Source organism: Callithrix jacchus, chromosome 8 (genome assembly GCF_049354715.1).
Source record: "Callithrix jacchus isolate 240 chromosome 8, calJac240_pri, whole genome shotgun sequence".
Taxonomy (NCBI): Eukaryota; Metazoa; Chordata; class Mammalia; order Primates; family Cebidae; genus Callithrix; species Callithrix jacchus.
In genome coordinates, this window is record NC_133509.1 from 44,396,766 (window position 1) to 44,468,854 (window position 72,089).

General features: G+C 43.6%; 1 pseudogene across 1 annotated transcript; it reads right to left on the reverse strand.

The window, feature by feature from the left end:
• Positions 1–10,455: 10,455 nt before the first annotated feature.
• On the reverse strand, positions 10,456–33,955 carry LOC144577228 (amyloid-beta A4 precursor protein-binding family A member 2-like; annotated as a pseudogene). Its single transcript, XR_013520617.1, has 3 exons — positions 33,950–33,955; positions 32,922–33,859; positions 10,456–30,055 (listed from the first exon to the last, which is right to left on the reverse strand). The product of XR_013520617.1 is annotated as an amyloid-beta A4 precursor protein-binding family A member 2-like (transcript).
• Positions 33,956–72,089: the final 38,134 nt, after the last annotated feature.

Here is a 72,089-nt window from a genome sequence, read left to right on the forward strand (position 1 = left end):
AATTGCTTTTGTGTGTTTGCATAAACAAAATTTCTAAATCAATTAGCAAATAGAATCAACAGTAACGAGATAACATATTATGGTCAAGTGTCATTGAGTCTAGGTATGCATAATGATTGTAACATTCAGAAATCAGTTGATAACATTTACCACATTAACAGGAAAATGGTAAAAAATCACATACTCATCTGAAGTGTAGAGAAAACATTTCCCAAAGTTCAGTAACCAGATAAAATAAAAATGCTTATCAAATAACAACTAAAAGGCAATTTAATTAATTTGATTTTCAAATTGTACAAAAATCACACAGCAAAAATCCTACTTAGTGGTAAATTTTGAAAGTTTGTCTTTGAGATCAGGAATGATGCATGGATGCCTACTACTATGGTTTCTATTCAACATTGTAATAAATGTCTTAGAAAGTGCAGGAAGACATGAAAAACAAGTGAAAGGACTGAGTTAGAAATGAATAAATAAAAGTATCCCTGGACCCAGATGACACAATTGGGTATCTAACAAAAATACTGAAAAAATTATCAGGGCCTCTGCAGACAAGTAAAATATGCTAAAGACAATTGCATTTCTTTTTAAAAAAAATTTTTAAATTGCATTTTGGGTTTGGGGGTACATGTGAAGAACATGCAAGATAGTTGCATAGGTACACATGTGGGAGTGCAATTTGCAGCCTTCCTCCCCTTCACCCACATCTGGCATTTCTCCCCCTGCTCTCTCTCCCCAACTCCCCAACCCCCTGCTGTCCCTCCCCATTCCCCCCAGCAGACCCCAGTGTGTAGTGCTCCCCTCCCTGTGTCCATGTGTTCTCATTATTCAATACACGCCTATGAGTGAGAACATCTGGTATTTCATTTTCTGTTCTTGTTCCAGTTTGCTGAGAATGATATCCTCCAGGTTCATCCGTGTCCCTACAAAGGACACGAACTCATCGTTTTAATTGCTGCATAATATTCCATGGTGTATATGTGCCACATTTTCCCTTTCCAGTCTATCATCAATGGGCATTTGGGTTGGTTCCAGGTCTTTGCTATTGTAAACAGTGCTGCAATGAACATTCGTGTGCATGTGTCCCTATAGTAGAATGATTTATACTGCTTTGGGTATATACCCAGTAATGGAATTGCTGGGTCAAACGGAATTTCTATTTCTAGGTCCTTGAAGAATCACCACACTGTCTTCCACAATGGTTCAACTAATTTACACTCCCACCAACAGTGTAAAAGTGTTCCTTTTTCTCCACATCCTCTCCAGCATCTGTTGTCTCCAAACTTTTTAATGATCATTATTCTAACTGGCGTGAGATAATATCTCAATGTGGTTTTGATTTGCATTTCTCTAATGACCAGTGATGATGACCATTTTTTCATATATTTGTTGGCCTCATGTATGTCTTCTTTTGTAAAGTGTCTGTTCATATCCTTTGCCCACTTTTTAATGGGGTTGTTTGTTTTTTTCTTATAAATCTGTTTTAGTTCTTTGTACCTGCTGAATATCAGCCCTTTGTCACATGGGTAAACTGCAAAAATTTTTTCCCATTCTGTTGGTTGCCGATTCTCTCTAATGACTGTTTATTTTGACGTGCAGAAGCTGTGGAGTTTGATTCAGGAGATTTTGGGCTAAGACGATGGGATCTTCTAGATATACAATCATGTCATCTGCAAATAGAGACAATTTGGCTTCCTCCTGTCCTGTTTGAATACCCTTTATTTCTTTTTATTGCCTGATTGCTCTGGCTAGAACTTCCAGCATTGTATTGAATAGGAGTGGTGAGAGAGGGTATCCTTTTCCAGTGCCAGATTTCAAAGGGAATGCTCCCAGTTTTTGCCCATTCACTATATTTGGCTGTTGGTTTGTCATAGATAGCTTCTATTATTTTGAGATACGTTCTGTCAATACCTAGTTTACTGAGGATTTTTAGCATAAAGGGCTGTTGAATTTTGTCAAAGGCCTTCTCTGTGTCAATTGAGATAATCATGCAGTTTTTGTCTTTGTTCTGTTTATGTGGTGAATTACGTTCATAGACTTGCATATGTTGAACCAGCCTTGCATCCCTGGAATGAATCCTACTTGATTATGGTGGAAAAGCTGTTTGAAGTGCTGTTGCACACAGCTTGCCAGTATTTTATTGAAGATCTTTGCGTCTATATTCATCATGGATATTGGCCTGAACTTTCCTTTTTTTATTGAGTCTCTGCCGGGTTTTGGTATGAGGATGATGTTGGTCTCATAAAATGATTTGGGAAGGATTCCCCCTTTTTAGATTCTCTGGAATAGTTTCAGAAAAAATGGTAACACTTCCTCTTTGTGTGTCTGGTAGAATTCGGCTGTGAACCCATCTGGACCTGGGCTTTTTTGTGTGTGGTTGACTCTTAATTGCTGCCTCAACTTCAGATCTTGTTATTGGTCTATTCATGGTTTTGATTTCTTCCCAGTTTAGGCTTGGGAGGATGCAAGTGTCCAAGAATTTATCCATTTCTTCCATGCTTACTAGTTTACGTGCATAGAGTTGTTTGTAATATTCTCTGATGATGGTTTGAATTTCTGTGGAATCTGTAGCGATTTCCCCTTTATCCTTTTTTATTGCATCTATTTGGTTATTCTCTGTTTTCTTTTTTATTAATCTGGCTAGTGGTCTATTTTGTTGATCTTTTCAAAAAACCAGCTCCGGGATTTATTGATTTTTTGAAGGGTTTTTCGTGTCTCTATCTCCTTCAGTTCTGCTCTGATCTTAGTTATTTTTTGTCTTCTGCTAGGTTTTGAGTTTTTTTGATCTTGCTCCTCTAGCTCTTTCAAGTTTGATGATAGGGTGTCAATTTTGGGTCTCTTCTTTCTTCTCACGTGGGCACTTATTGCTATATATTTTCCTCTAGAGACTGCTTTAAATGTTTCCCAGAGATTCTGGTGTGTTGTGTCTTCATTCTCGTTGGTTTCAAAGAGCTTCTTTATTTCTGCCTTCATTTCATTGTTTATCCAGTCAACAATCAAGGGCCAGTTGTTCAGTTTCCATGAAGCTGTGCAGTTCTGAGTTAGTTTCTAAATTCTGAGTTCTAATTTGATTGCACTGTGGTCTGAGAGACTGTTATGATTTTCGTTCTTTTGCATTTGCTGAGGAGTCATTTACTTACAATTGTGTGGTCAATTTTAGAATACATGTGATGTGGTGCTGAGAAGAATGTATATTCTGTGGATTTGGGGTGGAGAGTTCTGTAAATGTCTATCAGGTTTGCTTGTTCCAGGTCTGAGTTCAAGTCCTGGATATCCTTGTTAATTTTCTGTCTGGTTGATCTAATAGCGACAGTGGAGTGTTAAGTCTTCCACTATTATTGTTTGGGAGTCTAAGTCTCTTTGTAAGTCATTAAGAACTTGCCTTATGTATCTGGGTGCTACTGCATTGGGTCCATATATATTTAGGTTTGTTAGCTCTTCTTGTTGTATTGATCCTTTTACCATTATGTAATGTCCTTCTTTGTTTCTTTTGATCTTTGTTGCTTTAAAGTCTATTTTATCAAAGACTAGAATTGTAACTCCTGCTTTTTCTCTCTCTCTCTCTCTCTCTCTCCATTTGCTTGGTAAATCTTCCTCAACCCCATTATTTTGAGCCCTTGTGTATCCTTGCATCTGAGATGGGTTTCCAGGATACAGCACACCTATGGGTTTTGGCTTTTTATCCAATTTGCCAGTGTGTGTCTTTTGATTGGTGCATTTAGCCCATTTACATTTAGGGTTAATGTTGTTATGTGTCAATTTGATACTGCCATTTTGATGCTAGCTGGCTGTTTTGCCCATTAGCTGATGCAGATTCTTCATTTTGTTGATGCTCTTTAGCATTTAATATGTTTTTGGAGTGGCTGGTACTGGTTGTTCCTTTCTATGTGTAGTGACTCTTTCAGGAGCTCTTGTAAAGCAGGCATGGTGGTGACAAAATCTCTGAGTGCCTGCTTGTTGGCAAAGGATTTTATTTTTTCTTCACTTATGAAACTTAGTTTGGCTGGATATGAAATTCTGGGTTGAAAGTTCTTTTCTTTAAGGATGTTGAATATCGCCCCCCCCCCCCCACTCTCTTCTGGCTTTTAGGGTTTCTGCTGAGAGATCTGCTGTGAGTCTGGTGGGCTTCCCTTTGTGGGTAACCCGACCTTTCTCTTCGGCTGCCTTTAGCATTTTCTCCTTCATTTCAACCCTGGTGAATCTGATGATTATGTGCCTTGGGGTTGCTCCTCTTGAGGAATATCTTTGTGGTGTTCTCTATATTTCCTGGACTTGAATATTGGTCTGCCTTACTAGGTTGGGGAAGTTTTCCTGGATAATATTCTGAAGAATATTTTCCAGCTTGGATTCATTCTCTTCACCAAATTCAGGTATACCTATCAAATGTAGATTGGGTCTTTTCACATAGTCCCATATTTCTTGGAGACTTCATTCATTCCTTTTTGTGCTTTTTTCTCTAATCTTGCCTTCTTGTTTTATTTTATTGAGTTGATCTTCGAACTCTGATATCCTTTCTTCTGCTTGGTCCATTCAGCTGTTGAAACTTGTGCATGCTTTGCGAAGTTCTCGTGTTGTGTTTTTCAGCTCCATCAATTCACTTATATTTCTAAGTTGTCCATTCTTGTTATCATTTCGTCAAATCTTTTTTCAAGGTTCTTAGTTTCTTTGTATTGAGTTAGAACATGTTCTTTTAGCTCACAGAAGTTTTCTCATTGCCCACCTTCTGAAGTCTGATTCTGTCAATTCATCATAATCATTCTCCATCCAGCTTTGTTCCCTTGCTGATGAGGAGTTGTGATCCCATGTAGGGGGAGAGGTGTTCTGGTTTCAGGTGTTATCCTCCTTTTTGCACTGGTTTCTTCCCGTCTTTGATTTATCCACCTGTCATCTGTGTAGTTGCTGATTTTCAGATTGGGTCTCTGAGTGGACGTCCAGATTGTTGATGGTGAAGTTATTTCTGTTTCTTAGTTTTCCTTCTAACAGTCTTGCCCCTATGCTGTAGGACTGCTGAGGTCCACTCCAGGTCCTGCTTGCTTTGGGATCACCTGCAGCAGCTGCAGAACAGTAAGGGTTGCTACCAGTTTCTTCTTCTGCTCTCTTTGTCCCAGAATGATGCCTGCCAAATGTCAGTCTGATTGGTCCTCTGTGAGGTGACTCTTTGGATATACGGGGGTCAGGGAGCTGCTTGAGAAGACAGTCTGTCTTTTATAGGAGCTCAAGTGCTGAGCTGTGAGCTCTGTTGTTCATTCAGAGCTGCTAGGCAGGTATGTTTAAGTCTGCTGCAGCAGAACTCATAAATCTTTTTTTTTTTTTTTTTCTAGGTGCTCTGTCCCGGGGAGTTAGGGCTTTATTTGTGAGTTTCCATTGTTCTGCTGCCTTTTTTTTTCAGGGCTGCCCTTCCCCACAAGGAGACAGCCTAGTCACTGTCTGCCTGGAGAGGCTTCACTAAGCTGCTGTGGGCTCTGCCCTGCTGCCATGTGAACTTCCCTGCAGTCCTGTTTATATGGCTGTGGTTAGAACTGCCACAGCAATGGTGGCCCACCTCTGTAATGGCAGACTCCCTCTGTTATGGTGGGTTGCCTCAGCAATGGCAAGCTGCCTCAGCAATTGTGGACTACCTCCATAGGGGTGGAGTGCCTTGGTATTGGCGGACGCCCCTCAGCCACAGAGCTGGGCCATCCTGGGTTCAGCTGTGCTGGTCGTGAAACTCTCAACCCCAAGTGTTTCCAATTGCTGGGGGTTTTTTTGTTTTTGTGAGGGTGGGACCCACCAAGCCTGATCACCTGGCTCCCTGCCTCAGAGCCTTTTTATTTTTTTAAGTTGAATGATTGACTCTCTCCCAAGTGTTCCAGTTACCTGCTGAAAGGGCGCTGGTATCTGTGTGATTTCCCATGCGGCAACCCACTTTGCTGGCTGAAACAACAGCACTGAGATTCGTGGCGCTTTTTTGCCATGAATCTCCTGGCCTGGCTCCCTGTTTCAAACCCGTTTAGTCAGATGAATGAGCGAATCTGCCTTCCCAGAGCTCCAACTGCCAGCTTAAAAAGGCAACCAGACCAGTGTGTTTTGTAAGAGAACCGTCGTGCCAGGGCACTGGCAAAACAGCCACACTGGCGACCCATGGAGCTCCTCCGCCTGCAAATCTCCTGGTCTGTGGGCAATAAAGATCCATCTGGAAATGTGTCATCCACTGACCCTCTGTGCTTTCACTGGGAGCTGCAATCCTGAGCTGTTCATAAATGGCCATCTTCCAAGTCTCCTCACAATTGCATTTCTATACACCAGTGGCAAACAAGTGGAAAATACATTTTTGGTGATATTATTTGTAACAGCATTAAAACCTATTATGTATCTAGGGGAAAAGATCTAGCAATTTATATGTGAAACCTCTACATGGAAAACTACAAGTGCTACTAAAAGACATGTGAAATATGTGAAGGGATATACAATGTTTGTTGACTGAAAATCTCAATGTTGTAAAGATGTTAGGTTCTCCCCAGTTAATCTATAGATTCTACATGATCACAATGAATCCCAGCTAGATTTTTGGAGCAGATAGTGACAAATTGTTTTCAGGATTTTCATAAAAATAAAAAAGAATCAAAGGAGCCATGCCAATTCTTCTTGCATGACATCACTACCAGAGGGTTTATAATATCTGCTATCATAATATGTTATAAAACTGTAATGATTACAGTGTGGTTGTGGTACAAGATTAGACAACTAACCAATGGGAAAAAATGAGTGCAGAAACAGACTTATACATATAACTTCATGCAGTTATTAACAAAGAGGACACTACATTTCACTGGAAAGGAATGGCTTTATCAATACGTGTTGCTGAATAATCTGGATGATGATACTGAAAACATGTAGTTTAATCTCACATTGTACTCGAAAAACTTGTGAAGGTAGATCAATTACAGTCTTGAATTAAGTGAAGACTTCTTACATGGAACACAAAAAGGAATTGTTTAAAGGAAAAAAGGATATATAAATTATGTTAAAATCAAGAATTTCAACTTATGATATACAGATCCCATTAAGATAGTGAAAATAAAATCTACAGATTGAAAGAAATTATTGATATCATTTCTAACATTATTTTTATCTAGAATATAAAGAGAAATACAAATAAGAGAGACAATTCAATTTAAAAATATTCAAACAAATTGAACTGAGTTCAAAACTACATTGGTCAATATACACATAAAAAATGGTGCTATGCTCCATTCGTTGTCAATGTGTTGTATATTAAAACCACCATACATATTCACCAGAATGGCTGTAATAAAAAAAAAAAAAGCCAAATGCCAGCAGAAATTTAGAGCAACTGGAACTCTTGTATACTGTTAGTGGGAAAATAAATTTGCGCCATCATTTTGGATAATTATTTGGAATAATTATCTAAAATAAACAAATGAAATGTAGAATCCAGCAATTTTATCTTTAGTTGTATATCCAACATAAATACCTACATTCAATACAATATGAGAATGCTCATAGCAGCACTATTTATAATTATCCAAAACTTAAAACTACCCAAATGTCCATTAAAAACTGAATAAAAGGGTAAATACATTGTGATATATTTACAAAATAAACTGCTATACGCAGCTATAAGAATTAAAAAACTATAATTGCTTACTCACAATAATGACTCTTAAAAACTTAATATTAATCAAAGGAAGCCAAATAAAAAATGTATATTCCATACAATACAAATTTATTTTAAGGGTAGTTACTGGCCTGCTCTTAATTTTTATAGAGCTATACATTTATGATAATATAGTCTTCTGCATGTTTATTACACATCAATTACAAAGTTCAGTAAACAGGTAAAGTAACCCTGAGGAAATCTCAATGGTCATCACTAATTAGAAGGTGGTGGCACTTTATCCTCCCTACAGGCACCTGCCATCATGCCCGGCTAATTTTTTCTATTTTTAGTAGAGACGCAGTTTCACTATATTGACCACGCTGATCTTGAACTCCTGATATCATGATCCACCTGACTCGGCCTCCTAAACTGCTGGGATTACAGGCATAAGCCACCGCACCCAGTTCTATGTATTTTCAATATAATCTTCAACCCTCCCTTTGCTGCTCTTCTCCTTTTTCTCTCTCCTTCCTCTCTCTCTCAGTGAAAAATGACCTGTTTCTCAACTTTAATTTATGCAAACAATTAACTGAAAGTTAATTAAACAAAAGTCACATTTCAAGGAGGGTGGCTTCAGGGATAGATGTAAGGTTTTTCTTCTAAAAGTTTTTAGATTAACCAGAGATTAACCAGATAGAGGCAGACAGAGTTCCCATCAAGAGGCTCTGTTTTGCCTAAGATATTACTAGATGTAAAGAGACAAAACAAAATTGGCTTGGTTTGAGAATGTTCAGAGCAGCCAATTTAATTTTGCTATAAAAAGAACTCTAAATGTTATTTTCTCTAAAAGTCATGCTGTTTAGCATAAAATATAGTTAATATATAAATTTGGCTTTGGGAAAAGGTGAAATAATATAAAAAATGTGACGTCAGAAAAGAAACCTAAATTATTACTTTATACTTTACTACAATTAATTATTCTGAGATAGCTGGTAAGAGTTCTCTATCATAAATGGCCCACATTCTAGGGAAATACAGGAGACACATAGTCCTGCTTTCAGACTGTTTTATAAATTCTATTAAAATTATCATGCAAAATTTCTTTATTTTAATTGCATTTTAGGTTTTGGGGTACATGTGCAGAACATGCAAGATAGTTGCATAGGTACACACATGGGAGTGTGTTTTGCTGCCTTCCTCCCCTTCACCCTCATTTGGCATTTCTCCCCAGGCTATCCCTCCCCAGCTCCCCCTCACACCGCTGTCCCTCCCCTATTCCCCCCAATAGACCCCAGTGTGTAGTACTCCCTTCCCCGTGTCCATGTGTTCTCATTTTTCATCACTCGCCTATGAGTAAGAATATGCGGTATTTCATTTTCTGTTCTTGTGTCAGTTTGCTGAGAATGATGTTCTCCAGATTCATCCATGTCCCTACAAAGGACACGGACTCATCATTTTTTTATTGCTTTATAATATTCCATGGTGTATTTGTGCCACATTTTCCCAGTCCAGTCTATCATCGATGGGCATTTGGGTTGGTTCCAGGTCTTTGCTATTGTAAACAGTGCTGCAATGAACATTCATGTGCATGTGTCCTTATAGTAGAACGATTTATAGTCCTTTGGATATATACCCAGTAATGGGATTGCTGGGTCAAATGGAATTTCTATTTCTAAGGCCTTGAGGAATCGCCACACTGTCTTCCACAATGGTTGAACTAATTTACACTCCCACCAACAGTGTAAAAGTGTTCCTATTTCTCCTCTCAAGCATCTGTTGTCTCCAGATTTTTTAATGATTGCCATTCTAACTGGCATGAGATGGTATCTCAATGTGGTTTTGATTTGCATCTCTCTAAAGACCAGTGATGATGAGCACTTTTTCATATGTTTGTTGGCCTCATGCATGTCTTCTTTTGTAAACTGTCTGTTCATATCCTTTGCCCAATTTTGAATGGGCTTGTTTTTTTCCTGTAGATCTGTTTGAGTTCTTTGTAAATTCTGGATATCAGCCCTTTATCAGATGGGTAAACTACAAAAATTTTTTCCCATTCTGTTGGTTGCCGATTCACTCTAGTGACTGTTTCTTTTGCTGTGCAGAAGCTGTGGAGTTTGATTAGGTCCCATTTGTCTATTTTTGCTTTTGTTGCCAATGCTTTTGGTGTTTTGGTCATGAAGTCCTTGCCTACTCCTATGTCCTGAATGGTTTTGCCTCGATTTTCTTCTAGGGTTTTTTATGGTGCCAGGTCTTATGTTTAAGTCTTTAATCCATCGGGAGTTAATTTTAGTGTAAGGTGTCAGGAAGGGGTCCAGTTTCTGCTTTCTGCACATGGCTGGCCAGTTTTTCAAACACCATTTATTAAACAGGGAAGCCTTTCCCCATTGCTTGTTTTTGTCAGGTTTATCAAAGATCTTGTGGTTGTAGATATGTTGTGTTGCCTCTGATGCCTGTATTCTGTTCCATTGGTCTATATCTCTGTTTTGGTACCAGTACCATGCTGTTTTGATTACTGTAGCCTTGTAGTATAGTTTGAAGTCCAGTAGTGTGATGCCTCCCACCATGTTCTTTTTGCTTAGAATTGACTTGGTTATGCAGGCTCACTTTTGGTTCCATATGAAGTTCATGGTGGTTTTTTCCAGTTCTGTGAAGAAAGTCAATGGTAGCTTGATGGGGATAGCGTTGATTCTGTAAATTACTTTGGGCAGAATAGCCATCTTCACAATGTTGATTCTTCCTAACCATGAACATGGAATGTTTCTCCATCTGTTTGTGTCCTCTCTTATTTCGTTAAGCAGTGGTTCGTAGTTTTCCTTGAAGAGGTCCCTTACGTTCCTTGTGAGTTGTATTCCTAGGTATTTTATTCTTTTTGTAGCAATTGTGAATGGCAGTTCGTTCTTGATTTGGCTCTCTTTAACTCTGTTATTGGTGTAAAGGAATGCTTGTGATTTTTGCACATTGATTTTATATTCTGAGATTTTGCTGAAGTTGCTTATCAGTTCCAGGAGTTTTTGGGCTGAGGCAATGGTGTCTTGTAGGTATACTATCATGTCGTCTGCAAATAGAGACAATTTGGCTTCCACCTTTCCTACTTGAATACCCTTTATTTCTTTTTCTTGCCTGATTGCTCTGGCTAGAACTTCCAGTACTATATTGAATAGGAGTGGTGAGAGAGGGCATCCTTGTCTAGTGCCGGATTTCAAAGGGAATGCTTCCAGTTTTTGACCATTCAGTATGATATTGGCTGTTGGTTTGTCATAAATAGCATTTATTACTTTGAGATACGTTCCATCAATACCGAGTTTATTGAGGGTTTTTAGCATAAAGGGCTGTTGAATTTTGTCATATACCTTCTCTGCATCAATTGAGATAATCATGTGGTTTTTGTTTTTGGTTCTGTTTATGTGGTGAATTACATTTCTAGACTTGCGTATGTTGAACCAGCCTTGCATCCCAGGGATGAATCCTACTTGATCATGATGGATGAGTTTTTTGATGTGCTGTTGCAATCGGCTTGCCAGTATTTTATTGAAGATTTTTGCATCTATGTTCATCAAAGATATTGGCCTGAAGTTTTCTTTTCTTTTTGAGTCTTGCTGGGTTTTGTTATCAGGATGATGTTGGTCTCATAAAATGATTGGGAAATGATTCCCTCTTTTTGGATTACTTGGAATAGTTTCAGAAGGAATGGTACCAGCTCCTCTTTGTGTGTCTGGTAGAATTCTCCTGTGAACCCATTTGGGCCTGGGTTTTTTTTTGTGTGGTAGGCTCTTAATTGCTGCCTCGACTTCAGACCCTGTTATTGGTCTATTCATAGTTTCGGCTTCCTCCTGGTTTAGGCTTGGGAGGACACAGGCCTCCAGGAATTTATCCATTTCTTCCAGGTTTATTAGTTTATGTGCATAGAGTTGTTTGTAATATTCTCTGATAATAGTTCGAATTTCTGTGGAATCTGTGGTGATTTCCCCTTTATCGTTTTTTATTTCATCTATTTGGTTGTTTTCTCTTTTCTTTTTTATCAGTCTGGCTAATGGTCTATTTTGTTGATCTTTTCAAAAAACCAGCTCTTGGATTTATTGATTTTTTGAAGGGTTTTTCGTGTCTCTATCTTTTTCAGTTCTGCTCTGATCTTAGTTATTTTTTGTCTTCTGCTAGGTTTTGAGTTTTTTTAAACTTGCTCCTCTAGCTCTTTCAATTTTGATAATAGGGTGTCAATTTTGGTGTCAATCTTCTCATGTAGACAATTATTGCTACATATTTTCCTCTGGAGACTGCTTTAAATGTGTCCCAGAGACTCTGGTACGTTGTGTCTTTGTTCTCGTTGGTTTCGAAGAACTTCTTTTTTTCTGCCTTCATTTCATTGTTTATCCAGTCAACATTCAAGAGCCAGTTTTTCAGTTTCCATAAAGCTATGCAGTTCTGAGTTAGTTTCTGAATTCTGAGTTCTAACTTGGTCTGAGATATTGTTTGTTATTATGTCAGTTGCTTTGCATTTGCTGAGGAGTGCTTTACTTCCAATTATGTGGTCAATTTTAGAGTAGGTGTGATGTGGAGCTGAGAAGAATGTATATTCTGTGGATTTGGGGTGGAGAGTACTGTAAATGTCTATCAGGTTTGCTTGCTCCAGGTCTGAGTTCAAGCCCTGGATATCCTTGTTGATTTTCTGTCTGGTTGATCTGTCTAATATTGACATTGGAGTGTTAAAGTCTCCCACTATTATTGTGTGAAAGTCTAAGTCTCTTTGTAAGTCATTAAGAACTTGCCTTATGTATCTGGGTGCTCCTGTATTGGGTTCATATATATTTAGGATTGTTAGCTCTTCTTGTTGTATCGATCCTTTTACCATTATGTAATGACCTTCTTGGTCTCTTTCGATCTTTGTTGCTTTAAAGTCTATTTTATCAGAGATGAGAATTGCAACTCCTGCTTTTTTTTGCTCTCCATTTGCTCTTCCTCCATCTTTTTATTTTGAGCCTTTGTGTATCCTTGTATGTGAGATGGGTTTCCTGGATACAGCACACCGATGGGTTTTGGCTTTTTATCCAATTTGCTAGTCTGTGTCTTTTGATTGGCGCATTTAGCCCATTTACATTTAGGGTTAATATTGTTATGTGTGAATTTGATACTGCCATTTTGATGCTAGCTGGCTGTTTTGCCCGTTAGTTGATGCTGATTCTTCATTTTGTTGATGCTCTTTAGCATTTGGTATGTTTTTGGAATGGCTGGTACTGGGTGTTCCATTCTATGTGTAGTGCCTCCTTTAGGAGCTCTTGTAAAGCAGGCATGGTGGTGACAAAATCTCTGAATACTTGCTTGTTTGAAAAGTATTTTATTTTTTCTTCACTTCTGAAGCTCTGTTTGGCTGGATATGAAATTCTGGGTTTAAAGTTTTTTTCTTTAAAGATGTTGAATATTGGCCCCCACTCTCTTCTGGCTTGTAGTGTTTCTGCCGAGATACCTGCTATGAGTCTGATGGGCTTCCCTTTGTGGGTTACCCGACCTTTCTCTCTGGCTGCCTTTAGTTTTCTCTTCTTCATTTCAACCCTGGTGAATCTGATGATTATGTGCTTTGGGGTTGCTCTTCTTGCAGAATATCTTTTTGGTGTTCTCTGTATTTCCTGGACTTGAATATTGGCCTGCCTTGCTAGGTTGGGGAAATTTTCCTGGATAATATCCTGAAGAGTATTTTCCAGCTTGGATTCATTCTCTTCATCACATTCTGGTACACCTATCAAACGTAGGTCTCTTCATATAGTCCCACATTTCTTGGAGACTTTGTTCATTCCTTTTTGTGCTTTTTATCTCTAATCTTGGTTTCTCATTTTATTTCATTGAGTTGATCTTCGACTTCTGATATTCTTTCTTCTGCTTGCTCAATTCGGCTGTTGAAACTTGTGCATGCTTCACAAAGTTCTCATGTTGTGTTTTTCAGCTCCTTAAATTCATTCATATTCCTAAGTTGTCCATTCTTGTTATCATTTCCTCGAATCTTTTTTAAAATCTTTTTTGAAGGTTCTTAGTTTCTTTGCATTGATTTAAAACATGTTCTTTTAGCTCACAGAAGTTTCTCATTATCCATCTTCTGAAGTCTGATTCCATCATTTCATCACACTCATTCTCCATCCAGCTTTGTTCCCTTGCTGGTGCGGAGTTTTGGTCGGTTGTAGGAGGTGAGGTGTTTTGGTTTCAGGTGTTTTCCTCCTTTTTGCACTGGTTTCTTCCCATCTTTGTGGGTTTATCCACCTGTCGTCTGAGTAGCTGCTGACTTTTCAACTGGGTCTCTGAGTGGACACCCAGATTGTTGATGATGAAGTATTTCTGTTACTTAGTTTTCCTTCTAACAGTCTAGTCCCTCTGCTGTATGGCAGCTGAGGTCCACTCCAGGCCCTGCTTGTCTGGGGTACACCTGTAGAAGCTGCGTAACAGTGAGGGAGGCTACTAATTTCTTCTTCTGCTTTGTCCCAGAATGATGCCTGCCAAATGTCAGTCTGATCTGTCCTTTTTGAGGTGACTCTTTGGATATACAGGGGTCAGGGAGCTGCTTGAGGAGGCAGTCTGTACTTTATAGGAGCTGAAGTGCTGAGCTGTGAACTCCGTTGATCATTCAGGGCTGTTAGGCAGGTATGTTTAAGTCTGCTGCAGCAGAATTCATAAAACCATCTTTTTTCCTCAGATCTCGGGGAATTAGGGCTTTCTTTATGAGTATCTGTTGCACTGTTCTGCCCAGCTAGGAGGCAGTCTAGTCACTATTTGCCTGCTGAGGCTCTGCCCTGCTGCCGTGGGGTCTGCCCTGTTGCTGTGGGCTCAGCCCTGCTGCCGTGGGCTCCGCCCTTCTGTCCTGGGCTCCACCTTGTTGCTGTGGGCTCTGCCCTGCTGTCTTCGGCTCCGCCCTGTTGGCAGAGTCTCTCTGTTATGGCAGGTTGCCTCAGCAACAGCAGGCTGCGTCAGCAATGGGAGTGTACCTCAGTAGGGGTGGAATGCCTCAGTAATGGTGGATGTCCCTCCCCCACCGAGCTGCACTATCCTGGGTTCAGCCGTGCCCGCAGTGAAACTCTCAACCCCTAGCGTTTTGAATCGCCATTTTGTTTGTCCCTGTGGGGGTGGGACCCGCTGAGCCTGATCACCTGGCTCCCTGCCTCAGAGCCTTTTTTCCCTTTTCAAGTTGAATGGTTGAATCTCTCCCAGGTGTTTCAGTCACCTGCTGATAAGGCACCGGGATCTTTGTGATTTCCTGTGCAGTGACACAATGCGCTGGCTCAAAGGTCACTTCCCGGGAATCTCCTGGTCTGGCTCACTGTCCAAGTCCCATTTAATCAGATGGATATGCTAATCTGCCCTCCCAAATCTCAGATTGCCGGTTTAACAGGGCACCCAGACCAGTGCATTTTGTGTGAAGTGCTGCTGTGCTGCGGCGCCAGCCAAAACGGCCGCACCAGCCCAAACAGCTGTGCTGGCGTCCAGCATCTCTCCTACACCTGGGAATTTCCCCATTCTGTGGGCAACAAAGATCCATCTGGAAATGCAGCCTGCACTTACCCTCTGCATCTTCTCTGAGAGCTGCAATCCTGAGTCACTCCTACCGCGCCATCTTCTTTTTTCCATCATGCAAAATTTCTTTGGTCAATAGACAGTAAACAGTTCTGCATTTTTTATAATTAGCTCATCTCAAAAAGCAGTGGGGACATAGTGAAGTGTGGGCTCCACCTCGTGGTAACTAAGGTAAATGCAAGCATGGGTCCAGAAACAGCAGTTCTGTCTCTCATGGACGGTCCTGACAGCACCTCTGTAAGAGACAAGAAGTCCCATTCCATCCTGAAGACATGATCGTCTGTGCCCACCACTTCATCTTTGGGGTGTGTGTGTGTGTGTTTCTGTCTGTCTGCACTGGACTATTTTTTTCTTTTAGAAGCACGTTTTGTGCTTGGAATAGATCTAACTATCCTCCTCATATTAGTATGATTTCTATGCAGAAAATTCTTAAATCCAAATATTAACCTTCCCCGTGGACAGCTGTCTCAGGCATAAGTTTCCTTTTGCATTCACCACTTCAATGTCAAACTCCACACTCCAAAGTCAAATGTCATGTTCAACACAAACCTGCTTTCTCAGCTCCAATATCCTCCTACTTAAGCATGTAGGTGGCATGCATACAGGGCACTGCTTTCTTTTATTTTTCCTTCCAATAGGCCCCGTCTTACTCCAGAACTTGTCTCTTTTATTACATTGGTATATTAATTGATTTTCCTTGTTCTTGTAACATGTCCCATCTACAATCCCACCCACTAAAGTTATTTTTTCTAAAACACTCTTCTTATCAACATATTATTCCCAACTTTCAATGATTATTTAGCCCCTTTTAAGTACTTTGTCTGTGTCAGACACTGTGCTCATTGTTTTAGACTGACTGACTCTAACCTTCACAACCCAGCAAAAAAGAACATGCTTAATTTGAAGGGAAAATATGAGTTCAGAAAAGTAGAGCCAGCTGGACATCCACATGAGAAATGCATCACAGAGCCAGGGTGAGCATATTAACAATCTGTGTTTCTGTTTGATGGCACCAGGGTAAGTTCTCCTTCACAAGGCAAATTCACACTTTGTTAACTCTGCATCCAAGGAGTTCCAGGACATAGCTCCTATATTCCTTCCAAGCCTGAACTTGTACCATTTCAGTGGAAACCATTTGCTTCTCTCTCTATTCACCATTTCTTGATCTACTACATGCACTCTCATCTCTGTTCCTCTTCACATATTGTGCTTTACCTGGAATCACACTAACGATATATCACATATTTTGTCTTAGACTCACGCCAGGACCTCAGTGGTGGAGAAGAGGGGACATTTAGACTAAAAGGGCTGAGGAATACAGACCAAGGTGAGGTAGAATGGATTAAAATCTGGTTCTGTTGTGCATGCAACTGACCCAGGTTCCAGAAGGATTCTAGATCAATGTCCACACAAAGGGAGGTACCCCTTGTGGTCTAGGAAAGGTAAAAGGCAGGCATCTTCAAACAGTAACAATATCAAGGGTCAGATCAGAGGCAGCATCATGGCTTCTGATGGCCTGGTTGGCTCAATGTAGGATCCAAGGTTTTAGAAGGCAAAGCCACAGCCCTAGGGAGCCATAAATGTCTACACAGGCTGAAGAGCCCTGAGGTGTGCAAGACTGAGTGGGTAAGCTGACACAGATTTCGGAATCCGAGGTGAGGGTGGTGAGAAGGAGAAAGGAAGCCATTTGTTACAGTAAGTGGAGTGTGCACCTTCCACTCCACTTCTTCCCAGGATCCAGGCACGTGGTGGAGGACAAGTAAAATTCTAAACCCCATCCCTGGCTGACATGATCCTGCATATGTATATATTAGCTACTGTTGTTTGGTTCACTGAGTCACCTAGTGCCTGTGAATGAGAAGATCTAGGTAAAGCAGCATCTAATACCATCTTTCCTTCCAGTCCATGTCTTTTATTAATCTTTCAAACCCAAATGAACACAAAATACCAGCAGAGTGGTATGTTTTCTAACATATCTCAGAGACTTTTCTGCCAGCTTTACATAGCTAAGCCATGATCAGTGTAGACTGAGTTTTTAGTACTTACACATGACCACCACTGCAGACATTTATATTCCAACTTACATTGTATGTTAACTTTATTCATCTCTATGACTTGAGATTCAAAACAGAAGTATGAAGCTGGCCAGGCCTTCGAGATTTCACAGGCCAATGTGGAGGTCAGACTCAGAAATCCGTAATAATAAAATAAGGTGGTGTGAGCTATGGCAGATCATTGCCCAGACTCTTATGGGAGACCAAAGAAAATGCTTTTGTTTGTAGTGGGGTGGAAATTGTTTCTTCAGAAAAATTTTCAAAATGTTCAAGGATAGAATCAGCCAAAGAGAATCCTCACATTTAATTTCCAGAAGGTTTACAGAAAATGTTGATAACATTTGTTATCATGGTAGACGCTTCTAGCATTTGACTTTCCTCTCCTTTTTGGGCACACGAATGATCAGAAATTCCAGCCCCTTTGCACTTGGCCAGGGACACATACCTAGTTCTAACCAGTGAACAGTGATCTGAAAGATCAATTCTAGGCTGAGGCAGTGAAAGCCCTCACTTAACCTTTAGTCTCTTTACTTCTCTTTTATATGGAGATGGGAGATTATGAAGTCACAAAGCAAAGAAGCCTGCTTAGCTGAGTGACCATGTGGAAGACAAAACACTTGAAGATGACCTTGAGCTACACTAATATTGCATGAGCAAGAATCATTCCTGTGTTAATCCACTGAGATTTATTGTTGTGTGCTACCATGGGATAAATTTCCTCTGTCCTGACTAATCCAGGTATTAACCGTAGTAATGTGTAGTTCTCTTAGCTTATCTCTTTGTTATTCATATTCATGTGGTACAGAATAAAGAACGTATCTATACACTTTTATCAAAGGAGCATCTAAGGAGCAAAATCAGTGTGTTCACTCTGGCCTCCTTCTGAATGAATGACCAGCAGGAAGGTGATACATGATGATTGGCAGGAGCAATGATCATTCCTGAAGAGGGAGACCTAGCAAAGGGCAGGCAGGTGCACAGTTATTTTTATGCAGTAAATCCAAAAGGCAGTGGCAGATAGAGGAGAAGCTCACAGATGAGGGATCAGAGGAAAGATGCCACCTCTGATACCTGAAAGGTAGCATCAATGCCACGTAATTGCAATTCATTTCCTTATAACTTCCGCCCAATATTTCCCATCAAATTATCTGGAAATGGGCAGGTGCAGTGGCACATGCCTGCAGTCTCAGCTACTCAAGAGACTGAGGCACGAGGATCATTTAAGCTTAGGAATTAGAGTGTAGTGAGCTATGACCACACCTGTGAATAACCACTGCTATCCAGACTGGGCAACATAGTGAGACTCTGTCTTTAAAAAAAAAAATAGTAATTCTCTGAAAATGATAAAAACAAAAATACTGTCAGCAGGTGAATCAACACAAACCAAGTATATTGGCATGCCTATATCTTATCCATTTCCCGTTTACCAACTGTTTAAATAGAAGAAAGCCTTTCTTCAAATAAAACATTACACAGAACCAAAATTCTGTGTTTGTACAAACAAAAGTGGAGCTGCTCTGGTTGAAGTAGAGGATGGAGAGCCAGACCTCTGCTTGCTCCACTTCCTGTTGCCTTCACTCCTCATATGATCTCTCCAGGCTCTAGAAGAATCAGTATCACTGCAAACCATGGCACGCTTTATCAAACACTCAGTATGTAGATTTCCATCTTTACCACACGCCTTATGTGCTACTAAAGGATTGTCATTCCATGCTGAAGTTCCTGTAATTGTTTTTCAGAGTTCCTTGGTTTGTTTCTTACGTGCTTATGAACAGGCATAGTTTTGTTGTTGGGCAGCCTTTGTGACAGATTAAATTTGACTGTTTCTTACGTGCTTATGAACAGCCATAGCTTTGTTGTTGGGTAGCCTTTGTGACAGATTAAATTTGACTGAACTGATGCTATGCGATTTCCAGGGCTAGGTGTACACCTTCCTTGATGCCTTGAGAAGCTTGCTCTTGGAACCTAACCACCATACTATCAGGAGGTCCTGGCCACACGGAGTGGGCTTATATAGGAGCTTTGGCTGCCAATGCCATGTTCTGCAAACAGCGAATATCAACTTTACATATGTGGTGAGGAAGGTTAAAGATGACTCCAGCTACAGCCACCATCCAATGGCAAACACACCTTGAATAAGAACCACCCAGCTGAGCCCAATCAACTTTTCAGAACCATGAAAGATAACACTAAAATGATAGATATTGTTTGGATGAGACTTTTACACAGCAGTAACTTCCATACGTTAAAAACATTTACTGAGAATCTGCAGTGAGCAAGGTACAGTTTTAGGTATCAGAGATTCAGCAGTGAATAAAGAAAATCTCACAAAGGTAACATTCCAGTACAGCAAATATACAAACTGCCACTTACTCTCTTACATTGCTCTTAGTCTTCTGTTTGTTCTTTAACCTAAGGTTAGACGTTTACATCTGGACTAGATGTAGATTTTGGAATCCTCCTAGAATTTCTTTTTTTTTTTTTTTTTGAGACAGTTTCGCTCTTGTTACCCAGGCTGGATTGCAATGCACAATCTCGGCTCACCGCAACCTCCACATCCTGGGTTCAGGCAATTCTCCCGCCTCAGCCTCCTGAGTAGCTGGGATTACAGGCACATGCCACCATGCCCAGCTAATTTTTTGTATTTTTAGTAGAGAGACGGGGTTTTACCATGTTGACCAGGATAGTCTCGATCTCTAGACCTCGTGATCCACCCGCCTTGGCCTCCCAAAGTGCTGGGTTGTAAGTTCTCTTGGCTAGAAGAGGTAATAACAATCTAGTTTTTTTTTTTTTTTTAAATAACACTTTATTCAAATATGATTGACATGTAATAAGTTGTGCATATTTAATATACAAAACTCTGAGTTTGAAGGTAAGTACACAGCTATGAAGCTATCACAACTATCAAAGGCACAGATGTATCTAACCCCTCTCAAAGTTTTCTCCCAGCCTTTTATTACTTGCAACATTTAACACAAGATCTACTTTTTTCAACCAAATTTTAAGTATACAATATAGTATTGATAACTGTAGACCTTGTGCTGTACAGTATCTCCAGAACTTATTTATCTTGCATAACTGACACTCCATACCCCTTGACCATTGCCTCCCCATGTCTTCTCCCCATAGGTCCTAGCAAACACCATTCTACTCCTGGCTTTGATGAGTTTGGCTTTTTTTAGTTTTATTTTGTTTTTAATTAACACATAATAATACTATTTATCTGGCACAGTATGTTTTGATACATACATTGTGTAATAATCAAATCTAGGTAATTAGCATACCTATCACCTCCAATACTTTTTATTTTCCTGAAAATGGGCTAGTGCAGTGGCAAGCACATTCAAAATTCTCACTTGGCTATTTTGAAGTATACAATGCATGATTGTTGAGTACAGTCACCCTACTGTGCAATAAAATTTTAGAGCTAGTTTCTCCTATCTCACTTTAACTCTGTATTCATTAATTAATCTCTCCCTATCCATCTACCCACTCCTTTCCTAGCCTCTGATAACCCTTATTCTATTGTCTACTTCTGTGAAATCAATTCTTTTAGATTCCACACACGAGTGAGATTAGTAGCATTTGCCCCTCTCTTAGCTTATTTCACTTGACAGAATGTACTCTAGGTTCATCCGTGTTGTCACAAATGACAGGATTTTCTTCTTTTTATGATGGGATAGTATTCCACTGTGTATACATACCCCATTTTTAAAATCCATTCGTTCACTGATAGACACTTAAGTCGATTCCATATCTTGGCTATTGTGAATAGTGCTGCAATAAACATAAAAGAGCAGCTATGTCTTCATCATACAGATTTTATTTCCTTTGAATATATACATGGTAGTGAGAATAGTGTTAACTATTTTTAGGTTCCACATAAGTAAGATCCTAAAGTGTCTTTCCGTGCTGGGCTTATTTCACTTAGCATATGTCCTCCGGGTTCATTCACGTTGTTACAAATCACCAAATTTCCTTCTTTTTTAAAGGCTGAATACTATCACATTGTATGAATACACCACGATTTCTTTTTCCATTTGTTCATGGGTGGACATTTAGGTTGTTTCCCTATCTTGGCTGTTGTGAATAATGTGCAATGGACATGGCAGTAGAGAGCTCCATGAGGTGCTGGTTTCCTTTCTTTAGAAACATACCCCAAAATGGGATGCTGGATCATATATGGTAGTTCTATTTTTTTAACTTTTTTTTTTTTTGAGAAATCTCCATACTATTTTCCATAATGGTTGTACCAGTTTACACTATGAATTTTATTAAGGAATACCACATGATGTTATGAGATGCATACATAAAAAGTGATTATAGAAAAACAGATTAATATAGCCATCCTCTCAGAGAGTTATTCCTTTTTCTCCCTGTTGCAAGCACATTATAATGTACAAACTTAACAAAAGTCCTGATTATTATACAGGAACATTTACTATAGTCTCCACCTTAACAACTCAAATCTTTTCACTCGCTCATTGTACTTATTGGCTGCTTTGCATCCTTTGACCTAATCTCTCCATTTCCTTCTCTACCCATCTCCCAATAATCGTTTTATTCTCTGTCTCTGCATATTTCAACTGTTTAAATTTTTAGGTTCCACATATAAATGAGGTCATAAAATGTTTTTCTTTCGGTGTCTGGCTCATTTTGCTTAGAACAGTATCACCCAGATCATCCATGTTGTGGCAAATGGGAGAATCTCTCCCATTTTTAAGGCTGAATATATTACATCGTGTGTGTGTGTGTGTGTGTGTGTGTGTGTGTGTGTGTGTGTGTATTTGTGCCACAGTTTTTTATCCATTAGTCCATTGACAGCCATCCAGGTTGCTGACACAGCCTGGATATTGTGAATAATGCCACATTGAACATGGGAGTGAAGACACCTTTATGAGTTGGTCATTTCAGTACCATTGGGTATATGCCCAGAAGAGGAATTGCTGGATCACACTGTAATTGTATTTTTAATTTAGTTAGGTACCTGTATACTGTTTTCCATAATGGCTATATCAATCTACATTCCCATCAATAATGGGTAGTTTATCTTTGGAAGAAAATCTGCTATAATAACGTAAGGAATTTCATTAGATTAAATAGAAAAAAATACAAGAAGTATACTATATTTTGTAAAGATCAAATGTATTTGAATATATTTTGTCAAATCAATTGTGTCAGAAATTATTGGTCCAAATCATAAGGAAGAAAATGACTTAGTCAGCAATACAGATCTATCTTAAAAAGATATTTAAAAATGAAGGCATGGAAAAGGGAAAAGTGGTCATTTAGCTTTTATATTCTTTTCACTGAAAGAGTAGAAGTTGCATGGAATTGGACAGTGGACAGCGATGGGGATAGCATGGGGAAACTTGCTCATAAGCCATTAAGAATTCCAGCCTATCACTTTCTGCTCCTTTATCATTTCAGTGGTCTTGGAAACCCACTTTTCCTTCCCTGTCTTACCTCCATTATATAAAATGAAGTCATGTCCACTGGAGCAGAACAGAGTCTTCGGAAGTAATGCCACTCAGCTACAACCAACTGATCTTTGATAAATCTGACAAAAACAAGCAGTGGGGAAAGGATTCCCTATTTAATAAATGATACTGGGAAAACTAGCTAGCCATGTGCAGAAAGCTGAAACTAAATCCCTTCCTTACACCTTATACAAAAATTAACTCCAGATTGATTAAAGATTTAAACATAAGACCTAATACCATAAAAACCCTAGAAGAAAATCTAGGCAATACCATTCAGGACATAGGCATAGGCAACCACTTCATAACTAAAACACCAAAAGCGATGACAGCAAAAGCCAGAATAGAGAATGGGATCTAATTAACCTTAAGAACTTCTGCACAGCAAAAGAAACAATCATTAGAGTAAACCAGCAACCAAAAGAATGGAAAAAAGTATTTGTAATCTACCAATCTGACAAAGGACTAATATCCAGAATCTACAAAGAACCTAAACAAATTTACAAGAAAAAAAAAACAACCCCATCAAAAAGTGGGTGAAGGATATGAAGAGACACTTTTCAAAAGAAAACATTTATGTGGCCAACAAACATGAAAAATGCTCATCATCACTGGTCATTATGAAATGGAATGTCAAAACCATATTGAGATCTCATGTCAGTTAGAATGGTGATCATTTAAAAATCTGGACATAACAGATGCTGGAGAGGATGTGGAGAAATAGGAATGCTTTTACACTGCTGGTGGGGGTGTAAAATAGTTCAACCATGGTGGAAGACAGTGTGGTGATTCCTCAAGGATCTAGAACTAGAAATACCATTTGACCCAGCAATTCCATTGCTGGTATATACCCAAAGGATTATAAATTGGTCTGTTACAAAGACACATGCACACGTATGTTTATTGCAGTACTGTTTACAATAGCAAAGACTTGGAACCAACCAAAATCTCATCAATAATAGACTGGATAAAGAAAATGTGGCACATATACACCATGGAATACTATGCAGCCATAAAAAATGAGTTCATGTCCTTTGCAGGGACATGTATGAAGCTGGAAACCATTATTCTCAGCAAACTGACACAAAAATAGAAAACAAAACACTGCATGTTCTCATTCATAAGCAGGTGTTGAACAATGAGAAAACATGGACACAGGGAGGGGAACGTCACACACCAGGGCCTGTAGGGGGGTTGGGGGGACTAGGGGAGGGTTGGCAGGGGATGGGAGGATTGGGGAGGTTTAACATTAGGAGAAATACCTAATGTAGGTGACAGGGGGGATGGATGCAGCAAACGACCATGGCATGTGTATACCTATGTAACAGTCCTGCACAATCTGCACATGTACCCCAGAACTTAAAGTATATATATAAAAGATATGGGGCCTTTTTGAAAATGACTAAGTTATGAGAGCTCTGCCCTCATGAATGTGATTAATGCCATTATAAAAGAAGCTTCAGAGAAAAAAAAATCATCAGCTAACTCTATAAACTTGGTTACCGAAAAATGTAAGATAATTTTGGCATTTATACCCTTAAAATTAATATACTCAAAATATATTAACAGTTAACTGTTAATATATCAAAACAGTTAACAGCAGCTGACATTATTCTTAACAGTTGAAGAATGAATGCATTCCCCCTGTAGTTAAAAAAAAAAAAATGGATGTTTCTGTTCTTTCCAATAGTACTGGGGTTTCTAGCCAGTGCAAGAAGGAAAGCAAAGGAAATAATACACATGGAAAATGGCAGAAAAAAGTAAAACTGTCTTTATTTGCAGATTATGTCATTGTTTACATAGAAAATCCCATGGAATTTACAAACATGCTGCCTGGCTGAATGTTAAAGTTGTGCCCGACACATACTCAGAGGCCCTTGGCAAAAACTGGGAGACTCTGCTTCCCAGTGTTTAAGAAAATCTCTCCAATAGTTTTCTGACCACTAAGTGAACTGATCCAGAACTTCATTACAACAAAAAATATAGACTTTACATATTGAGCTCAGAAATATGACTCAAACAATGCTAAATAATCACAATAACCAAAACTTGGGGTAAGGGGCAAATCTGATTTCCAGAGCTGCCACATAATTTAAGGTGTCCAGTTTCCATCAAAAATATATAATGAAGCATGCAAAGAAATAAGAATATATGGCCCCAAAAGGGAAAAGCAGTCAGTAGAAAACTGTTCTTGAGGAAATCTAGACATTGGACTGACTAGACAAAGTCTAAGTCAACTACTCTAAATCAGTTACTTCAAAGAGTTAGAGGAAACCATGTCAGAAGAACTATAGGAAAGTATGAGGGCAGGGTCTCACAAAATAGTAAATACTAGATCAGGAAAAATAATCAGTACTAGGTTTAATACCTGGGTGATGAAATTATCTGTACAACAAACCCCCATGAAACAAGTTTACCTATGTGACAGACCTGCACATGTACCCCTGAACTTAAAGTTTAAAGAAACAGAATGTTTCCTTTAAAAAGAACCAAACAGAAAATCTGGAGTGGACAACCACAATAACCGAAATGAAAAATTCACTAGATGGGCTAAACAGCAGAGTCAAACAGTCAGAAAAAGAATTAGGAAACTTCAAGTTAGATCAATTGAAATTATATAATTAGAGTAACAGAAAGAAAAAGGTAATGGTTAAAAACTTCCAAAATTTGATTTTTTAGAAACACCAAAAGCTCAACAAATTCCAGAGAGGATAAACTCAAAGATACCTCATGATAAAAAAATTTGATAGAACTAACATCATACAAAGTATGTTCTTCAACCACAATGAAATAAAATTAGAAAACAATGGCAGAAGAAAAGCAGAGAAATTTACAAATATGTAGAAATTAAACAACACACAACTCAAAGGACAGTAGTCAAGAAATAATAAAGGAAATTAGAAAATATCTTGAGATGAAGAAAAAGACAACACAACAAAACTTATGGGATGCAACTGAAGTAGTGCTTAGCATGAAATACACAGCTGTAAGCACCTATATGAGGAATAAATTACCAAAATTTTATGACAAGGAAGTAAAAAGTCCTTACACCTTATACAAAAATTAGCTCCAGATGGATTAAAGATTTAAACCTAAGACCTAACATCATAAAAACCCTAGAAGAAAACCTAAGCAATACCATTCAGGACATAGGCGTGGGCAAGGACTTCATGACTAAAACACCAAAAGCAATGGCAACAAAAGCCAAAATAGACAAATGAGATCTTTAGGGAATCCATGAGCCCCACACAGTGGGGGCCAGAATGTAGGGATCCATGAGCCCCACATTGGGTACCAGAATGTAGAGAGCCAGCCCTACAACACCCATGGGTACCCTGAGTTTGGTGGTGACAAAGGAATGAAAAAGATTAAGAGAGACAGTGGGACGAGGGGGCCATCACTTTATTACTTGGAGGAGGCAGGGAAGGCCCCAAGCTCTGATCATCCACTCTATTTACTGGAGTTACAACCACTTTGATATACAGGGTAGGGGCGAAGTGATAGGGAGAGGGTGATGGTGGAGTGAATCAGTGAGCCAGAACTGGTATATCATTCTAAAGACAGACAACAGTGGTGGTTTGAGAATTTCACAAAACAAGAACATGTGGTTATCTTTAACTTATTATCTATGTGCAGCTGATGGAACTCGGGCCTTACAAGGAGCCTACAAGTCTGGCTACATCATAGTGCTATGAAAGAGTTTTACGTCCTTGAGCACAATGTTTATGGTAACAGAGCCTAGGTCACCCTGCACCGGAACATGAGGCATAGAGAGGCCTTCCTCCTCAGAGGCCTCCTGTGGCCTTTTGCAGTTTGTTGTTCCCAGTTTACAGGTTACTCATAACCAATTTATGTAGGCACTCTGTAAGCCCTTTCTCCTTTGCTGCTTTTCTCAACAGGATCTAATTAAATTTAGGAGCTTCTGCACAGCTAAAGAAACAATCATTAGAGTGAACTGGCAACCAATAGAATGGGAAAAAATTTTTGCAATCCACCCATCTGACAAAGGGCTAATACTCAGAATCTACAAATAACCTAAACAAATATACAAGAAAAAAAAAAAAACAAACAACCTCATCATACCCTTTGCCCAAAGTATATGAACAGACGCTTTTCAAAAGAAGACATTTATGCAGCCAACCAACATATGAAAAAAAGCTAATCATCACTGGTAATTAGGGAAATGCAAATCAAAACCACATTGAGATACCATCTCATGCCAGTTACAGTAGTGATCATTAAAAAATCAGGAGACAGATGCTGGAGAGGACGTGGAGAAACAGGAACGCTTTTACACTGTTGGTGGAAGTGTAAATTAATTCAACCATTGTGGAAGACAGTGTAGCAATTCCTCAAGGACCTAGAACTAGAAATACCATTTGACCCAGCAATCCCATTATATATCCAAAGGATTATATATGGGTATATATCCAAAGGATTATAAATCGTTCTACTATAAGGACACATGCACATGAATGTTCACTGCAGCACTGTTTACTATAGCAAAGACTTGAAACCAACCCAAATGCCCATCGATGATAGACTGGACAGGGAAAATGTGGCACATATACACCATGGAATACTATGCAGCCATAAAAAATGATTTGAGTTCATATCCTTTGCAGGGACATGGATGATGCTAAAAACCATCATTCTCAGCAAACTAACACAAGACAGAAAACCAAACCTGCATGTTCTCACTCATAAGTGGATGCTGAACAATGAGAACACATGGACACAGGGAGGGGAACATCACACACTGGGGCCTGTCAGAGAGTGGGGGATAGGGGAGGGTTAGCAGGGGGTGGGGGAATTGGGGAGGGATAACATTAGAAGAAATACCTAATGTAGATGACGGGTGGGGGAATGGATGCAGCAAACCACCACGGCATGCATTTACCTATGTAACAAACCTGCACATTCTGCACATGTACCCCTGCCTTAACTTAAAGTATAACTAAAAAAAAAAAAAAGTAAAGAAGAAAGGCCACTAAACTCAAAGCAAACAGAAGGAAGGAAACAGTAAAGATTAGAGTGGAAATAAATACATTGGGGAATAGAAAAATGTAGAGAAAAATCAACAAAATAATGCTTTGTACTTTGTAAAGATTAGAATTGACAAACTGATAGTTAGACTCACCAAGAAAAGTAGAGAGAGCAAAAAGAGAGAAGGAAGGGGAGAGAAAGATGGAGAGAAACAAAATATTCAATTACTGCAACTGGAAATAAAAGTGAGGACTTTATTACTGACCTTAGATAAATAAAAGGGTTATGAGGAAATAAAATTAACAATTGTATAACAACAAATTAGAAAACATAGATGAAATGAAAAAATTCCTAGAATCACAAACTACCAAAGCTAAGTAATAGATATCTGAATCATACAACTATTTTGTATAAGTTTGGCACGTTTTCTTGGATAAAAAAATGACATAATCATTCCATTCTTAAGAGTTTAGCCAAGAACAATATAAGTCTATGTTCATTTAAAGATTCCTATATTAATTAATTTTTTTTTTTTTTGCCAATCAATGTGAGCTTGTAAGGTTGCTCAGGTTAGTCTTGAACTCATGACCTCACCTTCACAAGCGCCACGACATCCAGCTGGAGTCACTTTGGACCCCATTAATTAATTATTAAAATAAAGTTCACTGCAACTTTATTTTAATAGCCAGAAAGTGGAAACAAACCAAATTTCTATCAACAAGTGAATGTATGTGTTATATTCATACTTATTACTAAGCAATAAAAAAAGGAATAAATCATTAATCAATGCTACAATATAGATTAATCTGAAAATAATTATGCTGAATGAGAGAAGACAGAAAAAAAGTACACATAATGCATGACTTCATTTTTATACATTTTTAGAAATGTAAAATTTCAGAGAAAGCAGGTAGCAAGAGTAAATTTAAGACAATGAGGCAGATTATGAGTTAACTTTAAAATGAGATGTCAGAAAGGCAATTGAATATGACTTTGAGATTCAGGGTAAGACTTCCTTGGAGATGACAAGTTGAGAGTCATCAGTTTATGGATTGCATTTAAATCTATTCATTTGAGAAAAGTGACATCAGCAACATGGAAGACTAAGATACTCCCAGTCCACACCACCCACAGATGTATTATAAAACAAAAATAATAATAATAAAAAAATTGAAACTGGCTAAAATAACTTGGGACGAATTCTGAAAAACAGACCATGTGTTCAGTAACCAAGTAAAAGTAAATGACCAGTCCAGAAAGCCAAGTAAATGTAAATGACCAGTCTTCTACATTCTTTCTGTTTTTTGTTACTCATTAACCGTCCCCACATACTCTTCACCCTCTACTATCCTTGCCAGCCTCTGATAATCATCTTTCTACTCTTCTTCTCTATTAGTTCACTGTTTTGATTTGTACATCTCACAAATAAATGAGAAAATATGAAGTCTGTCTTACTGTGCCTGGTTTATTAGTTCATTTTCACACTGCTATAAAGAACTACCTGAGACTGGGTAATTTATAAAGAAAAGAGGCTTAATTGACTCACAGTTCCACATGGCCTAGGCAGGCCATGGGAAACTTACAATCATGGTGGAAAGCAAAGGGGAAGCAAGGGATGTCTTACATGGTGGCAGGAGAGAAGGAGAATGAAGAAAGTGCTACACTTTTAAACTATCAGATCTCATGAGAATTTACCCACTATCATAAGAACAGCATGGGGGAGATCTGCTGCCATGATCTAATCACCTTTCACCAGGTCCCTCCCCTGAAAGGGGAGTTTTACATGTGAAGAGGGTCCCCTGGCCCATAGCAGGTCCAAAAATGCTGTCCAAGAGCCTAGCCCTAGACTCAGGGACCCCAAGAGCCGGCTTTTTGCTCTGCCACCCTGTGGCCAAGCTGGCACCTAAGGTGCAAGATGAAGTTCCTTTAATTTTGCTTCTGTTTTTCTCAAACATCAGGAGTCTTTTGCCATAGCCATCACAGCTGCAAGTATGCTGGGTTACCCCTGAAGCCAGCATGTCTGGGAGCCCAAGGCCCATAGTTTACTCCCTTGGTATCACTGCTGTTTATTCTGGACCTAGGGCTCTTAGTCAGCAGGAGATAAATCCTGCCAGGATGGGGCCTTTCCTTCAAGGCAGCAGGTTCCCTTTTGGTCCAAGGTATGTCTAGGAATATAGTCTTAGAGTTAGAGCCTGGAGTGGGAGCCTCACAACTCTACCCAGTGCTGTATCCTACTGCTTAAAATTCTGCCCCATAATACTTTTTAGAACTAACAGATAAATTAAACAAAGTAGAAGGATTAAAAAAGCTACCACATAAAAATCAATTGCTAGGATGGCTACATCAGGGACTGGAAAAAAAATCATTTCCATACACTACCATTGAAGAATCTGAAAAAGAAAGCAAGAAAATAATTTTATTAAAAATAATAAAGTATTTATAATAAATACAATCAAGGACATAAAGACTAATACATTGAAAACTATAAAACATTGCTGATACAAAGTAAAGATGATATAAATAAATGGAAAGACAACTTTGCTCATGAATTAGAAAAGGTAATATTGTTAAGATGTTCATACAACCCAAAGTATTCATCCCTATCCAAATCCCAAAAGTGTTTTTTCCAGAAATAGAAAAAGGTATAAAAAATTCTTATGAAATTCAAGGGATGCTGAGTAGCCAAAATAATCTTGATAAAGAAGAACAAAGTTGTATGCTGATTTCGAATTTTACTACAAAGCTACAATAATCACATTAGTGTGGTTCTGGCATGAAAATACACACATATACAAATGGAATATAGTAGAGACTCCAAAAATAAATCATCATATTTATAATCAATTGATTTTTGACATAGGCACTAACATTCAATGAGGAAAGGACTGTGTATTAAACTATTGGGGCTTCTATAACAAAATAACTTGGAGTGGGCAATTCGTAAACAACACGATTTATTGCTCATAGTTCTGGAGCCTGAGGAGTCCAAGATTGAGACACCAGCATACTCAGTGTCTGATAAGGGCCTATTCCTCATAGATGGCACCTTCTATGTGTTGTGTTCTCACATGGCAGAATGGGCAAACAGGCTTCTTTATGCCTTTTTTTTTTTTAAGACAGTCTCCCTCTGTCGCCCAAGATGGAGGGCAGTGGTGATATCCCAGCTCACCAAAACCTCTGCCTCCCAGGTTCTAAGCAATTCTCCTGCCTCAGGCTCCAGAGAAGCTGACATTACAGGCACACATCACCAAGCCCAGTTAATTTTGTATTTTTAGTAGACACATGATTTCACCATGTAGGCCAGACTGATCTCAAACTCCTGACCTCAGGTGATCCACCCACCTCGGCCTCCCAAAATACTGGAATTACAGGAGTGAGCCACTGCCCCTGGCCTCAGCCTCTTTTATAAAGGAGCTAATCCCATTTATGAGAATGAAACTGTTATAACCTAACTAATCACCTCTCCAAGGTCCCACTTCTTAATACCATTATCAAGGGGGTTAGGGTTTAACATATAAACTTTTGGGGAACAAAAACACGCAGACCAAGCAGACAGTCTTTCAAACAAAAGTGATCCCGCATAAACTGGATATCTATATGCCACAGAAAAAGTTGGATGCTTACCTTACACCCTATACAAAAAATTAACTCAAATTGGATCCAAGAGGTAAATGCAATAGCTAATAGTACTAAAGTCTTAGAGGAAAACAGAATGAAAAGATTCGTAATATTGGATTTGGCAAAGCTTTCTTAGATGAAACACCCAAAACACAGGCAACTATATTGAAAGTAGATAAATTAGACTTACTTGAAATTTAAAACTCTTTTGCATCAAAGAATATGTTCAAAAGAGTGGAAAGGCAATCCACAGAATAAAAGAAAATATTTGCATGTCTTAGGTCTGATAAGATATTTATAAATATATTCTAAGATATAGATTATGTATATTAAAGAATTATATTCCACATTCTAAGATATGGATTATGTATGTTAAAGAATTTTATATATATATATATATAAATATAATTTCAATTTCTAGATCCTTGAAAAATCACCACACTGTCTTCCACAATGGTTGAACTAATTTACACTCTCATCAACAATGTAAAAGTGTTCCTATTTCTCCACATCCTCTCCAGCATCTGTTGTCTTGATTTTTTTAATGATCACCATTCTAACTGGGGTGATATGGTAACTCAATGTGGTTTTGATTTGCATTTCTCTCATGACCAGTGCTGAGGAGCATTTTTTCATATGTTTGCTGGCCTCATAAATGTCTTCTATTGAAAAGTGTCTGTTCATATCTTTCATCCACTTTTTGATGGGGTGGTTTTTTTCTTGTATATTTGACCTAGCAATCCCAATACTGGGTATATACCCAAAGGATTATAAATTGATTATAAAGACACATGCACATAATATGTTCACTGCGGCCCTGTTTACGATAGCAGAGACTTGGAACCAACCCAAATGTCCATCAAAGATAGACTAAAGAAAATGTGGCATATATATACCACAGAATACTATGCAGCCACAAAAAAGAATAAATTCATGTTCTTTGCAGGGACGTGGATGAAGCTGGAAACCATCATTCTCATTAGGAGAAATATCTAATGTTGGTGATGGGAAGATGGAGGCAGCAAATCACCCCATGTGTATACCTATGTAACAACCCTGTAAGATAAGATTTGCAGGATCCTTTTCCAAATAGTTATTCACAGCTAACTGCCCATCAGGCCAAGGTCCCTGGGCTTTCAGAGACCTGTCCACTATGAAATATACTCCAGGCCCCACCCCAGCCACCAGGCCACCCACCACTGGCCACATCTTTGCCCCTGCCTCGCTGGAACAAGTACACCCCTGAGGATTGAGGGGCTCTCCCACAGACATTGCCCCACCACGAGCAGATCCAGGGCAGTGGGGGAGATATCGAACCACTTCTAGGTGGGAAGAGGGGCATCTTCTGCCAAAAACTAATTGCCAATCAGCCCTCAACAAGACTTTACTCCTGAGTCTGAGGGGTGAGCATAAGATTAGCCGGAGCATCCACACAACATGCCTGGCAACTGGACCAATGAAGAGCTCAGCCACCATTAGAACCGCAAGGCAAAAACAAAAACAAAAACAAAAACAAAAAATAACTGCAAGGCACACAACCCCTCCCACCACCTCACTTCAGCACCTGTGGGGCTGTACCGGGACATTTCTTGCTCTTGGGCCCCTCTGCTCCCTTCCCTGAGACAGCCAGAGTCCTACCTGCTTCTGGGGCCACTTCAGCCTCTCCTCTGAGGTCCTGATCTTGGGCTTGAATCCTCTCTGGGGGTCTCTATAGTACTTTACCTCGGGAGGGAGGTTCAGTGACTTGGGCCTCGTTTTGTGCCTGCTGGGGCTGCAGCTGGCCTTGCTGGGCAGGCAGGCCTCTGCAGAATCCCTGGCCTCACTGGTGCTAGTGATGCTGGTCATGCTCAGGCTCATGTTGATCTTGGCCACAAACTGGTTGATGTCCTCCTCCTGGTCCTCTGGGTCCCCATCCCCACACCTCAGGTGGTAGGGGGAGGCACTGGTGTTCCCATTGGCCTCCATGGGGTAGCAATCCTGGTAGCCCTGTTTGCTGGGACAGTAGTAGCCATCTTCTTCCTGGTCATGGGCCTACAGGACAGAGGGCTCATCCTCCAGGATGGGCAGGTGGCCATCTGGGTAATACTGGCTTCCTCTCAGCCCCATGGCTGTAAGGGTGCAGGTCCGCCGAGTCCACCCTCCGCCCACTCCTCCACTGCCTCCTGGCACTCGTCGGTGTCCACAGGGTGCATGCTGTGGGCCAGATACTCCTCCCAGTTGTAGTCCATGCCCTCCAAGTAGCTATCATCCTCAGGGCAGTAACAGATATAGTAGGTGATGCCCTCTTCCTCAGGCAGGCCCTTGTCGTAGTCCTCCTCCTCAGAGGTGTTATTCATGTAGTTGGAGCTGGAGGCCCCATCAGGGCTGTGGTAGTGGCACTCCTGCTCCTCGGGCATGAGGATCTCTGGCCACAGGGCAGCCAGCTCCTGGCCCTCGGGCACACAGCCCTCCTGGGGCAGCTCCATGTCCTTGCTCCTAGCTGTGGGAGACAGGGCCTGGCCTCGCCCTGTGGTCCAACATGCCGCTCCCTGTGCTCTCACACTTCCGGTGGGCCATGATGGGCACCCACACAGCCATCATCACCCAGGGGCAGCCAGTGTAGGAGGAACATTGGGAAGGACAGAGTCAAAACCTCACAAAGCCTGGCCACACATGGGATCACCCACCTCCATGGCGCCTCCCACCACATTCTCCCACAGCAACGTGAATAATGACAGCTGAAGATTTTCACTGCAGCATCTTTTAAAAAACTGGAAATGACCTAAGTACTCATAAATAAAAGAATGGTTAAATAAATGATGGCAGAGTTTGCATGCTGCAAGAGTTGACAGCGTTTTTAAAGAGGCAGGACAACATGCTCTACAGTGAGGGATCTTAAAGGCCTGTTTTGGAGGGAAAATGGCAAGTGATCTACAGTGAGTGCACATGTGTAGATCCCAGTTCCAGCTCTGTCAAGATGGCTAGAGAATACACACACACTCCCCAGCCCATACACAGATGCAAAGGCACACAGAAAGGGGGAGCCCCCAATGACTTGTCAGCCATGTCCTCTGGGGAGGGGAGGGGAAAGAGGAGGTGGGAGCAGAGGGGCTGTGCACATTTTACTTTATTAAAGATGTATGTACTGGTTGAGTGTTTTGCCAAAACGCACTGATTGTTCACCAGCATTCATAATCAAACTGACCTGCATACCTTTGAGGGTCTCTCTTCTAGCTGGGGAGATGTCAGAACCGAGACAAAATGTCCCGTGGGGAAGGGCAGACACCGAGGGAAGGAAGTGGGTCTTCCTGCACCAGCCACTGCTCTGGGCATCAGGAAAGGTGGCAAACAGGCCAGTTTCCTCCAGGAAAGCATCCACTGGAGCAGAGGGGCCAGCCTTCCATGCGATCCAGACGTGAGCACTCCAAAGAGCACAGCCAGAGACAGCCGAAACACAGGAGGGGGTGCTGACCCAAGGGAGGGCAGGACCAGGGGATGTGCCAGCCAGCACAGCCAGGGCACGCAGACGGGCAGTATTAATTTGGGAAAAACTAAATCGTTTGGTTTCATTTGAGTAGTTTGAATGCAAAACAAGTAGTTTGCATGCAAAGGTGTGTGGCAGGGGTGTGTGGTATGTGCGTGAGATACAGTGTGTGTGGTGTGGTAAGTAGGGAGTGTGTGCTGTGTATGTGTATGGTGGCGGGGCATCCTAGAGGGTGTAGTGAGTGTGTGCAGTGTACTGTGTATGGTGTGTGGTATGTGGTGTGTGTGATATGAATGTGATAGTGTGTAGAGTATGATATAGTGTGGAAGGGTTGAGTGTGTATGTATGCTTTATGTGCATGGTGTAGTGTTTGTGGTGTGTGGTATGTATGGGGTGTAACTGTGTGGTTGTATGAGGTGTGTGTAGTATATGTGGTGTGTATGGGATGTGTGTCATGTACATGAGGTGTGTATGGTGCATGTATGTATGGTATTATGTGGTGTGTGTGGTATCTGTGTAGTGTGAATAAGTTGTCTGGTGGAATGTGGTGTGTTGTATAGGTGATATGTATGTGGAGTGTGGTGTGCTGTGTATGCGGTATTTATGAAGTGTCTGTGTGTGTGTGGCATGTACGGGGTGTGTGGTGTGTATGAAATGTATATGGTGCATGTGTGGTATTATGTGGTAAGTGTGGTATGTGTGTTGTGTGTATATAATGTGTGTGTGGTGTGTATGGGGTATATGTGTGGGGTGTGGTACGTGTGAAGAGTGCATGATGTGTATGAAGTATGTGTTTATGTTGTGAGGTGGACATGATATGTGTGTGGTGTATAAGGGGTGTGTGTGGTGTCTGTGACGTGGGTTTAATATGTGTGTGGTATCTGGTGTATATGGGTTAAGTGCATGGTGTGTGTGAGGTAGGCATGGTATATATGTGGTGTGTGTGAGGGTTATATGCATGTGGTGTGTATGGGGTATGTGTGTGGTGAGTGTGGTGTATATGGGTTCAATATGTGCAGTGTGCGAGGTGGGTATGGTGTATATGTGGTGTGCAGTGTGTGGTATGTGTGAGGTGGGTATAATATGTGTGTGGTGTCTGTGGTGTATATGGGTTAAGTGTATGATGTGTATGAGGTCGGCATGGTATATATGCAGTGTGTGTGAGGTGGGTATAATGTGTGTGTTGTGTGTTAGGTGGGTATGATACATGTGTTGTGTATGGTGGGTATGATATGTGTGTGGTATGAGGTGGGTATAATATGTGTGTGGCGTCTGTGAGGTGGGTATGATATGTGTGTGGTGTATATGGGTTAAGTGTGTGGTGCGTGTGAGGTGGGCATGGCATATATATGGTGTGTGGTGTGTGAGGTGGGTATATGTGTGTGGTGTCTGTGTGGTGTGTATGCGGTGTGCATGGTGTATGTGAGGTATGATATATGTGTGATGTGTATGTAGTGTATATGGGTTAACTCTGGTGTGTGAGAGGTGGGTATGATATGTGTGTAGTGTATGTGAGGTGGGTATGACATGGGTGTGGTGTGTGTGTAGCCCATATGGGTTAAGTGTGTGGTTTGTGTGAGGTGGGTATGTGTGTGTGCAGAGTGTGTGCTATATATGGGTAAGTGTGTGGTGTATGTGAGGTGGGCATGGTATATATGTGGTGTGTGAAGTGGGTATGTGTGTTGTGTGTGGCATGTCTGGGGTATGTGTGTGAGGTGGGAATAATGTGTGTGTGTGGTGTATATGGGTTAAATGTGTGGAGTGATGTGAGCATGGTGTATATGTGGTGTGAGGTGGTTATGTTATGTGTATGGTGTGTGTGAGGTGGGTATGATATGTGTGTGCTGTGTATGGGATATGTGTGTGAGGTGGGTGTAATGTGTGTGGTGTGGATATGACATGTGTGTGGTGTGTGTTGTATATGGTTAAGTGTGTGTTGTGTGTGAGGTGGGCATGGCATAGATGTGGTATGAGGGGAGTATATGTGTGTGGTGTGTGGTGTTTATGAGTTAAGTGTATGGAGTGTGTGAGGTAGGTATATGTGTATGGTGTGTGTGAGGTGGGCATGGTATGCATGCTGTGTGTGGTGTATATGGGTTAAATATGTGGTATGGGTGAGGTAGGCATAGTATGTATGTGGTGTGTGCGGTGTGTATGTCTGTGTGTGTGGCATGTATGGGGTATTGTGTGTGAGGTGCATATGATATGTGTATGGGGTGTGTGTGTGAAGTGGATATGATACATGTCTGCTGTATGAGGTGGGTATGATATGTGTATAGTGTGTGTGAGGTGGGCATGGTATATATGGGGTATGTGTGTGAGATGGGTATGATATGTGTAAGGGGTATGTGTGTGAGGTGGGAATGACATGTGTGGTGTACATGGGTTAAATGTTGGGGTGTGAGAGGTGGGCATGGTTTATAAGTGTTATGTAGTATGTGAGGTGTGTTGTATGTGGTGTGTACGGGGTATGTGTGTGGTGTGTGTGAGGTGGATATGATATGTTCCTGATGTGTCAGGTGGGTATGATATGTGTATGGTGTGTGTGAGGTGGTTATAGTATGTGTGTGGCATATGTGCTGTATCTGTACAAATTCAATGTGCAGGGTGTGTGAGGTGGGCATGGTGTATAATGTAGTGTATGATGTGTGAGGTGGGTGTATGTGTGTTGTGTATGGTGTGTATGGGGTATGGGTGTGGTATCTGTGAGGTGGGCATGGTATGTGTGTGGTGTATGTGTGCTGCATATAGGATAAGTGTGTGGGGTGTGTGAGTTGGGCATGATATATATGTAGTGTGTGGTGTGTGAGGTGGGTAGATATGTTTGTTTTGCATGGTGTGTATGGGGTATGTGTGTGGTGTGTGTGAGGTGGGCATGGTATGTGTGTGGTACATGTACGTATGTGCACACATGCATACCTGTGCACTGTAGATGACAGGCAGGCCGACAGCCCGGGACACACAGTGGTGACCAGCTCAGCCAAGGCAGAGCTCTGGGTGGCAGTGGCCAGGCCCTTAGCAGCTCAGGATCTTGGATGCACTAAGAGCCTAGGAGGAGAGAACAAGCTGTGTCACCATTTCACCCAAGTTCATCACTAACATGAACCTATAAGCTGCACTGAAACTGTTCCACTTCTGATTAGAACCAGAAACACTCCAGATAGGCTCAGCACAGCCAAGGGGGGACTGTCCTACAAGGCCACAGTGTAGGGGTGGGCGAATGAATTATGGAGGCAGCTACCTTTTGTTTTTTCAAATGTGAAACATTTCTGAAAGTCTTAAGCAACATGTATTTAATTTAAAAGCTCAAATGAGATGAAGAAAGAAAAAGAATACATGCTCAGCTCCAGAGACATACAAATGAGATTGGGGGACAGAGGGAAGATCATTCATTACTTCCATGATCCCTGAATAGCAGCAGTGGGTCTGAGCATCTTATCTCCACCAAGCAGCCCAGCAGGCAAGCCAGCTGCCACCTCGTCCTGTGCAAACCACAGGCACCATCCCCAAAAGCAGGCAAATGACTATCTCATTTGTTCAGGGATGGCAAAATGGTCCAGAGTTGGTAGCCGTGATGTCTTCCCAGCAAGACCTAACTGCTGTCATCTTTCTCCAGGACCCAGCCTCCGTGAATAGAGTAGAAAGGTGGCCAGCAGAACCCAAACTGTTCTGCCCACAGGCTCCTCCTTACAGACCACACCGCAGTGCAACACAGTTTCCAAATCCAAGATGCAGAATCCATGAACAGAAAACCTTCTGCTCCAGAAGGCACTTACAGGAAGTGAACATTAAATCACATCTCTTTGTGTTTTTTTTCTAACATAATCAGTATTTCTTACTGCAAATACTAAAAGATGTTTACCATTTATAACCAGAAATATTGTTTCTCATAAAATAACCATAAAATGTAAATTATTCAGTGACCCCTCTTTCTGGAAAAGAGTAACACTATATGAAATTGAGGTATTGCCCCTAAAACCAAGATGATGGGCCCTGAAACTCTAAATATTTGAATTTTTAACTAACTTCATATCAAGTGCCTTTAATAAAAACAATGTCAAGCAGACGCACTATTAGAACTGATTTGAAAATCAAATTTCAAACTGACACAACTGTAACAAAAAAAATGAAAAGAGAAAAATTGCTTCATTGCTTTTTAGAATTTTCAAAGATGATGTGAAACCCAGCCATGGTTCTGATGTCTAGGAAAGCAACTGCTGTGGTACAAAAGGACGAGGGTTAAAAGAGATCGGCGGGAGCGCTCTTTCCCAACTAACCCAGACAGTGTGAGTGCAGGCTTTCAGCACAGCCCAGGGTTCCCGGGATTGAAAATTCCATCAACCCCTCCATGGGTGGGAAAGGCTGGGATCTTCATTCCTATGACACGAGACCTTGAAGGTTGCTGAAAAATGCTAGCCCCATCGACTGGGGCAGCATTTTCATTTATTGCACACCATTAAGGTTGGTGTTTGTTTTTTTTTTTTTTTTTTTTTGAGACAGAATCTTGCTCTGTCCCCCAGGCTGGAGAGCAGTGAGGCAATCTCAGATCACTGCAAACTCTGCCTACTACGTTCAATCAACTCTCCTGCCTCAGCCTCCTGAGTAGCTGGGATTACAGGTCTGTGCCACCATGCCCGGGTAATTTTTTATTTTTTTTTTAAGTAAAGATGGGGTTTCACCATGTTGGCCATGCTGGTCTTGAACTCCTGACCTCAAGTGATCCACCTGCCTCAGCCTCCCAAAGTGCTGGGATTACAGGCATGGGCCACCACACCTGGCTACCATTAGATTTTGGCAGGAATCCTTGTGCTAGATGACATTATCCCACCAATCACTGAGCACTTCTCATTTCCTGCCCCTGGTGCTGCTGGATACTTTAGGGCAAGCTGCGGTCTCTGCCCACCCACCTGAGGACAGAAAACTCCAACTCTGCCTTGCCAGGTAAACTGACCAGTGTGTCTGACAGATGGTGAGTCCTCTGCTGTACAAAGCTCTCAAAAAAATGAGACAATTCTTTCACTTACACCAAAGTAAGCAAATGCTGAAAGAGCTTATAATGAAACATCACATTCCCCAATCTGGACTTAACAACTCTGCTGGCCAACCTTGTCATTATTTCTGATTTTAATTCTATTGGTGGCTATTTTCCACCTCTCTAAATATTTTTAAAACTCTCTTCTGGGGTATCAGCTTCAGATAATATTTATTGGCATCTCAGTATGAGAGGTAAGCTTGGACGGCCACAAACTCCCAGGCTCTGGTGCAAGTAACCAGATGATCACACCAGCTACTGCAGTCACAGTCACACAGACGGGCTTTCCATTCTTAGCGAACCTGGGGTCAAAGAGATCCTTCCGAGAGCTCTCACCTAACTGCGGGAACACAGAAGCATCCATCAGAAGGCCGGTGGTCACTAAGCCTTCAGGATGGATACAGGCTCTTTTCTTCACTTTATAAAGCACTGGATAGGCTGGCACTAACATGGCATGTCACTACCGCACTTTGAGGGCAGGAACTGGCTTCTGCTCCAGTTTGCATCCTCTGCTTCCAGCACCGGCCGATCTGCTTCATGCAGGATGAGCAGGTAGCTTCAGGCCGTCCACCCAACCCTCACAAAGGGTGGAGGTGCAGAGAGCATGAGCAGCCAAGATGAAGTCCTCACAGGCTTCTTTGATTCTTTCTACTATGTGAGATATTCTCGATGTCTGAGGGATGAACAGCAAAGAAAATGTCCCCTATCCATACAATGGGGACAGTAATCAGTCCTAAGAAGGAGGGAAATTCTGATGCATGCTATAACACAGCTGGGGCTTGAAGACATCATGCAAAGTGAAAGTAAGCCAGTTGCAAAAAGACAAATGACTGTATGATTCCACTCAGATGTGGCACCTAGAGTCGTCAAACTCACAGAGACAGAAAGTACAGGCTCATGCCTGTAATCCCAGCACTTTGGGAAGCCGAGGTGGGTAGATCGCCTGAGGTCAGGAGTTCAAAACTAGCCTGACCAACATGGTGAAACCCCATCTCTACTAAAAATACAGAAAATTAGCCCAGTGTGCTGGCAGGCACCTGTAATCCCAGCTACTCGGGAAGCTGAGGCAGGAGAATACTTGAACCTGGGAGCTGGAGGTTGCTGTGAGCTGAGATCACACCGTTGCACTCCAGCCTGGACAATAAGAGTGAGACTCCACCTCAAAAAAACGTAAAGACAGACAGTAGAATGGTGGCTGCCAGGGGCTGGGGGGAGATGGAAGGAAGAGCTTCACCTCCTTCCAGCATCCCGTCCACCCCACCTCTACTGCTCACATGCACTCACACCCCATAGGACTCAGCCTGCAGCTTCTCCCAGCCCAGGAGCCCAGGAGCTGGACAGTGGGGAGAGGCACAGGCCTCCCTTCCTAACAAATGAGAGGGAAGACTCAGTGCCCCATCACTAGTGCCATCACCCAGTCCCAGCTCAGCCATGGAGCCCACTCCAAGGGCCTCCCTGCCAGTGCTGCTAGCACCCACCAAGGGAGGGCTGCCGGCACACAGCCACAAGCTCCAGCTTTATCCACTCATGCCCTGGACACTGCCCAGAGCCCCAGCAGGTTCCATACCTATGTCACCCCAGACCTTCTGCCCAAGAGATCCTAAGTTCAGGAGACCCTCTTCAGCCCAGGCTGCAGGGAAAGGCAGCCCCCAAGGTCACCTAGGAGTGAGTGCAGAGGGAAGGGCATCCTGGATGCTTCAGATTGGGAAACACAGATTCTATCTCCTACATAATGGCCACACCTCCTGGGAGAGGAGAAACCGCTGCCTCATCTCAATGGAGAGACCCTGACCCAGAGACCTGAGAAAAAGCCACCTGCAGGCTCCCAGCATCTACCAAGCTGCACCTTAGGAAAACCTGTTCTGCTTCAACCTGCAAAGCTCTCAGGTCCTAATTTCTAAAACCTCTGTCCTTTCTCAAAGAGGTAGGAAATAGAAAAAAACAAAACAACAAAAAGAGGCCCAGGAGGTTGAAGAGGCCAAAAGCAGTTTAGCTCCCCCCCACTCAAAAAATGCCAAACACCTGATACAGAGTTTGGGGTGCTTGACCCTCCGCATGCCCATTTAGGAGCTGACTGCGCTCAACCAAGATTTATGTCTGGTCCCTGCCAGGTGTTATCTAAACAGATCTGAAAAAATAAGCCTCCCTCCTTCCAGTAAATACTAAGTTAACACTGGCAGGCCCCTCTAAGGCTCTGCTCTCCACTGGGGTCCCGCAGGGCAGGCCCCTCGCAGGTGTCCTCACCCTCAACCTCCCTCCGCATCGGGCCAGGAAAAAAATTCACCCAGGCCTGGGCACACAGAGGCCCACTGCCCAGTCCATAGAGCCCTGCTTGGGGACCGGGAGCCTCAATGCTCTTCTTCAGCATCTGCAGCCAGACCTCCCAGCCTCGGAGCAGGCCATGCCGCGCCCCCAATCTGGAGCCTGCAGACCAGGAGCAACGGGGTGTTTAACTGAGAAGTTTTTCCCTCTAGGTCTTATTATAAAGGGAAAGGGAAGGGGGTGAAGATTCGGGCTCGAATTCCCCGGGGGCAGCGAACCCATAGGAGACCCCAACCCAGTTGCTGCCCCGGCACCAGGACTTCATGCAGGCGCCAAGCGGGCCACGGAATGCACCAGCGACCCGGCCAGTCTGGCAGGCCCTGATCGGGCGCCCGAGCACCCCAGACAGTGCCTCTTGCCGGCGACCGGTGACCCTTTGCTGCGGTACCCCCTGCCCAGGATGCGAGAGCCGACTCGTGGTCCCCGCTGCACCCGCCTGCCGGTCGTGGGAGAGGAAAGGGGCCGCCCGAGAGGAGTGGGGCCGCCGGGCTGCACCCCCAGATCCCAGCAACAGCCGCCCCGCAGCCCCGCCAAGTCCAAAGCGCCAGGCTCGGAGCGCTCTAGCCGCAGGTTCCGAGCCACCCCGCCTCCTCTGGGTACGCACCCGTCTACCCCGCGGGTAGAGTCAGCAAGTCAGGCAGCCCGGACCCTCCAGCTTACCTGGACAGGGCCCGGGTTGTTCCAGTGCACTGCCTAAGACGCCCGCCGTCGCTCGCTCAGTCCAGGAAGCCCAGCTCCTGACGAACCCGCGCGGAGCCACACACCACAACTAATAACGGCCCATCCTGGCAACTGCTAAAGAGCCCCCAAGCTAAGGGGCGGCCCGCGCGCCCTGGAAGCGAAGTAAGAAGTACGACAAACCCGCAGGGCCGCCTCACCCGGTTGCACGCGCACTCACCTGCGGCCCCGGACCCACAGCCCCGTCCCCGCTGCTTCCCCTCACCAGAGGCGCTCATTCGCCTCTTGGATCGGGAAAAGCTTCCCAGCGACAATGAGCGGTGGGAAGAGAGGGAAGATAAAGCTGCGACTGCGCCGGGTACGCGGGAGGCCCTGTGCCCACTGGCCCCGGCGCTGGGACAGTCGGCAGAGCGGGCGGGTGCACCCGGGACCGGTCCCGGAGCTGGTCTCCGGAGCCAGGGCTGGAGACCCAAGACTGGAAGGTGTGGCGCCCCAATGCCCCTGCGTGTAATCCAGCACTTCTGGAGGCCAATCCCAGCACTGTGGGGAACCCATTAAATGGGTTAACAAAACGGCGGGGCGCGATGGCTCTTGCCTGTAATCCCAGCACTTTGGGAGGCCAAGGCGGGCAGATCACAAGGTTAAGATATTGAGACGATCCTGGCCAACACAGTGAAAACCTGTCTCTATTAAAATAGAAAAATTAGCTGGGCGTGGTGGTGGGCACCTGTAGTCCCAGCTACTCAGGAGGCTGAAGCAGGAGAACTGCTTGAACCTGGGAGGCAGAGGTTGGCAGTGAGCAGAGATTGCACCACTGCACTCCAGCCTGGCGCCTAGTGACAGACCCAGACTGTTTCTCAAAAAATAAATAAATAAAGAAGTAAGGCCGGGCGTGGTGGCTCATGCCGGGTGTGGTTGCAGGTGCCTGTAGTCCTGGCTACTGGGGAGGCTGAGGCAGGAGAATTGCTTGAACCGGGAGGCTGAGGTTTCAGTGAGCCAAGATCTCGCCATTGCACTCCAGCCCAGGCAAAACAGTGAGACTCCGCCTCAAAAAAACAAACAAAAAAACAGACAAGAGACACAAACTCTAACTGCAGACCTTATCAGTATTAAAAAGATAAATGAGGTTGGGCACGGTGGCTCATGCCTGTAATCCCAGCACTTTGAGAGGCCTACGAGGGCAGATCACGAGGTTCAGAGATCGAGACCATCCTGGCCAACATGGTGAAAAACCCCGTCTCTACTAAAAACAAAAAATTAGCTGGGTGTGGTGCTGCGCACCTTGTAGTCCCAGCTACTCAGCGGGAGGCCGAGGTAGGAGAATCGCTTGAACCTGGGAGGCGGAGGTTGCAGTGAGCCCAGATTTACCACTGCACTCCAGCTTGGCGACAGAATGAGACTCCATCTAAAAAAAAAAAAAAAGATAAATAAATATTAGAACAACTTTGAAATTTGAGATTAAATGAACAATTTCATTCAGCAAACACAGCTTAGCAAAATGAAGTGATATATATGTAATTAGACCCGTAATTAAAACCTTACAAAGAAAACTACAGTCTCATATGGCTTCATAAGTGAATTCTTTCCAAATGCTTAAGGAAGAAATACCACACATCTTACATGAACTATGTCAGAAATAGAAGAAACAGTTTCCAAATTGTTTAACCAGCATAGCCTTAATATTTCATATTGAAACGTAACATATCACCAGAAAGGAAACTTACACTCCACTTCCTCTTGTGAATCTAAGTACAAAATTACCAAAAGAACTATGAGCAAACACAATTAAACCCCATATAAAATGGGGTTGATCATACATCACAAGCAAGTTGACTGAATTCTGGAAATGCCATGTTAGTTAATATTCAAAAATCAATCACTGTAAGCTACTTGATCAAAATAAAAAGATAAGAAACAAATGCTCAATCCACAAAGAAAAAAGCAACTGATAAATTTCAGTACGCATTCATAAATTTGAAAACTGAGCTAACAGAGGAAGCAACACACCCAGTTAAACACTCCTGCAGCTAATAGTGACACAACTTATTTGCAGCCGAAAGGTTAAAAATTGAAGTATAACCTTAAAACTTTTGAGAAATCTATGTTTTTCAGCTAAAAAGAGACAGACTCCTTCGAACCTTCCCTCTTTCCCTCCCAGAAAGGCAATCCAAGGCCTGGAAAAACAGCAGCCACGTTGTAACCACAAGAACAAAAGCTACATGGCTAAAGAAGTACCAGGAAACTGACAAGAGCCTTGCACGGCCTTCCTCTGAACATTTCTTCCGTTTGTTTTTGAGACACAGTCTCGTTCTGTTGCCCAGGCTGGAGTGCAGTAGTGTGATCTTGGCTCACTGCAACCTCAGCCTTCCCAGGTTAAAGCATTTCTCCTGCCTCAGCCTCCAGAGTAACTGGGACTACAGCATGTGCCACCACGCCTGGCTAATTTTTTATATTCTTAGTAAAGATGGGGTTTCACCATGTTAGTCAGGATGGTCTCAATCTCCTGACTGTGTGATCTGCCTGCCTCTGCCTCCCAAAGTGCTGGAATTACAGGCATGAGCCACCATGCCCGGCCTCTGCACAAAATGAACCTATTACTTCATTTTTGCCCACTGCCAATCACCTGTCAGGTCTCCATAGGCAAGCCTGGAGCATCAAAGTCTGAAGTCCTGTCTGCCTCGGCTGATCACCTCCCATCCCGAACCTGCATTTGCCATTGTCCCTGATCGCCCAGCAGAGCTTCCCCGCACAAGCCCCTCACCCAACCCTGCCATCTTAACTGTTCTTAGAATAATGTGAATACCTCTCACCCATCCTGTCATCTTAACTGCTCTTCTGCCTCATCCCCATCAACCATTGTAACTAAGCTTGTGGTCATGTATACTCCTTGCCCCTACCCCCACCACTGTAACCCCACTCCCGAAAAAACTACCCCAACCTATAAAGCCAATTCCCACCTTACCCCCTTCGCCTGTCCTTTCTTGGATTCGGCCCACCTGCACCCCAGCGAGAAATAAAACAGCCTTCTTGCCCACACAAAGCCTCTTTGGAAGATCTCTTTATTAAATGCATTTAATATTCGGTACTATTAGATGCAAATAATGTCACCTCTCAGAGCAACACAGTTCCCTAACCTAGAAACAACCCCCAGCCTTATCACCAGGGAGGTGGATTTGAGAGCTGTTTTCCTGCCTCCTCCTTTGGCTGCCTTGTCAATCCCTTTTTGTTTTTTTGCTTTGTTTTGTTTTGTTTTTTTGGGTTTTTGCAAAACCCATGTCACGAGGATGGACTTGCTGTGCACAGGCAGAATGGACCTAGACCTGGCCAGTGACACCGTGGACGGCCATAGCTGCCTCCAGACAGCAACGGCTGCCTCTTTCCTTCTGCCTTCCAATTCACACATAAAGGCCCCTTTTGGCCAACTCTTCCTCTGGGAAGCCCCTCCTCAGGGAGCACCAGAACTGATGGGGAAAGGCAGAGAGAGGAAGCTCAGGATGGGGGTGAAAAGCCAGGAATGTGGAGGCCGACTTCTGCTCAGCTTTGCTCCCTTGCTTAGAGAGACTGGAGCCCAGGGCTCAGCCACAGGTCTCAGCATAAACCTTGGGCCAAGGAAAACAGCTGGATGAATCCTTGGAGACCATGAGATCCACCTTCTCACTCTGTGTACTGGGAAATCGGGCTCTGACTCCTGCTGTGGATTGTGGCAGGTCCCAGGCCACTATCTCTGTCCTCTGTGGCCAGCACCACTGCAGCCTGGGCCTCAGCTGGTGGAGCAAACTGGGCTCACCCACTGCCAAGCAACTGCAAAAAGGGCTCACGGCACTCCTGGGCAGATCCCCAGGCCAGGACATCAGCCTGTCTGGCCTATGGACAATTGCTCAGCCTGCAGCTGGGGCCTGGCTAGGGCAGACATGGGGCCGGGTGCACAGCAGGTAGGGCTCCTGCCCATCTCCACAGCCATCCTCCTCCTGGGCACACTCAACAAAAAGCACTCCTTAAAACAAAATAAAATATATTGTCAAATATTCCAGGCCAGGTGCAGTGGCTCCCATTACTTTGGGAGGCTGAGACGAGTGGATCACTTGGGGTCAGGAGTTCAAGACCAGTCTGGTCAACATGGTGAAACCCTGGTCTTTACTAAAAACACAAAAATTACCCCAGTGTGGTTGCATGCGCCTGTAAACCCAGCTACTCCGGAGGCTAAGGTGGGAGAATCGCTTGCACTTGGGAGGCAGAGGTTGCAGTCAAGGGTGACAGAGCAAGACTCAGTCTCAAGAATGAATGAATGAATGAATAAATAAATAAATGTTTCAAACATACATAAATCTGAAGGGGCCCATATGCCAAACACCTGGGTACCACTCTCTGGGGTTATCAGAACATACTCAAATATAGTGGTACTTGCTTCAGACTTTTTCTTGTTTCACGAACTAAAGCAAACTTATATATGTAATAAGGCCCCCAGAACCTCCCCCCACAGGCTTATTCTGCTACCCGTCCCCAGAGGTACCCACTCCTCTGAATTTAGAGTTCATCACTCCTGTGCAATATTTTATAGTTCTGCTACTTACATGGATGTCTTCAAACATATTTTTAAATGTTAGTTAATATGTGTATGTCCTATTTGTTATATATTATACATGACTTGTACATATTATTCAAAACTTACTTTTTATTTTTGACAGTCTCGCTCTGTCTCAGGCTGGAGTGCAATGGCATCACCTCAGTCACTGCAACCTCTGACTGCCTGGTTCAAGCGATTCTCCTGCCTCAGCCTCCCGAGTAGCTGGGATTACAGGCATGCACCACCACGCCTGGCTAATTTTTGTAGTTAGTAGAGGGGGGGTTTCACAGTGTTGGCCAGGATGGTCTCCATTTCTTAACCTCGTGATCCACCTGCCTTAACCTCCCAAAGTGCTGGGATTACAGGTGTGAGCCACCGCGCCTGGCCTCTCCTCATTTCTATATCCAATTCCCTCATTCCTATTGATGCTAAACCTCTTGCTATGTTTGCAGATCAGATCATTCAAGTTTCCTTTTCTTTTTTTTTCAGATGGAATCTTCCTCTGCTTCCCAGACTGGTGCATAGTGGCACAATCTTGGCTCACTGCAACCTCTGCCTCCCGGGTTCAAACGATTCTCATGCCTCAGCCTCTCGAGTACCTGGGACTACAGGCATGTGCCATCACGGCCAGCTAATTTTTGTGTTTTCAATAGAGACGGGGTTTCACCATGTTTCCCAGGCTAGTTTCAAACTCCTGACCTCAGGTGATCTGCCTACCTTGGCTTACCAAAGTGTGGGGGATCACAGGTGTGAACCGCCGTGCCTGGCCAGATTTCCTTTTCTATGAATTACGTGTTCATATTGTTTGCCCACTTTTCTTTTGGTTGGCTGACTTTTAAAAATATTAGTTTATAAGCATTCCTTAAGTATTCTACATATGTATCCTTTGTTGATTATATGAATTGCAAATACCTGCTCCTGATCTACGGTTTCTCTTTAAACTTTGTTTGCAGTATGTTTGGTTGAACAAAAGTCTAAATACTTTGGCGAAATCAAATCTATCACCATTTTTCTTTTGAGCTTATGCTTTTAATATTTTTTACTTTTGAGACAGAGCCTCACTTTGTTGCCCAGGCAGGAGTGCAGTGACTCAGTCATAGCTCACTGCAGCCTCAAATTCCTGGCCTCCAGTGATCCCCTCTCCTTAGCCTCCTGAGTACCTAGGACTACTGGCACACAGCAGACCAACCAGCTAATTTTGTGGAGATATATATATATGGAGAGACAGGGTCTTGTTATGTTGTTATCCTGGCTGGTCTGGAAGTTCTGGGCTCAAGCAATCCTCCTGCTTCAGCCTACCAAAGTGCTGGGATTTCAGGCGTGAGCCACCACACCCAGACATTTTCAGTACTTTAAGAAATTACTTTCTATGTACTATGGACTGAATGTGTCCTTTCAAAAAATTTATATGTTGAAATCCTAGTCTCCAATGTAATGGTGTTAGGAGGTGAGGCCCTTGGGAGGTAATTAGGTCAGGTGGGTGGAGCTCTCATGATGGATCGGCACCTCTGTAAGAAGAGATGCAGAGCCGGGTCTCTTGCTCTCAGGCCCCTCTTCTCCATTCTCTCAGGTAGTCCTGGCTGCCCTCAGCACAGTGGCTGTGGGGGTGCAGGCCCACCGAGTCCAGCCACTCCTCTCCTGTCCCAGAGGAGGACTCTCCTGTCCCAGAGAAGGGAGCAGAGGGGCCTAAGAGGAAGGGACTTGGTACAGCCCCTGCAGATGGTGAAGCAAGGTGGTAGGAGGGGCTGGGTGCCTTGCAGTTCTAATGTGGGCTGAGCTCTTCACTGGTCCAGTTAAGAGGCATGTTGTGTGGATGCTCCTGGCACATGTCGGTGTCCACGGGGTGCGTGCCATGGACCAGGTACTCATCCCTGTTGCAATCCATATCCTCCAGGTAGCTGTCGTCCTTGTGGCAGTAGCGGATGTAGTAGGTGATGCCCTCCTCCTCAGGGAGGCCCTCATAGTAGTCTTCCTCCTCTGAGGTATTGTTCACTTAGTTGGAGTTGGAGTCCCCATCAGGGCTGTGGTTTTGGCACTCCTACTCCTTGGGCATGGGGCTCTCTGGCCTTAGGGCAGCCAGTTCCAGGTCCTTGGGCACATAGTCCTCTAAGGGCAGCTCCATGCCTTCGCTCCTGGCCATGGGGGACAGGGCTCAGCCTCGCCCTGTGGTCCAACATGCTGCTCCTCACACTCTCACACTTCCAGTGAGCCATGGCAGGCACTCTCATAGTCATCTCCTGGAGGCAGCCACTGTGGGAGGAATATTGATTGGGAAGGACAGAGTCAGAACCTCACAAAGCCCAGTGACACACGAGGCCACTCCACCCCCACAGTGCCTCCAATCACCTTCTCCCACAGCAATGGGAAATGACAGCTGAAGATTTTCACAGCAGCAATCTTTTAAAAAACTGAAAACGACCAAAGTACCCATAAATAAAAGAATGATTAAATAAATGACGGCAGAGTTTGTGTGCTGTCGACCGTGTTTTTAAAGAGGCAGGGCAACGCATACTATAGTGAGGGATCTTAAAGGACTGTTTTGGAAGGAAAATGGCAAGTGAGCTACAGCGAGCGCACGTGTGTAGATCCCAGCTACAGCTCCATGAAGATGGCTAGAGAATACATACACACTCCCCAGCCCATATACGGACGGAAAGGCACACAGAAACGGGGAGCCCCCAAAGACTTCTCAGCCATGTCCTCTGGGGAGGGGAGGAAAGAGAGGTGGGAGCAGAGGGGGCTTGCACATTTTACTTTATTAAAGATGTTTGTACTGGTTGAGTCTTTTACCAAATCACATTTTATCATTCACCAGCATTATAATCAAACCCATCTGTACAGCTTTGAGGGTCTCCTCTTCTAGATGGGGAGATGTCAGCACTGAGACAAAACAACCCGTGGGGAAAGGCAGACACTGAGGGGAGGAAGCGGGACTTCCCACACCAGCCACCACTCTGGGTGCCTTGAGAGGTGGCAAACAGGCCAGTCTTCTCCAGGAAGGCAGCCACAGCGGGAGAGGGGCCAGCCTCCCAGGAGATCAGGATGTGAGCGCGCCCCAGGGCACAACCAGAGACACCAGAAATATAGGAGGCAGTGCTGACCCAAGGGAGTGCAGGACCAGGGGATGTGCCAGCCAGGATAGCTGTAGTCTTGCAGATGGGCAGTATAAATTTTGGGAAAACTAAATCATTCCATTTCATTCAATGAGTAGCTTATGTGGCGGGGGCTGTGTGGTGTGTGCATGAGATACAGTGTGTGTGGTGTGGTGGGTAGAGAGTGTGTAGTGTGTGGTGTGTGTGTGTGTGTGTGTGTGTGTGTGTGGTGGCAGGGCGTACTTGAGGCTGTGGTAAGTATGTGCAGTGTACTGTATGTGGTGTATGGTATGTGGTGTCTGCGATGTGTGTGTGTGGTATGTGTGGAGTGTGATATGTGGAAGAGTTGAGTGTGTATGTTTTGTGGGCATGGCATAGTGTGTGTGGTGTGTATGGGGTGTGTGTGGTGTGTAAGAGATGTGTATAGTGTATGCATGTATGATATTGTGTGGCGTAGATCACACAATAGTGTAAGTTGTCTGTAAGGAAGGTAATGTGTTGTATGGGTGATGTAATACATATGTGGAGTGTGTTGTGCTGTGTGGTATTTATGAAGCGTGTGAGGTGTGTGGCGTGTATGGGGTGTGTGGGTGTATACAAAATGTGTATGGTATGTATGTATGGTATTATGTGGTGTGTGTGGTATGTGTGGTGTGTGTGTATGGGTGTGTGTGGTGTGTAGGGGGTATGTGTGTGATGTGTACTATGTGTGGAGAATGCATGATAGATATATATGAAGTATGTGTGTGGTATATGTGTGGTGTACATGGGTTCAATGTGTGGTGTGTGTGAGGTGGGCATGGTGTATATGTGGTTTGTGGTGTGTGAGATGGGTATGATATGCATGTTGTGTGTGGTGTGTATGGGGTATGTGTGTGAGGTGGGTATGATACATGTATGGTGTGTGTGTGAGGTACATATGATATGTGTGTGGTGTGTGTGATGTACGAGTTAAGTGTGTGGTGTGTCTGAGGTGGGTATGGCATATATGTGGTGTGTGGTGTATGACATGGTTATGATATGTGTGCAGTGCATCTGGGGTGTGGTGGTGTGTGTGAGGTAGGTATGATATGTGTGTGCTGTGTCTGTGGTGTAGATGGGTAAAGTGTGTGGGGTGTGTGAGGTGGGCATGGTACATATGTGGTGTGTGGTATATATGGGTTAAGTGTGCCTGGTGTGTGAGGTGGGTATGATATGTATGTTGTATGTGGTGTGTATGGGGTACATGTGTGGTGTATGTGAGGTGGGTATATGTGTGTTGTGTGTGCTGTGTATGGGGTCTGTGTGTGAGGTAGACATGGTATGTGTGTGGTACGTGTATGTATGCACACACATGCATACCTGTGCACTGCAGATGACAGACAGGCAGGCAGGCAGGCCAGGACACACAGCGGTGACCAGCTCAGCCAAGGCAGTGCTCCGGGCAGGAGTGGCCAGGCACCTGGCAGCTCAGGATCTTGGATGCACTAAGAGCCTAGGAGGAGAGAACAAGCTGTGTCACCGTCTCCACCCAAGTTCATCACTAACATGAACCTATAAGATGCACTGAAACTGTTCCACTTCTGATTAGAACCAGAAACACTCCAGAGGGGCTCAGCACAGCCAAGCGAGGGAACTGTCCTCAATGTTCTCCTTCACCATCTGCGGCCAGATCTACCACCAGCAGCCTTGCCAGGCAGTGCCTGACTTGCAGAAGGGGCCCCGCACAGGGGCAGGTCCCCACCGTGCCTCCCACCCAGCGCCTGCAGCCCAGGGGCAACAGGGTGTGGGGTTTTTAATTGATAAGTTTTCCCCTCTGGGCCTTATTATAAAGGGAAAAGGGAAGGAGGTGAAGATCCCGTCTCGAGTTCTCCGGGGACAGCGAACCCAGAGGGACCTCAACCCAGCTGCCGCCTGGCACTGGGACTTGATGCCAGCACCAAGTGAGGACCGGGGAACGCACCAGCGGCCCGCCCAGCCCGGCGGCAGGACCCCAGGGCCCCTCCACCCCCAGACGGCTCCTCTAGCCGGCCCCAGGTGGCCATCGGCTGCGAACCCCCCCTCCCCCCGCCAACCCAACCCGGGGATGCGAGAGCCACTGCCTAGTACCCACTGCACCCACCCACCAGTCGTGGGAGAGGGAAGTGGCCGGTGGGAGAGAAGTGGGGCCGCTGGGCTGAAACCCAGATCCCAGCAACAGCCTCCCCGCAGCCCAGCAGAGTCCACAGGGCAGCGCTCAGGAGCACTGGGGCCGCAACCTCCGGCCGTCCCCCACACATCTGGGTCCCTGCAGCACCGCAGGAGGCCACAGGTTGCCACCGCCGGTGAGTCAGGCAGCCCGGGGCCCCCAGCTTACCTGGCCAGGGCGCCGGGCTGCTTCAGCACGCTGCTGTCCCCGCCCCGCCGCCGCCCGCTCTGTAAGCCGAGCTCCTCAGCGAGCCCGCGCCCAGCCGCACACACCCAACCCGGCGCCTGCAGCCCAGGAGCAACAGAGTGTGGGATTTCTAATTTAGAAATGTTTCCCTTTGGGCCTTACTATAAAGGGAAAGAGAAGTGGGACAAGATCCGGACTCGGGTTCTCCGGACAAGGAACGCACCAGCGGCCAGGCCAGCCTGGTGGGACCCAAGCGGGCGCCCTCGCTCCCCACCACTACCATCCACCCCCACCCCCACCAGACAGCGCCTGTAGCCGCCGCCAAGTGGCCGGTCGCTGCGGTGCCACCCCGCGCGGGATGCGACAGCCGCCGCCTTGTCCCTGCTGCACCCGCCTGCGGGTCGTGGGAGGAGGAAGTGGCCATAGGAGAGGAGTGAGGCCTCTGACCTCCACCCCCAGATCCCACCAACAGCCGTCCCGCAACCCCGCCGAGTCCAGAGGGCAGCGCTCGGAGCACTCGGGCAGCCACCTACGCGCCTGCCCCGACCCGTCCCGTTCCCGAGGCGCCCCGAGAGGCCGCAGGCTGCCACCGACGAGTCGGGCAGCCCGGGTCCCGCAGCTTACCTGGCCAGGGCGCGGGGCTGTTCCAGCGCGCTGCCGTCCCCCAGAGTCGCCGCCCGCTCCGTCCGCGAAACCGAGCTCCTCAGCGAGCCCGCGCCTAGCCGAACACACGTTCTGCAGAGGAGTAGCTGCCTGGCGCGTCCCGGAAACGGCAGACGGCAAGCGCGCAGGGCCACCTCTACAGGGCACACGCGCACTCACCTGAGACTGCGGGACACGCACCCTCAACTGCTCCCTTCGCTTCACCCTCTCTTGGGTTTCTGGGGCGGGAAACGCTTCCTGGCCAAGCGGCGTGGCGGGAAGAGATGGAATACAAAGATGTGTCGGAGCCGGGCGTGCAGGAGGCCCTGGCCCCCTTGCCCCGCTGGGACAGTAGGCCGGGCGGGCGGGTGCACCTGGAACCAGGTGTGCTGGCCTGGCCTCCCGAACTGGTGCTGGAGCTGGAGCTCAGACACTGGAAGGCGCGGAGCCCCCGAATGCCCCGGGCCCTGGGGAGTACCCAGATTCCCCAGGCACGTCCTGGCCCTGCTGGCTGGGGAGCTGCAGGGGTCTGGTCCCGCGGGTAGAGCCGTTGAACGCGAGTCTCCCACCGAGCCACCCCCGCCTCACTGCACCCTACTCACTCGACCCCCCTACCACCGCAATTGTAGGAGGTGACCCTAGAGCAAGGAACCCTCGGGGATTGTGGCCTCAAAAAACCCCATCCTGCAGTAGAGGCCCCCTGCTGCCTCCCCACTGCAGCTCCTCTGGGCGCATGCAAGACTCCCAAGTATTCCCTACCGGTCCTCTCTAACCACCCCAGGACCCCGTTTCGGATACCCTGTGCTGCTTTAGCCCCCAACCCTAGGGCCTCACTCCAGGCCATTCTCTCCTTGCCGTCCTGAATGGAGAGGACCCTGACCTCCACTGGGCCCTGGGGAGCACACACACATACACATCGCCAGGGGAGCCAGTTTTCTGCCCCCACAGGAAAAACAGCGGCAGTGACTACTCCACAGTAACACTTCCTCACTCTCAGTCACCCCTGGCATGTTCCAAAGGCATGTCCGAGCCTATGGTGTCATTTGTTTTTCTTTTCTTTTTTATTTTGAGATGGAGTTTCGCTCTTGTTGCCCAGGCTGGAGGGCAATGGTGCAATCTTGGTTCACAACAACCTCCACCTCCCAGGTTCAAGTTATTCTCCTGCCTCAGCCTCCTGGGTAGCTGGGACTGCTGCCATGCACCATCACGCCTGGCTAATTTTGTATTTTTAGTAGAGACCAGATTTCTCCATGTAGTTCAGGCTGGTCTCAAACTCCCAACCTTAGGTGATCTGCCTGCTTCAGTCTCCCAAAGTGCTGGGATTACAGGTGTGAGCCAATGAGCCTGGCCCTCATTTGTTTTTCAAAGAACTCAGTAAGGGTGAAAGGGACAGGGAAAGAGATTGAATTTATAGCTGGCCAAGGAGCCCAGAGAGATCAGAAAATGTTGCTGTTATTACTACCACTGTTGGAATCTTCCTTGAGTGCTTTACCAGGCACTATGCTAACAATCCCATTTAATCCTCACAACCACCAGGAGACACTATTATTACTTCTATTGTATAGATGAAAAACATGGGATATTAAAGGTTAAGTGCTTGCCTAAGATCACCGAGACAGAGCTGGGATTTCAACACCCCCGTATCTCTGATTCTCTAAACCCATTCTTTCCTTGGGGTGGGGACACAGATAAGAAGAAGGAAATTAATCTTTTGTTGACTTTTTGAAAGGACAATAGGTTCACATAGTCCAAAACTCGGAAGGTACAAGAGGGAAATATCTCCCACCCACACTGATCCTCTCTCCTGAGTTTTTAATGAGTCCTTACAAACATATTTTATAAGTTTTTAATGAGTCCTTACAAACATATTTACAAATATATTTTATGTTTGTAAGGACTGGAGCTCAGACACTGGAAGGCACAGTGCCCCCAAATGTCCCGGGCCCTGGGGAGCACCCAGATTCCCCAGGATATTTTATGTATCTTACAATGATAAACACACACATACACAACACGTATTCCCTCTCTACACAAATGGTAACATACTAAATATACCCTTCTGTACCTTCATGGTATAAGTGCCCATTATAACCCCCACCTTGGATTTGACCAAGGCCACAGCCAGGTAAGGGCAGGGCAAACACTTGGCCCCTGAGATCTGTGTCCTGTTCTCACTCCCTACAGCACCACCAACTCACCCACAGCAGCCTGCCTCTAACAACCACACACAAAAGCAGCAAGAAACGGCCCATGCTGCCTTCTGGGAAGGACACTCCATCCTGCAGAAGGGACCTTTAGACTCACTCCTCCATCTGGGAAGCCAGGTTACCAGGGGATGGGGCAGGTGGTTGGACTCACCCTGTCCACCACCTTTTTCTCTGTGGAGGCATCAGACAGCCTGCTTCAAGTCCTCCACATGTTCTGAGGAACAGTGTAGGTGGCCAGAAAGGTATCTGCAGTCTCCTGGAATAAGAGAGGTTGAGATGAGGCCCAAGGGACTCCCCCTAAAAGCCTGACAAAGTGCCAGGTTGCAGGATGATGGGGTGCCCAGATTCCCACCTTCTAGCTGCCTGGCCACATTCTCGGTGACATAGAGTGCCTTCTGCAATTAGGTGATTGTGTGAGCCTGTGGGAGAAAAGCCAAGCACGTGCTGAAATAGGAGCAAAGAAACATTCTCCAGAGGACAGGAGGGAACTCCACACCCTCCACTCACCTCTACCTGCCTCCTGAGCACTGCCTGATGGTGGTGGCTTGGCTTATTTTCCTATAGGAAGAGGAAGGCAAAGCTCTTACTTGGGGGGTTGCAGAGACAACAGAGCCAGACATGCCCCCAGAATGCCACCAATGCCCCAGGACAGGACCACCCATAGGACCAGGTTATCGGGGACCCTGTAGGAAGGGGTGGAATCTGGGGGGTGAGGCTTCTTCCCCAGTATGGGAGTGAGCAAGACAAGAAAGGCCTCTACATCTCAGTGCCCCCCAAACCCAGAAGTCATGTCATGAGCAAATGAAGAATTCATGTTATTTCATCTAGCTGAGCTCGGTTCTGTTGTTTCTGTGGGGAGAGTCAAAGGTGACCGAAGGTGGCCCCCTCGACTCTGTTCCACAGGCCAGGAAGCGGTAGGCAGGGGCCAGGAGTAGAGTTTAAAGTCAAAGTTCTGAGACCCAATGAGAACATAAACTAGTGAACTCTCCTCAAGCTCCCAAAGAAAGAGGATTTGGGTCTTTGTTGGTTTTCACCCACAGCCACAGAACTGGAAGTCTGAAACTAGATTCTCTCAAAAGGATGGTCACATCAATCTTCAGAGATGGAGTGTGAGAAAAGCCCACCCTTCTGCCAGCTTGTGATTTACAAAGGTGCATTCATTCAACAAACGCTGAGCACATACGGGCCAGGTATGGTTCCTCACAGCGGGGATATAGGATAGAAAAGGCAGACAGGAGCCCTTGGCCCCAAGGTTTCCACTCTAGTTGGCCTCAAAATCTTGGACTCTCAGAGATAACAGAAACCTGTGATACTCTCTAACTCCACCTCCTCAAGAAACACAAGCCCAAGAGGAGAGGAGTTTTCAGCAGGCCCTGTACTAGGGATTAACATAAAAACAACAATAACAAATCTCACTGAAACTTCACAAATGTAAGTAAAACAATACCACCCCTATTTTACAGATGTGAAAAGTGAGGCCCACAGAGCTCAAGCAATTGGCTCTAAATCATACCCTTAGCCGATGGAGACAGCACATTCAAACCCAGGATTCTTAACCAGTACCCAGCAGTTCTTCCACAATCTTAACAATTACGCTCTACTATCTGTTGGGCCCTCTGTCCCCAGAAGCCTGGCCAGCCAAGACTCACATCCTCCAGTGAGTGGCAACCAGTGGAAGTGGTTGTCTCAGGGTTACTGCCATTATTTATTTGCCTTTTGGTGTCGGTGCTCCTGTACTAACACCCGGGCTGTTGTGCTGATGATATTCTCTCAGCTGTGAAAAGAAGAGCAGTGATACTCATGAGAACTACAAGCCCCTACAGTCACATCCTATGTTACAGGGTTTTTTCTTTTTTCTTTCCTTTTTTTTTTTTTTTTTGAGATGGAGTCTCACTTTCTCATGAGGCTGGAGTGCAGTGATGCAATCTCCACTCACTGCCACCTCTGCCTTCTGGATTCAAGTGATTCTCCTGCCTCAGCCTCCTAAGTAGCTGGGAATACAGGCACATGACACCATGCCCAGCTAATTTTTGTATTTTTCATAGATAAGGGGGTTTAATCATGTTGGCCAGGATGCTCTCAATCTCTTGACCTCATGATCTGCCTCCCTCGGCCTCCCAAAATGCTGGCATTACAGGCGCAAGCCACCATGCCCAGCCTCTACTTCACATGTTTTACAAAATACTCCTGTATTTTTGTAATTTTTGCAGTGATGCATCTCAGCTCACACAACCTCCACCCACCGTGGTCAAGCCTCCTGAGTAGCTGGGACTGTAGGCACATGCCTGTAATTTTTGTGTTACCACCAGGCCTAGCTAATTTTTGTGTTTTTCATAGACAAGGGGGTTTCATCATGTTGGCCAGGATAGTCTCGATCTCTTGACCTCATGATCCACCCTCCTCAGCCTCCCAAAATGCTGGGATTACAGGCATGAGCCAGTATGCCCAGCCCCAACTTCACAGGTTTTACAAAATACTCTTATAGAGCATCTGATTTAATGCCACCAACAACTGTACCAGGTGTTGTCTCAATCAGTGACTGAGAAGGACTGAGACCGTGGCTAAAACCAAGGCAGTAATGGAACTTAAACTCAGTCTTCTGACTCCAAACTCTTGGATTTTGCTATGACTCAGCAGCTGCCAGGGACCAAAAGCAGAGGCAGAGGTAGAAAAGTCACTATGAAGTAGGCAGGAACTGTACACTGTGTGGTTTAGAGTCATACATCCTCACACGTCTGTTAGTGTTAAGAAGGGCACCAGTACCTCTCCAACTTTTATATCAGTGTATCCTCATGGCAGAAGACAGCCTTTCTGTTAAATCTGAGAATTTAACAGAAAGAGGACAACCCAAGCCTCATTTCAGAGAGAAGTCCACTATACCTTTAGAAGTCTATGTGACTGTCATCCCCAAGTACCCTAAGTACATTAACGTTTTGTCTCTCTCAAGAGAATCAAGGGAAACTGATCCTTTAGAAAGATGCCCCATATTTACCCTGTGGCACTCAAAGTACCCCAAGTTGAGATGAGATGAGGAAGATTCAAGCTGTCATGTTCAGTTTGTCAAGATCTGTTCCACAGAAGAGAAGCAGATCTCACTCCAGAAACCACTGACTGAAAGGCACTCCGGCCCCAGAACCATGGAGAATTCAAATATGAGGTAGAGAACTTGGAAAAAAATGTTAGTCTCTCTGGAGAATAGAAGCCTGGGAGAAAACCAAACCAAACCCGTTATCCTATCACCACTCAGAAACAATGTCAACGTTTTGAGCCCATGGGGGAGGTGTAGGCTTTTCACACTGTCAATGTCTGTGTTAAGGGAGTAAGACAGCCTGAAACCTCCCACTCCTAGGTCCCACAGTCCCCATTTCTCTTCCAGCTGAAAATCTGTGCTGCCACCAGAGGAACCAAAAACAGGCAAGAACAGTTAGGGGACTGGATTCTAAGATCAAAGGCCAGTCTAGGGGCAGTAATGACAGTTCCTGGGGGATTGTGACATCACTATATTCCACTCCTCCATGGGGTAGAGGGAACATGTCAGTGTGATGCCCAAGTTGCCACTTTGAGATGGGTGGGCTCAGGGCCAGAACCTAGGTCCTTGGAGACACGAGCCCAAAGAGCCCATGGAGCTCAGGCTTGGGGTGGCAGGAGGTGAGGGCTGAGTATGGAGCAGGGAGCCCCAGGAGTCACCTGCCCAAAGTCACCCTGGGGCAACTGGTGGGGGCAGGCGCTGGGGGACCCAGATCCTTGAAGACATGAGCCCAAAGAGCCCAGGGAGGTCAGGCTTGGGGCAGCAGGAGGTGAGGGCCGAGTATGGAGCAGGGAGCCCTGGGAGTCACAGGCTAAAAGTCACCCGGGGGCTACTGGTGAGAGCAGGAGCAGGACCGCTGATGGGATGTGGCTGGCTGACAAGATTTTGGTGGAGGGAGCCAAGAGGCACTGGGGAGCCAGTCTGGTGTGCCTCAGGAGTGGCATAGACTCTGGCAGCAGTTCTGCCATAAGAGAGAGCGTGGGGCTGGGTTGATGGGCTGCCACCTGTGCGTTTTACCTTTTCCTTGGCCTCAGACCATGTACTTTTTCAGGTTTCTTTGGCCAACTCAAGGTGGGAAGGGATGTGGGGTTGGGGCCACATCAGCGCGATCCAGAAGAGAACAGCGAGATAGTCCTGTCACCTACCACGCAGCTGTGTGACTAAGCCAAAGGAGGCGTAACCAGACCTCACTAGAACCCAGAATAGGGGTGTGGCCTGAATGCTTCAAGCCCATTGGTCAATGAGAAAGATAAAAGGGAACAGGTGTGTCCAGGCAGCAGTGTGTCATGAGGGACCCCTGGTGTCACAATGAAAGCTGCTCATGCACCTGCTGCCCCCCGCCCACTCCAGGAGATGGGCAGGGCTGGGTTTCATTTGAAAAACTTTAAAACTTTATTACCTCAATTGAGGTACAAATCTTATTAAAATGGAAAATCCATAGCATGCTTGACAATGATGCAGACTGTGTATTATCCAATATTCCAATTAGATGAAATAATCACAAAGATTTTTTTTTTTTGGAAAATGTTTCTCTTAATCTCCTACATTTTTAAGTTTTTTGGGTTTCTTTTTTACAAGAAACATGTCTAATATCTTTAAAAACACAAAGCTTTTGAGCTGGGCATGTGGCTCATGCCTGTAATCCTGGCACTTTGGGAGGCTGAGGTGGGTGGATCACCTGAGGTCAGGAGTTCAAGACCAGCCTGGCCAACATGATGAAACCCTATCTCTACTAAAAATACCAAAACTAGCTGGGCATCATGGTGGGAGCCTGTAATCCCAGCTGCTTGGGAGACTGAGGCAGGAGAATTGCTTGAACCCAAGAAGTGGAGGTTGCAGTGAGCCAAAAATCATGCCACTGCACTTCAACCTGGGCAACAGAATGAGACTCTGTCTCAAAATAAATAAATAAATACACAAAGCTTTCCATTTAATAAGCATTCAAAGCTCTTTACCAGTTTAAAACAAATACAAGACCCTCCTAAAGTAAGGCTGAATGCTAAGTGATGGGGGAGAGAAAAAGGACATAAATAACTTCTACTCTCATGAGGTTAATCACTAAATCCTATTTTTCTAGAATCACCTGGCCTCTCCAAGTCCTGTGAATGAAACTGAATTCCTCACTTGATACTTGGCTATGACTTGCAATCATGAAAACCGAGAATTGTGTAATGTCACTGCGTATTGCTTGTTACCTGAATTAGGCTGGGATCAAGGGTTGACTTTTCATGATTTGCTCCATTACCTGTGTACTTTTATCCCAGCTGTTTTCTAGAGTTCTACAATTTACGGTTAGTATATAAGAGTAGTTCTTAAAAATGTACTCTTTGGACCAGCAGCACCAGCAGTACCTGGAAACTTTTATAAATGCACATTCTCAGGCCCCACCCTAGACCTGATGAATCACAAACTCTAAAGTAGGGCCTAGAAATCTATCCTGCAATACGCCCTCCAGGTGTTCAGGAATCTCTGGCATACAGCAGGTAGAAAAAGGTGTTTCCTTCTGTAGGTCCAAAGCCAGGGATACTGTATGTTTTGTCTTGATCTGAAACAATGACATGAAACGAAAACACAGAAATCTCCTTCCTACTTCCAACCTCCAGCCAATGAGTTTTATTCATATGAATAAAATAAGAAAATGAGCGGCAATCAGAGATTTCATCTAAAAAGTATACTTCCAGCCTGATTTCATCCAATATCATTTATATCCTTTTACATCTAAAGTTTTAGAAAAGGATCTTCACAATGGAAGACTGAGGCACACTAGGAGGTGTATCATAAAAGACCAAGTAGAGCCAAATGTCCAAACTTACTAGAGAAGAAAGCAGAATCATTTTCACATTGCATACAACAGTAAATTGAAGTTTTGAATTTTTATCAGCATCATTCTTCCAAGTTAATAGAATTAAACCAGAATATTCCATTCTTCCAAAGCCTCTAGCCAGGCAAAGTTTTACTGTATTGCTTCCTGCTTTTCAGTGGTTGTAAAGCAGAGTCCTGATAGGCACATTTTGTGTACCTGCAAAGACCCAGAACTAAACAGTTCCAGCTGTTCAATATTCAAACAAAAGTCCCGTAAACCTCAGATGGTCAATGGAATATGTCAGCACTAGCACCAAAGCCTCAAATAGAAAAAGATACCAAGAACACCACTAGCAAACAAAAGTAAGCTCTCAGCTGTGAGTAGTAGTTCACACCTGTAATGCCAGCACGTTGGCAAGCCAAGGTGGGAGGATTACTTGAAGTCAGGAGTTCAAGACCAGCCAGGGCAGCATAGAGAATTCACATCTCTATACAAATTTTTCAAAATTAGTGGGGCGTGGCAGCACACATCTGTAGTCCTAGCTACTTGGGAGGCTGAGGTGGGAAAAATCACTTGAGCCCAGGAGTTCGAGGTTGTAGTAGCTATAATCATGCCACTGCACTCCAGTTGGGGTGACAGAGCGAGACCTAGATAATTACATCTGCCTGCTCCTGCTTACACTAAAATCACTAAGTTAAAACACTTTCATTCAGCAGAATAAAAATTAAGTGAAATGTGACTTTGGTGTTTGGCTAGAAAAATCAATCAATTGATAAATAAAATAAAAAACAAAGCAAAATGACAAATCACTTACTGGGAGAAAGCCTTTGTAACCTCAATGACAGATAAAAAGATTGTATCCTTAGCCTATAAAAAAATCTTTAAAATTTCTCAGAAAAAAAAATGAATCATTTCCAACATAAAATAACCAATAGAGAAACAGGCACTTCCCACAAGTAAAGGAGAAATAAAATCCCTTACAGACAAGCAATTATTGAGAGATTTTGTCACCACCAGACCTGCCCTACAAGTGCTCCTCAAAGAAACACTAAGCATGGAAAGGAACAAGTACCAGCCACTGCAATCACACACCAGTTGGCAAAGACCAAAAATGCAATGAAGAAACTGCATCAACTAATGGGTAAAATGACCAGCTAGCATCAAAATGGCAGGATCAAATTCACACATAACAATACTAACATTGAATGTAAACAGCCTAAACGCCCCAGTCAAAAAACACAAACTGGCAAACTGGATAAAAGGTCAATACCCATTGGTGTGCTGTATTCGGGAAACCCATCTCACATGCAAAGACACATAGACTCAAAATAAAGGGATGGAAGCAGGTTTACCAAGCAAATGGAGAACAAAAAAAGCAGGGGTTGCAATCCTAGTCTCTGATAAAATGGACTTCAAACCAACAAAAATCAAAAGAGACAAAGAAGGGCATTACATAATGGTAAAAGGATCAATCCCACAAGAAGAGCTAACTCTCCTAAATATATATGCCCCCAACACAGGAGCACCCAGATACATAAAGCAAGTTCTTAATGACCTAAAACAAGATTTAGACTCCCACACAATAATGGTGGGAGACTTCAACACTCTACTGTCAATATTAGACAGATCGACGAGACAGAAAATTAACAAGGACATCCAGGACTTGAATGCAGAGCTGGACCAAGCAGACCTAATATGCATATACAGAATGCTCCACCCCATATCCACAGAATATACATTTTTCTCAGCACCACATTGCACCTACTCTAAAATTGACCACATCATTGGGAGCAAATCACTCCTCAGTAAATGCAAAAGAATGGAAATCATAACGAACAGTCTATCAGATTAGAACTCAGGATTAAGAAACACACTCAAACCCACAGAACCACTTGGAAACTGAACAACTTGCTTCTGAGTGTTGACTGGATAAACAATAAAATGAAGGCAGAAATGAAGATGTTCTTTGAAACCAATCAGAATGAAGACACAACTTAGCAGAATCTCTGAGATACCTTTAAAGCAATGTCAAGAGGGAAATTCATAGCAATAAATGCCCATATGAAAAACAAGGGAAGATCTAAAATTGACATCCTATCATCAAAATTGAAAGAGCTAGAGGAGGAAGATTTAAAAAAAAAAACCTCAAAAGCTAGCAGAAGATAAGAAATAACTAAGATCAGAGCAGAATTGAAGGAGATAGAGACACAAAAACCCTTCAAAGAAATCAATAAATCCAGGAGCTGGTTTTTTGAAAAGATCAACAAAATAGACAGACCGCTAACCAGATTAATGAAAAAGAAGAGAGAGAAGAATCAAATAGATGCAACAAAAAAGATAAAGGGGACATCACCACTGATCCCACAGAAATACAAACTACCATCAGAGATGACTACAAACAGCTCTATGCACATAAACCAGTAAACCAGAAAGAAATGGATAAATTCCTGGATATTTGTACTCTACCAACATAAACCAGGAGGAAGTTGAAACCTTGAATAGACCAATCACAAGGGCTGAAGTAGAGGCAGCAATCAATAGCCTACCAACCAAAAAAAGTTGAGGTCCAGGCAGGTTCACAGCTGAATTCTACCAGACATACAAAGAGGAGTTGGTTTTATTTCTTCTGAAACTGTATCAAACAATACAAAAGGAGGGAATCCTCCCTAACTCATTTTATGAGACCAACATCATCCTGATACCAAAACCAGGCAGAGACTCAACTAAAAGAGAAAACTTCAGGCCAATATCCATGATGAACATCGATGCAAAAATCTTCAATAAAATACTAGCAAACAGATTGCAACAGCACATCAAGCTTATCCATCATGATCAAGTAGGCTTCATCCCAGGGATGCAAGGCTGGTTCAACATGCACAAATCCATAAACAAAAACCACATGATTATCTCAGTAGACGAAGAGAAGTCCTCTGACAAAAATTCAACAGCCCTTCATGCTAAAAACTCTCAATAAACTCAGTATCAATGGAACGTATCATAAAATGATAAAAGCCATTTATGAAAAACCCACAGACAATATCATACTGAACAGGTAAAAGCTGGAAGAATTCCCTTTGAAATCAGGCACTAGACAAGGATGTCCTCTCTCACCACTCCTATTCAATATAGGATTGGAAGTTCTAGCCAGAGCAATCAGGCAAGAAAAAGAAATAAAGCATATTCAGTTAGGAAAGGAGGAAGTCAAACTGTTTCTATTTGCGGACAACATGATTGTGTATTTAGAAGACCCCATCGTCTCAGCCCAAAATCTTCTCAAACTGATAAGCAACTTCAGCAAAGTCTCAGCATACAAAATCAATATGCAGCAATCACAAGCATTCCTATATACCAATAACAGACAAACAGAGAGCCAATTCAAGAGTGAACTGCCATTCACAATTGCTACAGAGATCATAAAATACCTAGGAATACAACTAACAAAGGAAGTAAAGGACCTCTTCAAGAAGAACTACAAACCACTGCTCAATAAAGAGAGGACACAAACAGATGGAAACACATTCCATGCTCATGGTTAGGAAGAATCAATGTCATGAAAATGGCCATACTGTCCAAAGTAATTTATAGATTAAATGCTATCCCCATCAAGTTACCAATGACCTTCTTCACAGAATCGGAAAAAAAAAAAAAACACTTTAAATTTCATGTGGAATCACAAGCGAGCCCACATAGCCAAAACAATCCTAAGCAAACTGAACAAAACTGGAGGCATCACACTGCTGGACTTCAAACTTTACTACAAGTCTACAGTAATCAAAACAGCATGGTACTGGTACCAAAACAGAGACATAGACGAATGGAACAGAACAAAGTCCTCAGAAGCAACACCACAAATCTACAACCATCTGATCTTTGACAAACCTTACAAAAAACAGCAATGGGGAAAGGACCCCATGTTTAATAAATGCTGTTGGAAAAACTGGCTAGCAATGTGCAGAAAGCAGAAACTGGACCACTTCCTGTCACCCTACACTAAAATTAACTCCAGATGGGTTAAAGATTTAAACATAAAACCTAACACCATAAAAACACTAGAAGAAAATGTAGGCAAAACCATCCAAGACATAGGCATAGGCAAGGACTTCATGACTAAAACACCAAAAGCAATGGTAACAAAAGCCAAGATAGACAAATGAGATCTAATTAAAATTCAGTGCTTCTGTACAGCAAAAGAAACCATCATTAGAGTGAACCAGCAACCAACAGAACGGGAAAAAATTGTTGCAGTCTACCCATCTGACAAAGGGCTAAAATCCAGAATCTACAAAGAACTAAAATAGATATACAAGAAAAAAAAAACCCCATTCAAAACTGGGTGAAAGATATGAACAGACACTTTTCAAAAGAAGACATATACGAGGCCAAGAAACATATGAAAAAATGCTCATCATCACTGGTCATTAGAGAAATGCGAATCAAAACCACATTGAGATACCACCTCACACTAGTTAGAATAGTGATCATTAAAAAGTCTGGAGACAACAGATGCTGGAGAGGATGTGGAGAAATAGGAACACTCTTGCACAGTTGGTGGGAAAGTAAATTAGTTCAACCATTGTGGAAGACAGTGTGGCGATTTCTCAAGGATCTAGAAATAGAAATTCCATTTGACCCAGCAATCCCATTACTGGGTACACACCGAAAGAACTATAAATCATTCTACTATAAAGACACAAGCACACGTATGTTCATTGCACCCCTGTTTACAATAGCAATGATCTGGAACCAACTCCAATGCCCATCACTGATAGACTGGACAAAGAAAATGTGGCACATATATACCATGGAATACTATGCAGACATAAAAAACGATGCATTCCTGTCCTTTGTGGGGACTTGGATGAATCTGGAAACCATCATTTTCAGTAAACTGACACAAGAACAACAAACCAAACACTGCATGTTCTCATTTACATGCGGGTGTTGAACAATGTGAACACGTGGACTCAGGTAGAGGAGCATCACACACTGAGGGCAGTTGCAGGGGCTGGGGAGGGACAGCGGGGGGGGTAGGGATGGTGGGGAGGGATAACATGGGGAGAAATGCCAGTTACAGTATGCACCTAAAGTAAAAGAAAAACAAAAAAATTTTTTTAAAGTGTACAAAAATAACTTTGGTTTTCAACTGCAGTCACAGCAATTCACAACTGGTACAGATTTGAAACTTGTCCAGAATTCATTTGTCCTTCCTCATTTGTCCTTACTCAAGACTCACCTGTGTAACAAGTACATTTGGAATACACTCCCTACTGGTTCATCAAGTTTTACGTGCTTTACTAATGGGCCATTAGATTATTCCCAATGTGTCACGATTTCATACAATGCTGCAAAGAACATCTTTCTACAACTTTACTTAGATCTGTGTGCTTTTTTCCTAGAGTGAACCTTATAGATGGAATTGTTGGTAATAGTATTTGCACAATTCACATTTTTATTTTTACTAGATACTACCAAACGGTCATTTTTACATTTCTACTGGCCGTTTATAAGAGTACTTATTTACTCAAAATCTTACCAATGCTCCATACTATCCAACTTAGTTGTTTTCCAAGGTAATGGAGGGAAATGGTATTTTATTTTTTGTTTCAACTTGAATTTCTATGATCACTTGGAAGGCTATCGAGCACTCCAGTTTTTTCTTACATTATTTGCCTGTCATGTCCCAGTTGCTAAGACCGCCAGGAGGATGAGCACCTGGCAGAAACCATTATTACTGTGTAAGGCATGGGCTTCAATGTTCACATGGCAGGGACTGCTGCATTTGATGTATCCAACCTCTTCTGACAACAAAATGCTTGATTCTAGACCCAGATTCCATGACTAATCAGCGTTACATGCATAAAATAAGAAGGAAATGCTGATATTAAAGTATTGCTAGTATGTACGCAATGCAAGCAATTTGTTTTAAACCTAACATCATTGCTAGTATTTGGATTGGATTATAAAAAGATATCGACACTAGCTATTTAAAAACTGCTTTTATAGTAACTCTCAAACCTGTACCTCATATTAAAACCAGAATACTGGAGACTGGTGTTTGAATATTATAAAATTATTAGTTTGTATATACTTAGAAACTGCTGAGATACATTGGAATAAAAACTACAAATGCAAGGCAAACGACATTAAATAAAGGGAGCCTGGCTATAATCAACAAACTTACAACAGATACTTAAGGTTTCAACACTGTTTTTGTTTTGTTTTGTTTTTACTGAAACAGAGTTTCACTCTTGTTGCCCACGCTGGAGTGCAATGGCATGATCTTTGCTCACCACACCCTCCACCTCTCAGGTTCAAGCAATTCTCCCACCTCAGCCTCCCAAGTAGCTGGGATTACAGGCATGTGCCACCACACCTGGCTAATTCTGTATTTTTAGTAGAGCTGGGATTTCTCCATATTGGTCAGACTGGTCTAGAACTCCTGACAGCAGGTGATCCACCCCTTGGCCTCCCAAAGTGCTGCAATTACAGGCATGAGCCACTGGCCCAGCATTTTTTTTTTTTTTTTTTTTTTGAGGCAGAGGTTCACTCTGTCACCCAGGCTAAGTGCAGTGATGATGCAATCTTGGTTCACTGCAACCTAACATTGGTTTCTTACCTTGATCTCCTCTGGGGCCAGCTGAGCTGCATCACTAACACTTGTTGGGGTTACTTCCTTCATGGTTATGGCTGGCAGCTTTGACACAACTTTAATCTCTGGTACAAGCTAGAAAAGAGAGAATACATTCAATGAGAAGTCAGAAGGGGATCTAACACCAAATGTGTGAATTCTGAACCTATTACCTTCAAGCATAATCTACAAAATACTTTATGGAGATTATCTTTTTTCACTTGCTTGAAATTCAGCAAATCTAATGGAGATTATTTAAAATGTCAGATATGGTGACAGCTGAAGTCCTAAGCTGACAGGCATCATGGCAGTGCTGAGGGGCAGCACAAGCTGCTTCAGAATGCCATAAGACCTGGGTATTTTAGGGTTTTCTGTCTCAAAAACATTCCAACAGCACCCCCTAAACCTTGATTTTTCTTACCCGCGAAATGGAAACTATAGTACCTGCCTCCGTGTTGTGTGCATTAAGTGTTCATGTACGTAACGGACCTAACATGACATGTAGCAGATACTCAATAAATGCCAGGTATAGAGATCCATATGTCTCCAAACCCACCACATAATGAAAATGCAACAGAAGACTCAGAGAGTGGGGAAAAGAGGGGTCCCCGCTGCTATGGCTGAGGTTCTGGCAAGGGCCCACTGAAGATCTGGGTAGAGCCAGAATGGTCATTGGACCAAAAATTAGCCTTCCTCGTGGAGACACTGCCTGGAATTTATAGGGAACTACTGCAGGTTTGTATCCTGAAACAAATTACAGAGCTAGTCTCACAAAGGCTCAAAGCTATAAAGGTCACCCTGTTGTAGCTACCCACTAAACTGTGAACACACATACCGGTTTAGGGATGAAGTGGAAGTTTGAGAGGGCATTCAATTTTAAGAAGAGGGAATCCATCATCTTCTGAATTTCTACATGTTCTGGATTTTCTTCTGCTGCTGTTTTTTGCTTAGGAAATAAGTTCAGCGACAGCAAACTAAGCAGCTGGATAAATAGCACAGGACAAAACACTAAAGGCCAATGACGGTATTCCCAATTTCTCATCACCACTAATTGAAATTTCAGTGACATTTCAATTAAGTTAAATTTAATTCTTACTGACCTGATCTCTTATCCTCTGTTTAATGATGTCTTCCAGATGAAGGGTGTTTCCTCTGTAACCACAGATGCTAAAGGAAATACCACATGTATTCACTAAGTAGAGAGCCACGAAACCACTGAGTCTCACACTGTAGTCCTTAGACCCTCAGCATCAGCAACATGTGGGAACTTGTTAGAAATCAAATTCCTGGCCAGGTGCGGTGGCTCAAGCCTGTAATCCCAGCACTTTGGGAGGCCGAGGCAGGTGGATCACGAGGTCAAGAGATTGAGACCATCCTGGTCAACATGGTGAAACCCCGTCTCTACTAAAAATACAAAAATCAGCTGGGCATGGTGGCGCATGCCTGTAATCCCAGCTACTCGGGAGGCTGAGGCAGGAGAATTGCCTGAACCCAGGAGGTGGAGGTTGCGGTGAGCCGAGATCGCGCCATTGCACTCCAGCCTGGGTAACAACAGCAAAACTCTGTCTCAAAAAAAAAAGAAAGAAAGAAAGAAATCAAATTCCTGGGCAAGCCCTGAGTCTTCTGAATCAGAAAGTGGGGAAAAGGGACAGCTATCTGTGCTTTAAGAAGCCTTGAGATGCTCCCTGAAGTTTGAAAACCACAGAACTAGAATACATTTGGCAATAAGTGCTAATACTTTATCCAACATATCTAGTGACTCTTCCCCTCTTTTCCATTTTCTCTTCTGCTAAAATAAAATGAGAGCTCATTTCAATTTAATGGGTACGAGAAAGAAGGCAACAAGATGACCAGGGTTTCAAGTTGGAGTTCAAAATCTGATCAGTGGACAACAGATTACTGCAAGAGAGCTGATGACAAACTAAACCTTAGGTGTCATTAGTGTATTGATGTTAAATTTTGGGGGTGGGTTAACGGTGTTGTGATTATACAGGACAATGACCTAGTTCTTAGAAGATATCTGCAACAGTACTTCAAAGTGAAATGCTGTGAGACTGGCAACTTACTTTGAAATGATTTGGGGGAGGGGAAGGGCACATATACAATCTTACATACATGGGGGAGAGAAAACAAATATGACAAAATGTTAGTTGGTGAATCCAGTTGAATAGCATACAGATGTTCACTGTATTACTTTTTTCAACTTTTCCTTGTTTGCAAGTCTTTAAAAGAAAAGGTCGAGAGAAAAGAAACATCACCCCAAATCTTCCTATGAAATGGAACCATAGAAAAAGCACAGAAGTGAACACTTTGCAGAGGCGGGCACCATACCCATCCAGACAGCATGGGCAAGTGCAGGGTCTCCTCCAGGAGGAGACCAGCCTGGGCAATGTAGTGAGACCTTGGTAGGTCTCACGGACAAAGGTAGCATTAAAACACACTCTCTCTTTCTCTCTCTCTGTCGCTCACTCATGAATAGTATTGCAAAAATCCTATAGCACATTGGAAGAATTATGCCACACACCCATATGAACCTTATTCTCTTGAATCACTGTTAGAAAATCTGGTATGATTCCTGGTTGCAAGACGGTAAGGAGAAAAAACATGGTTATCTCCATATATGATAGAAAGACATTTGATAACACTCAATATTTATTTCCAATTTTTTTTCACTCCTAGTGGAATATAAATACATCTATCCAGGCCGGACCAGGTGGCTCATGCCTGTAATCCCAGCACTTTGGTAGGCCGAGGTGGGTGGATCACGAGGTCAAGAGATCAAGACTATTCTGAACAATATGGTGAAACCCCGTAACCACATCTGGCTAATTTTTGTACTTTTTGCAGAGATGAGGTCTCACCATATTTCCTAGGCTGGTTTTGAACTCCTGAGCTCAAGTGCTGGGAGCTCCCGAGCTCCCATAGTGAGGGGATTACAGGCAAGAACTACCACTCCCAGCAGTTTTCCTAATCTCTTTATCTTTTGTAGCTGCACTGGCTGATGTAGTTATTAATGTTAATGTTAATCAAACTGTAATACTGAACATTTTGTCTTATTCCTAATCTTAAAGGGAAAATTCCAGAATTTCACCCATCATGCATAATGGCAGCTTTTGGCTAGATTTTTTTTTTTTTTGGAGACGGAGTCTCACTCTGACACCAGGCTGGAGTGCAGTGGCGTAATCCTGGCACAATGCAACCTCCGCCTTCTGGTTCAAGTGATTCTTCTGCCTCAGCCTCCTGAGTAGCTGGGACTACAAGTGCACACCACCATGCCCAGCTAATTTTTTGTATCTTTTTTAGTAGAGACAGGGTTTCACCATATTGTTCAGAATAGTCTTGATCTCTTGACCTCGTGATCCACCCACCTCGGCCTACCAAAGTGCTGGGATTACAGGCATGAGCTACCTGGTCCGGCCTGGATAGATGTATTTATATTCCACTAGGAGTGAAAAAAAATTGGAAATAAATATTGAGTGTTATCAAATGTCTTTCTATCATATATGGAGATAACCATGTTTTTTCTCCTTACCGTCTTGCAACCAGGAATCATACCAGATTTTCTAACAGTGATTCAAGAGAATAAGGTTCATATGGGTGTGTGGCATAATTCTTCCAATGTGCTATAGGATTTTTGCAATACTATTCATGAGTGAGCAACAGAGAGAGAGAAAGAGAGAGTGTGTTTTAATGCTACCTTTGTCCGTGAGACCTACCAAGGTCTCACTACATTGCCCAGGCTGGTCTCCTCCTGGAGGAGACCCTGCACTTGCCCATGCTGTCTGGATGGGTATGGTGCCCGCCTCTGCAAAGTGTTCACTTCTGTGCTTTTTCTATGGTTCCATTTCATAGGAAGATTTGGGGTGATGTTTCTTTTCTCTCAACCTTTTATTTTAAAGACTTGCAAACAAGGAAAAGTTGAAAGAGTAATACAGTGAACATCTGTATGCTATTCAACTGGCTTCACCAATTAACATGTTCTAACAGTTTCAAA